General features: G+C 39.7%; 4 protein-coding genes across 4 annotated transcripts; 3 read left to right on the top strand and 1 right to left on the bottom strand.

The window, feature by feature from the left end:
• Positions 1-3,060: 3,060 nt before the first annotated feature.
• Positions 3,061-10,979, top strand: LOC129266560 (zinc finger protein 93-like). The gene is made up of 5 exons (XM_064104253.1): positions 3,061-3,109; positions 3,941-4,623; positions 5,268-5,517; positions 6,096-7,561; positions 8,397-10,979. Exons 1-4 carry the CDS (start codon positions 3,061-3,063, stop codon positions 7,511-7,513), a joined length of 2,400 nt encoding a protein of 799 aa, XP_063960323.1. The 3' UTR covers positions 7,514-7,561; positions 8,397-10,979.
• Positions 10,980-35,158: 24,179 nt separating this feature from the next.
• Positions 35,159-38,801, bottom strand: LOC135155301 (uncharacterized). Its single transcript, XM_064104252.1, has one exon. The coding sequence runs from the start codon at positions 38,799-38,801 to the stop codon at positions 37,569-37,571; it is 1,233 nt and encodes a 410-aa protein (XP_063960322.1). The 3' UTR covers positions 35,159-37,568.
• Positions 38,802-61,353: 22,552 nt separating this feature from the next.
• LOC129283539 (uncharacterized) lies at positions 61,354-66,126 on the top strand. Its single transcript, XM_064104251.1, has 2 exons — positions 61,354-61,431; positions 65,572-66,126. The coding sequence occupies exons 1-2, from the start codon at positions 61,354-61,356 to the stop codon at positions 66,124-66,126; spliced, it is 633 nt and encodes a 210-aa protein (XP_063960321.1).
• Positions 66,127-66,168: 42 nt separating this feature from the next.
• Positions 66,169-68,033, top strand: LOC135155300 (uncharacterized). The gene has a single exon (XM_064104250.1). It carries the CDS (start codon positions 66,327-66,329, stop codon positions 68,031-68,033), a length of 1,707 nt encoding a protein of 568 aa, XP_063960320.1. The 5' UTR covers positions 66,169-66,326.
• The last annotated feature ends 4,056 nt before the right edge of the window (positions 68,034-72,089 follow it).

Here is a 72,089-nt window from a genome sequence, read left to right as displayed (position 1 = left end):
TTTCAGGTCACATGATCAAGGTCAAAGGTCATTTAGGGTCAATGAACTTTGGCCAAATTGGGGTATTTGTTGAATTACAGCCATAAATTTGAAAGTGTGTTGGTCTAGTTCATAAAACTTGGACATAATAGTAATCAAGTATCACTGAACATCCTGTGCAAGTATCAGGTCACATGATCAAGGTCAAAGGTCATGTAAGGTCAAAGAACTTTGGCCACGTTGGGGGTATTTGTTGAATTGCCATCATATCTCTATAAGTGTATTGGTCTAGTTCATAAAACGTGGAAATAAGAGTAACCAAGTATCACGTACTGAACATCTTGTGCGAGTTATAGTAGTTTTCAAAATCAGCACTGCTGCTATATTGAATCGCGTGATGCAGGTGAGACGGCCAGAGGCATTCCACTTGTTTTTCTTTCATTGCATTTTTTCTCTTCGCACCGTTCTCAATTTCACCTCCTTGTGCTTATGACTTGAAAATCAGTGCTTATATAATGACTTGTAAATCATTGTCCCTGTTTTTTTTTTGCACCTCGCCACTAGCGTATACCTAAGGGGGCAGACTGCCCCCTGATGAGTCACAACTGATCCAGGGGACATGCCCCTGTCCCCCTGACGAGTCACAACTGATCCAGGGGATATGCCCCCCCCCTGACGAGTCACAACTGATCCAGGGGACAGGTGCCCCCCCCCCCTGACGAGTCATAACTGATCCAGGGGACATGCCCCCCTTTTGAGAAGCAAAATTAATAATTTGGAATGTAAAAATGCAATGAAAACAGACGTGTGGACCCTCTTTTGAACTTAAAGACCTTATTTTTCTTTTTTTTTGGCTTGTCAATTTTTTGTGGTACGAAATCCTTTATTTGTGGTTGAAGACCTTTCCTTTTTTTGCTTGTCAATTCTTTTCGCGCACGAAATATCCTCCAAAAAATTTGCTCCTCTTTTGGAAAATCCTGGGTACGCCGCTGCACCTCGACCATAGTTCAATGTTTAAAGGTCAAGTCCACCCCAGAAAAGAATGTTAATTTGAATCAATAGAAATATCCAACAAGCATAATTTTGAAGATTTCAACAAAATCGGATGTAAAATATGAGAAAATTATGACATTTCAAAATTTCGCATAGCGCACATTTTTCACAGAATAGTTATGCACAACTCAATCATATGAAAATGAGAGTTGATGATGTCCGATCGATCACTTTTTCTTTTATTTTTTTTATTGTTTGAATTATATTTCAATTTTTAGAGATTTCAAAATAATAAGGACCAATTACTTGACTGAACCATAGAAATATAATCCACAGCGATAATATATTAATGAAAATGTCACATACAATTAGGAGAAAATTAGAATATTTATTTATATTTGACAAAGAATACAATCAAGTGTGTGACGTCATCATGCAGTCATACAGACCAGGATGTGCATATAACTAGTCTGTGAAATTTGATCATAAAAAATGGCAAACTTTCTTTTTTTACATCCGATTTTGATGAAATTTCCAGTGCTTGTTGGATTTTCCTTTTTAATCAAATAAACTTTTTGTTGGGATATGGACTGATCGTTCCATCGCTGTGCTTCCTAATTCATGTTTCATTTAGATACAAAACTAGAAGTTATATAGTAGCAGATCAAATGACTCAGCTTTCGCCATATTTTTCACGTGAAAATGACCCCCTGCCCCCCTCCCCCCTCAAAAAAAAAAAAAAAAAAAAAAACTTTATAAAAATCATAAATTTATTTCAGTCTAAAATAGAGAAGGAAAAATCCTGCACATCGATCACTAAATAATAGAGACCTTAGACTTAGTGAGACAGCTCTGCATGACAGTAACACTTTGGCGTCCCACAAAACAAATTATGGCGTCAGTGTTTCCCCATTGCCAGTTTTCGAAAGAGAAAGGTATTTGAAATATGGGCGAAAATGATGATCGCGGCCTTAGTATCGACGTTACATCCGACATGACTTCTATATATTGCACATTGTTATTTTTTGGTAGGTCTATTTATTAGTGATATAGTGGTTATTACCCCGAAATGGTCTTCATCCAATTATCGAAAAGTATACGATCGAACTGAATTATGTACAGAACTTTATCCAATAATTAATTACAAAAAAATGAAGTTCATTACTAATTCCATAGGATTGCCAGTTTTCCGCAACTTGACACTGACATGCTAGTTATAGGTCCATGCGTGGTTTAGTTAGAGCTCGATTGAATTATCTCAGGACACGTACTCATTTATACCTTGGTCACATTTGTTCTACGGCGGCCGTACGGCGAGTTTTAACATTTTTTTGTACCAGCTACATATACATGTATATAGATGGTTTGAATAAAAATGAATAAAACGACTGTTTTCGATCGACTCGCCGTACGGCCGCCGTATGACAAATGTGACCAATGTATTATGAACCACTGGTCAGGAGCAATGGGTTGTAATTACATCTCCATGTACATGACCAGTGGACTGAACTCTTCATGGCCTTTTACTAGTATGCCGACACAAACGAGTATATCGATATAGTAGGCCTATACAGTTCATGGTGTCATACAGTGCTGTTGACCTTACACCATATAGCTCTATGCTTACACACACTCCGGCCTCACACACACACACAAGTAAATACAATTCCGCCAGGCCTACTGCATACATAGAAAGGACAGTGCAACCAACGTGGATAATGTACTGTACTAGTCTATGAATTCAGACACAATTTACCCAAAGACGGTTTACATAACATTTTAGTGAGAGTACAGTGCATTTCCAAAACATAAACAGGATGTATAATCTTGGAATTTCCTTTGTATGTAAGGGTTTCTTTCTGTTGGTTTCACTGCCCTTTTTTCTCTTGATTCATCAGAATCATAATAAAACTTTTTTCATCAATCTGAAACAACATATGAGCCGAGACTAAAACGCGGGAAGTCGGAGAATATGACCGAAAAAGAATGGTTTTTTCCCAACTCTGTGCTGTACGTAGTGTTCATTCTGAAATCACTTTTCTAAATTGTTCCAGTGTTATATTGGAAGTTAGACTTAGACAATAGGGGATGTACTCGCAAGCCCCAGCCCCCGCCAGCCAAGGCAAGAGCAAGGAAGGTAGGAAAACAGAATGGTGTTGTGTGTTGTGCATGTGAGGAACGTACTGATCGATGATCCTAATGTCGATACGCGATCAAGGCTTTTTCTGCTCTGCCGTTCACCGAGTGACAAGGCAATGTAGCGGACTACATTATCGTTCTTGCGTAGCACACTCACGGCAGCGGTGGTGGTGTGTCTGCAGAGGGGTGGATAACTGGATTTGGGTGATAGAGGGGGTATGTTACAATTTTGAAATTACTTTGTCGGGATATCCGAGAAGGTAAAATTCACACATATAAGAGCATAATTTATCGTGAAAAACACCTTTTTATTTCATATCATCCACATCACGACTGTTTTAGGACATACACATTCATATAATATACAAATTAATTAGAATGGTGACAGGCCAATTTCGAGGAATTACCAAAACTATCCACCCTCTTTAAATGATGGGAGGTCAAATATGTGGATACCAAAAGGGGAATCCAATTTTGGTCATAAAATGTTGTGTGAGAGAGGAGAAAAATAAGTAAAACAGAATGGTGAAATTTTGAACAATATCGGACAAAATATTGGATGATGGTGAGCAGAAGTGTGGTGCATACAGAATGAAAAATTCTACATGTAGGTTAAGGAATGGGAGGTCAAATATGCGGATACTAAAAGGGGAATCCAATTTTGGTCATGAAATGTTGTGTGAGAGAGGAGAAAAAAAAGTTTAACAGAATGGTGAAATTTCAAGTGTGGTGCATACAGACTTTAAAAAAATCCTGATTAAAAGATCCCTTTACCATGTCAGCATCAATACAACTACCTTTGTTTTACATTTGTTATCTATTTGTCTAGGGAGCAATGTACAAGGTCACTACCACCAAGAGGTACCACCACACAGCCAGCATGGGATACATCTCCAACAGATCCCAACGTTGCCATCGACCCAGCAAACATCACCACCCCTCCAGCAAGGTCAGACTGGTGGTAGCAACACCTACCACATAGAGGACCTCTCCAACAACACTCGCCTTCCCACTTCCACATCCTGTGACCCATTGAGCACCACTCCTGGGAGCATCCAGGTGTGTGCCAACACGTCCAAGAGCAACTCGCGTGCCGTATCTTCTACGGGTCGCACGCCTAAGAAGCGGGCCGCTCCAGGATCTAACCCCAAGCAACTGAGTAAGGCGCCCAGCATGCGGACACCAGTGACGCAGATAGTGACTCCTCAGGTTTACCAGCAGACACAAGTGCCACAGCTGCACCAGGACCAGACACCTCGCCCAAGGGACACCATCAGCTTCAGCAAACACTGCCAGACGGAACCTTTGTTCCAACAGGTCTATAATGCCTCTGTGCACTTCTCCAAGGAGAAGGAACTACCTGATGGCCTCAGTTATACAGAGGATGAGAAAGAGAAGAAGATATCTGGTGTCGTCGCAACCAAAGACCTCGAGGTCGGGGTGCAGTTTGGACCATTTACTGGAGAGTTTGTGAAGGAAGGCTTGGGTTGCTTCAACCCAAACACATGGGAGGTAATTATACTGCACTTGTTCTTAAACTTAAGATCGTAAAGGATAGGAAGGAGGCAAAATATCAATTTTCGGGAGCTACTTTTCACAAACTATTTGCCAATTCTGCTACTTTGGATAAGCTTCAATGTATCAGTGAAAAGAGGATTTTCCAGGGCTCTTGCATTTTGGGGGTTGAAATCACCCTGAGTCCCGTGTATAGACAGATATATGAAAGAACCAGGGATGTGAATGACTTTTAATGTAAATAGCTGAAATTGCAAAAGCTGTTATACAGACATAGTGCACAGAAAGCTGAAAAAGGCTGAAAATGAAAGGATGAAAAGAGTAGGGTTTTTGATAAGCACCTTCAGTGATATCTCTAGTTTTACAGATTTACAGCTGAATTATGATTTCATGCATTGATTATCATAATTAAAAACAGATTTGAATATTTTCAGTACAATTATCCAATTTGGAGATTATTTCATGGGTGACGTCTGTGCCAATTTTCATTGCGATCGCGTGATCAACAACCAAGATGTGAGGAGCGCAAAAAAGCCCCTCCCCCTCCCGATCTATGTGTTTTCAAAATAGCCTTGGGTATATAGGTTTAAGCTCATTGTAAATGACCAGATAATTTATTACTATTATCTTGTCTTGTATAGGTATGCGTGAGGGGAAAGACCTGGTACTACATCGACGGAGCCACCGACCCTCACAACTGGATGCTCCATGTCCAGTTTGCCAAGAATTCTGAGGAACAGAATTTAGAGGCCTTCCAGTTCTATGGGGACATCTTCTTCCGAACCACCAAGCCTGTAACGTCTGGTACGGAACTGAGGGTGTTCTACAGCCAGGATTACTCTAAGCATGTGGGCTTCAAGGAAAACCTCAACAACCTGCTGTACTTTGAAGGTATGCTTTGGTTTCATCTTGATGCTGTGGAACTTATTTTCCTCAATGACCCTGTTCTTTGGCTTTGCAGATTTAATACTACATATATTTGGATGCTTTGTTAGTAAATGTTCAGGAGTTATGCGTAAAGTTGTGTGTATTCCCCGCCACTCACCATAGGATCTGACTACGACACAATTTTTTTAACATCCCCATTTTTTATTAAACATCGAAGTTTCAAGAAGAAAAATGATTCATACTGCTAAATCAGAAACCATATTCCTTGTAGTGGGAATAAAGTATGAAACGACTTGATTGTACAAAGCAATATGTATTATGTGTAAGAAAAACTATAATGGCACGTGGTAATACTGGTAGCTTGAAAATATTACTTTTCATGTTACAAAAAACATACATTTCTTGAGATGTTTCTGGTTGTCATCCTGTAGGGTGGCATCTCTGATGTTCTGGAGGTATTTCTCCATCACCTAAAATATTTTGCACATGCTACGATCATTTCATGTTATCCATTGCTCAGATATATATGCAATCTAATCGCCAAATAAACATTCTTTCTCATTCTTTTCTTGTGCATGTAGATGCTGAGAGGTTTGAGTGCAGAGATTGTGACAATCGCTATACCAACTCCAAAAGCCTGTTCAGACACATCAAGTTTGAACACGACAACAAGAAGAACCTGATTCCTCCCAAGGATTTTGAACCAGCCAAGCCCACTCCACCCCCGAAGCCAAAGATACCGAACCTTATGACCATCAAGGATGTCGCAGCGAAGATGGCAAGGGACAAAGAGCGCAACGCAGAGAAGGCTCGGGAGAGACCTCGAGTGGACAAGTCCAAGAGATTCTTGAAGGTCAAGCTCGTCCCACTTGGAAAATCTTCAGAGAAGGACGAGTTCTCTTGCAAGAGGTGCAGGAAGAAGTTCCCGTCAGAGGGGCACTTGAAGGAACATGCTGCATTTCACAAGGAAATGAAAGACGTGAAGCCAATTTGCGAGGTCTGTGGACTTGAGTGTAAGCATAACAAAGCACTGAAGCAACATCAGCTTTCCCATAACCCTGATGCATTCCAGTGTGAGTTCTGCAAGAGGTATTTCCGCAGGAGGGGTTGTCTTGTGTACCACCTGAGGCACATTCACCAGACCTTTGTGGGTGAGAAATGGACAAGGGGCAACGTCCAGGAGCAGATGACGAGATACGTGGGGCCTGGCGAGGAAGATGAGGAAGAGGAATTCCATCCAGAACTGCCCAAGGACATGTTAGGTAAGCATATCCTCATCAAGTCAAAGAAGCCAAGGGTTTTTAAGTGCCAGTTCTGCCCCAAGAAATTCATAAGACACAACCTGGTGTGCAAGCATGAAAGAACTGTGCACATGAACAATGGACGCTTCAAATGTGATTTCTGTCCGAAGACTTTTATGGAGGAATACAACTATACTCTGCATAAACGTAAGCATACCAAGGAACGCCCCTTCAAGTGTTCGGAGTGTCCTCAGTCCTTTGCATCGGAGAAAGCGCTCATTAACCACCAACCAGAACATCGCGGGGAAAGACCTTTCAAATGTGATGATTGTGGGAAGGCATTCCGCACCAGAAAGTACATGCTGAAACACAAACGTAGGCAGCATATGGCACCTTCTAGACTCTTCAAATGTGGATACTGTGACAAGACTTTCAAAGACAACACTGGCAGGGAGCGCCATGAACGTCGCCACAAGGGTATCCGGCCTCATGTCTGTCTGACATGTGGGAAAGCGTTTGGTACAAAATATTCCTTGCAGACTCACTTGCATGTTCATACAGGGGAAAAGAAGTTCTCATGTCATATTTGCGGTCAGAAATTTGCCTTGAACAACACCCTAATAAGGCATCTCCTGCGGCATGACAAGGAGTCGGCTCTGAGTGACCAAGGTATTTCCAGCGTTCAGGACACAGTTGCTCTTCAGAACAGCTCAACTGGTAACACCGGACTTCAAGAAGTTCAACTCCACCCATCGTAGCAGTAATTAGGATATCTGCCCTTCCATCAGCAAGTGATTTCCTGATTAGTAAGGCGAGCTGATGTTCTTTTGTGACCTTTAGTTTTGAAACTATGTGTTCCTGTGAATGTTCTCTTTATATGCATCTGAAAATGGGTTTATGTTGATCCTATTGTGTGTGTGTATCCTGGTTGTAACATATCATACATACATAATTTTCACATTTAGCTCATCTGTATGCGTATGAAAGTGACACTGATTAGATTTTTTTTTGGAGGGGGAGGGGTGTTGGTCAAATGTCACAGGGGTCATTGTATGTATGAATATGCCACCAAAGAACCATTTCGCCAAAGCAATTTCAAACTTGGTTATGTGACATGCATTTAATATTATATGGCATAATGTCCTTCAGCAACAAATGGATTCAGTGCTGCACTAAACCCCAGTGAGGTAAATAGATACTGGCAGGAAGTAGTTCCTCAAAAAGCTGTGAGCGCTGGAATCGGTAGCCGAGCTTAGCCAGATTAACATAGGACCGTCAAGGCAAATTAAAGCGATATACAAATACCCTATATCGTGTATGGGAGTCCTAATCATTAGGTTATAGATCAAAGGTCTCAGAAGTCCTATCCAAATAAAGGCACTTGAAGAAAATAACTTCAAACCTGAGGCTGTCATACTCATGAAAATGCATGCAAACAGAAAGGATTATGGTTTGATAAGATATGAAGCATTAGTTTGCTCCGTCAGTTCTCATGGTAATTGCAGTAATCATAATTTTACAGAATCTTTACTGATTACCTGTAAATGGCCACCCCTATAATGTGGGAATAGAAGCTAATATTGTAGTCTTGTATAAAACTATCTCTTTTGTTTTCTAAATTTTCCTATTCTTCCATATCAGAACCTGAGCCGAGAGGTGGAGGTGGCAAACGCGACATGGACATAGACCACAGCAAGGAGACTGACCCTAAACCAATACAGCGAGATGCTCAGGACAAAGATGAAAGCCATAAGACTAAACCAATCAGTGAAATTTGTGGGGAGGAATGTAATGCTAAGCACAACATGTCTCTGAGGCAGCATCTGCTGTCACATGACCCCAGCTCCTATCAACGTCAGTACTGTGATTGGTTCTTCAAGAGGAAAGGCTGCCTCGTCTTTCATCTCCGCACCATACACGAGATCACCATGGGTAGGAAATGGCTCCTGGGGACCATAGATGAGCTTCTGGAGAGGGACATTGTGTCTGAAGATGACCAGGAATAGTCCAGGCTTGTGGAGGAGATGAGGAAGCAGAAGCGGTTGCAACAGGCTGTAAATGACTCCAAGGGATTGAGACAAAGGTGTAAGATCTGCAGAAAGGAATGGAAGCATACCAGAGCCACGAAGCAGCATATGCTGTCCCATGACCCCAACTCATTTCGATGTCAGTTCTGCAAGCGGTACTTTAAGAGGAAAGGTTGTTTTGTTTTTCATTTGCGTACCATACATCACTTGTCCGTGGGTAAAAAGTGGTCCTGTCTTGAAAAAGAGGATCTGGTGACACCAACCACAACTGACAGCAAAGAACTTGATCAGAGCAACGATTTGAATGACTATGACAGTATGGTGGAGGAAATTGAAAGCTTAGACTCTACCAAAAAAGAATATGACTAAAGGACAGTTCATCAAAGGAAACGGCAACAGAAGAAACCTACATCTCATACACCATGGTAAACCAGTCAATTCAGAGGTGGTGTCAATTGCAATACATGTACATCAGGATGAGAAGGTAGACATAGTTGATAGAAAGAGTGAAGCTGAATTTGCCAATCCTTATTTATATGTAAAATCTCAATTTTTTTCTTGCCATTCACATTTTTACTACTTACCTTGATTTTTATGATGGCACATTTGGTCACTATACATAACTTATTCAGCCTTCTTGGTAGGCTTTTTGAAATGCGCTTCAGATTCTGAAATAGATACTCTTGTACATTGGATAGATTCAAAATGTCTGATGAAGTAGCTACTTATGACCAACTTATTCATCCTAGTTTGTCTATAAACCAATTGCAGCTGCTGTGGAACCGCGGAGAAGGGGGGGGGGGCAACTTTATCAACAATCATGTACTAAAAAAGGTTAAGATGGCCATCTGATTTTTGAATGGCATGGTCAGTTTACCCCTTTCAAAATTGTTTTCTGGTGCCCGATCGCAGTAAAATTTGTGGGTATTTTTTTTCTTTTTGATATCAGGATATGATCCTTGTCTGTCGCTTTCTGATAATCAGTCACTGAATTTTGAAAACCCGTAATTTCTCCCTCACTTGTTCTTTGTCCAAGTTTTTCAAAAAGCGAGCTTTAATAAGTCCGGTTGGATGCTGGATGGGCATCGACGTACTGGTTGATAAATGATGTCGGAGAAATCTGCAGATAATTTAAGATTATCAACATAAAAGGCTTGTAGCATTTCCTGTACCTGTTCATTATCTCTCTCCGGAATACCGAGGAATACAAGATTCTCTCTAGCAATGTAGGTTGTTAAACGATCAATCTCCTCTTGAAGCTTGTTACATTTAACGACACATTCCACTCTCACCTTTTTGTATGCTCTTTTGCCTTTTCCACCTCCAAACAGAACAATAATGCGTCACATCCTTCGTTTAGTTTTTTGTCAATTTCCAGGATCTTTCGCGTAATTTCTTCCATCTTCCCTCCGATACATGTCTAAAAATTGTCCAATCTTGACTCCAGTCGAGACATTAATTTTTCTCCTAGGTCAGTTTCTTGCAACATTTTCTTTCCAGACATCTTCCGTTTTCCTAATTGTTACGCTGGAGTTTGATGACCTGCTAGGCGCTCTTGGACGTTTCCTTTCCATAGAATACATTGTATATGAAGATATGCCTGTTGAAGACAGTTCAATAAATGGAATAAAATACAAGTTAAGGGGAGAATCGTAAAAGAAAACCTCTGGAAGTATGTAGAAATTAAAGTAAAAAAAGAGTTAATCAGTCCAAATTACCCGTGCCACATAGCCACCAACAAGGCCTGGCATGCGAAGGGGCACTGTGACACGAGCGAAGAGAGAAAAAAATCACGTCCGCATCCTACGAATGACCAATATGGGACTACAATATTTACCGAGTTTAACATCATAAATCAGAGTCAAGAAAGAGGTGAATATTCTTCATTTTTACCATAGTTTCCAACTAATTTAAAATAATTTCAAGGAATTATGGAAAATAGATGCCTATTTCATGAATATAAAGATGTAAAATGTGAAATTTTAGCAACTTTTGGTGAAGCTTTTAAAAATAAAAAAATAAGGAGCGTGATATTATTCTCATATTTTTTAGGAGCGTGGTACGAGCACCGGCGTGATCGCGCTTCTCAAAAATGAAGGTCTGAACTTTTCAAACCACATTTTTCATTATGTGGGTTTTACAAAAATCATTGTATTGGCAATGTGGGAATAAACTTTTACCTAGTTAAGTGAACTTACACAAATTGTTCTCCAAGAACTTAAAGTGTAGTTCCAGGGTATGACTGGTCGAAGCTTGAGATACCCTGATGCCATGAGGGCATTCATCGGTGTGGGGAAATCGTCGAGGTACTGGGGAGAATCACTGATGGGGTAGATACGGTTAATACTTATCCTTTAGTCGACAGCTAATGTTCCATCCCCAACTCTGATTTTGTTCTTATTATCTGATGAATACACAAGGGCCTGGGGGCCGTTTCATAACGCTGTTCGTAAGTTAAGAGCGACTTTAAGAACGACTGGTGATCCTTTCTTACACGCTAAACCATCGCCTAAGGTGTATACCATTTACCAAAAGAAAGGATCACCAGTCGTTCTTAAAGTCGTTCTTATCTTACGAACAGCTTTATGAAACACCCACCTGGACTCCTGGCTTTGCCACCATTTCAAGGAAATCCTTTACTCTGGCTTAGTAAAAATTACTGTTCGAATTTCAAGATTAATTTCTAAAAATTGTCATGGTACTTCGGTAATCTTCATTGTCTCCCCATGCAATCGCAAGCCTGTTAATCCTGATCTGCCTCTAGCGTCAGCTGCACTATCAAATACACAAAATGCTGTAATATATTACACTAAACACGAATATAATTCACTATACCACTCTGGTTGCATGACCAAAGCCGATGATTTTGGTCCTCAGTCTGCCTTCCTCCTGGTTCAGCAGGACATTGTGGCATTTCAGATCATTGATGAGGAATCCTTGGCGGTGAATGATATTGATTCCCTCAACGATGTCCAGTGTTGCCATAATTACAATTACGAATATAGGCCTACTAAATTATACACTAATATAAGCATAACTATACACCGATATACTACACTATACACCAATATACAACACTATACACCAATATAGTACATGCTACACTATACCATTATGGTTGCATGACCAAAGTCTTACATCTGCCTTCCTCCTGGTTCAGCAGGACATTGTTGCATTTCAGATCATTGATGAGGAATCCGTGGTGATGCATGATGTTCATTCCCTCACTGATGTCCTTGGCGATCAAAGACTTTTCCTCCTGCTTCCATCTGGAAGGTCTTCCATCCAGGGAGTCAGCCAAAGTGACACTCTTCCCCCGCTGGGCATCACCCACAAACTCCATAGCTAGAGCGAGAGTATGACAATCCAGTGTGACATACTCGTAGTTCCGGGAAATTAACAGAATGCACTAAGATCTTTCTGGATGCTTGCCTCTTCGCTTATGATGTAGAACTGGCGTTGACGGTGTGCAGGTTCCCTGGACATAGGGAATTTCTTCAGAGCGATGGGATCTTTTGTCACCGCATGCCTGAGGAGGTAAACTGCACCGTTAGAACCTCTTCCTAGCTCTATGGTCCTGGTTCTGCTTAATGCATATCTTTATACCTCTTTGTACTTATTCTTTGGTTGTCACTTTAAACTTCTATTTTTTTAACAGGTATCACAGTCCTTCACGTTTATAATTTCGTGGAGCTCAATAAATCGCTCTCCTTATTTTTCTGAGGAGCTCAATTGAGCTCCTCAGAATCGCTCTCCGTGAGGAGCTCAAATCAATTTATTACAATACATGTATGATAAATTGTAGATTTTTCTTAACATTGTATATATGCAGTAGCTGTGTTAGCTATTAATTAATCTGTGGTGAAACTAGGCCTGGGTCACGTCAATACGTTTACAAGATGTCGTATGCGCTATTGCTAAAAAAAAAAAAAAAAAACATCTTTAAATCCATGAAAGGCCTTCTTTTTTCCATAATACCTTGAAATTACTTTGATTTAGTTGAAAACTATCAGAAAAATGAAGAATATTCACCTCTTTCCCGACTCTGATTTGAACTTACCTCGGTAAATATTGTAGTCCCACATGTAGACTTTCATGGTGCTGCCATGAAAATCTACATATGGGACTACATGGGACTGCAAATATTTACCGAGTTTAAATTAAAATCAGAGTCGGGAAAGAGATGAATATTCTTAATTTTTCTGATAGTTTTCAACTAAATCAAAGTAATTTGGCATGCCAGTAATTTCAAGGAATTATGGAAAAAAGAAGACCATTTCATAGATTTAAAGATGTGAAATGTGAAATTTTAGCAATTTTTTTTTTCATTTTTTTTTTTTTTTTTTTTTTTTTTTTAGGAGCGCGATTTTTTGCTCTCCTTATTTTTTTTAAGGAGCGCGGTAGGAGCGCCGTCGCGATCGCGCTCCTCAAAAATGAAGGTCTGGTATCATTACCATTGTTATGAATTTAGTATACTCTCTCCTCTTTACTTGATCCATTAGATCCACTTTCCGTCAGGTTGTGGCCAGCAATACTTGGTGATGAGGTAGCACCGAAGAGATGCACCGTCTTCCTTTACTCTGATGGTAGGCTGGACAAATTGAAATCCTAGAATTTTTATTTGAACGTCTTCACATTTTTATATACAATGAAATGAAAGAGAAAACAAAATCAAAGCAAACATACCAACTCCCAGTTCCAAAGGTTTCCAAAAAGTGAAGATATTAAGTGTCAAACTATGGCCTTTGTGAGACAAGAAAGGGACAGCGATAACCGATTCAGCCCCGTAAGTTCCCCGAAGCTAGTTGTTAACGTAAATGGTCGATGAATAGCTAGTTTCGAACGACCTCCTGCAAATTAATATTCAATTTTAAATTTGCCGCTCCAGCCCGGCTCGTAGTCTGTGGTAGCTTGTGCACGAGACGTTATTTACGAAACATGCATTCTAAAAAGTAAAAGTCTCTCCATAAATAGAAATTTACGATTTTCTTTAAAAATAAACGTTGATTCATATTTCATACCTATAAATGATGATCATTTGACATATTCGACTTCTAGATCATGTTTTTGGTGGAAGTTATTTCCATCTTTTCTTCTCCGTCAGAACTCCGAACGTAGTCACGGTCTTGCCATGCCCAGCGCACCCGGTACTGATGCACTGCGTATACGGTACTAGACCGGCCGCAGCTAGCTAGCTTCCCAATGCACAGTCATGACATGCCGTTGCCAATTTCAAGATATATTATAATTTACGTTTTTAAATGTTGTTTTATTTTTGTTTGTTTGTTTACGATCATGTCTAATTATGTAAATATTGTGTGTGATTTCCTGTAATTAAAAACATAATTAAAACACAAAAAAAAAAAATATATATATATATTTAAACATAATAATAGTACTCACCTAAACTAAAAACACCTCACATGTGCCTGTGATGTTCACTAACCCCGGCCATTGTCTGTACCAATCTATTTCTATGATTATTTTTTCGAAATTACCGAAGAACACGAAAATATGAACGTCCATAAATATTTCTTTTAGGAATGGAATATTATTACGACGAGCATACATGTATGTTGTTACCAGACTTAGAAAAAATTCAGAAGTGGTAAATATTGTCCCATAAATGCATTTTTTTTTAAATACGAGGTTTAGAGGAGCGTATCTGTGAAGATCCATGGTGAAAAAGGCAGGACAAGCTGAAACTTGTTTTCATGAAACTTGTTTTCATTGTCGATTAAAGTTAGAAAGTTAATTTATTAATGGGGGTGACTTGAACACATCGGTAGAGCTAAATAAATAATAAAAATAACTTTTTAGTTGAACAGTTTCACTGTATTATCAGCAATTTAATCCCAGATCTTTTTCTCACCCCCCCCCCCCCGGAAGTGACCATGTTTTTTCCACATTTTGATCATTAAATTGCTTGGGATTGGCAACTGGTAAGTCTATGAAAAATGTGGGCTAACTTCAGCGAAAGAACTTTTGATAGAGATTCTGACGTCAAAAGTACATAGGCCCCGCCCCCTCAATACTGAAATAATGATGAAAAAACTTTTTAGAAATATGATCCCGTGCATTTTTTGAGCTGCACATTATATGGTCATTAGAAAATCGTATTCTAGTGTTATTCCTGTTGGTTTCATGCCAATACCTATCAGGGTTTTGGATTCCCAAGGCAAAAAACTAAAAATGACGTCATCCAGTGCTGTTGAATATTCACGTTTCCGACGATCTTTTCGATCACGTGGTTACGATTCCTCATGAATATTGATGAATCGGTAGCGTGGCGCGACGCTTGACTTTTACGTCTAGTCTAAAAAACAGTCCTTTTTTTGAAAATATTAAGAGAAATACAGTCGCTGCCATGTAAAGTGAGGAAAATCAATCGAATGAAAAAAATAAAAGACTGGATATTAGTCTAAATTATTTATGAATGGAATTTTCCACAACTTGAATGGAAAGACCGCATGCGAGAGATCAAATGGCACATGTTCGACCCCAAGCCTGTCAAGAGACCCAGGGAATTCCCCTGATTGACGCAGAAATTCAAAGCTTGATCGATGGGCTTCAACATTCTATTTGAAGAAATAAAATTCAGAGAGGATGAGAGAGCGTGAGAGAGATAGGGGGGGGGGGAATATCTGGGATTAAATTGCTGATAATACAATGAAACTGTTATTTAAACTAAAAAGTTATTTTTATAATTTAGCTCTAAAAAAATAGATATAATTGTTATTTGTTTAGGCCTGTTTTTATTACTTTTTCTACTTGCCTTTATCAAAGATTTTCCACTGTTGCTTTTACTCTGCTTGACTCATTTTTTATATTTTATTTTCTATTTTTTTTTTTTTTTTTTGGGGGGGTGTAAATTGTTACCTAGAGGTATGCGAATGTGGGCGTATCTTCTGTGATGAACTTGGACCAGCTCCACCATTCCACCTGGGCAGCTTCCTCGTTGTAGTAAAAGAATAAGTATATATCTTCGTGAAGACAAAAACTGCAGCATTTTATATTGTAAACCAAAGAATAGGCCTTCAATGTCATAAAGACATTGATATCTTGATATTGATATCTGCCTGAGGAGGTAAACTGCACCGTTAGAACCTCTTCCTAGCTCTATTTTTTGATACGCACTGTACACCAATATACTACATGTACACTATACACAAAATACTACACTATACCCTGATATGCTACACTATACCATTATGGTTGCATGACCAAAGTAAATGACTTTGGTCATAAATCTGCCTCCCTCCTAGTTCAGCTGAATGTTGTTGTATTTCAGATCATTGAAGAGGAATCCTTGGTGGTGCATGATGTTGATTCCCTCAACGATGTCCAGTGTAGCCATAATAACAATACCAATATACTAAATTATACACCAATATGCTAAACTATACACCAGTATACTACACTATACACCAATATACAACACTACACCAATATACTACACTATACACTGATATGCTACACTATACCATTATGGTTGCATGACCAAAGTCAATGACTTTGGTCATAAATCTGCCTCCCTCCTGGTTCAGCAGAACATTGTTGCATTTCAGATCATTGATGAGGAATCCTTGGTGATACATGATGTTAATTCCCTCACTGATGTCCAGGGCGATCAAAGACTTTTCCTCCTGCTTCCATCTGGAAGGTCTTCCATCCAGGGAGTCATCCAGAGTGACGCTCTTCCCCCGCTGGGCATCACCCACAAAGTCCATAGCTAGAGCGAGAGTATGACAGTCCAGTGTGACATACTCGTAGTTCCGGGAAATTGACAGAATGCACTAAGATCTTTCTGGATGCTTGCCTCTTCGCTTATGATGTAGAACTGGCGTTGACGGTGTGCAGGTTCCCTGGACATAGGGAATTTCTTCAGAGCGATGGGATCTTTTGTCTCCGCATGCCTGAGGAGGTAAACTGCACCGTTAGAACCTCTTCCTAGCTCTATGGTCCTGGTCCTGCTTAATGCATATCTTTATACCTCTTTGTACTTATTCTTTGGTTGTCACTTTAAACTTCTATTTTTTAACAGGTATCATCATTACCATTGTTATGAATTTAGTTATATATTATATGGTCGTTAGAAAATCGTATTCTAGTGTTATTCCTGTTGGTTTCATGCCAATACCTATCAGGGTTTTGGATTCCCAAGGCAAAAAACTAAAAATGACGTCATCCAGTGCTGTTGAATATTCACGTTTCCGACGATCTTTTCGATCACGTGGTTACGATTCCTCATGAATATTGATGAATCGGTAGCGTGGCGCGACGCTTGACTTTTACGTCTAGTCTAAAAAACAGTCCTTTTTTTGAAAATATTAAGAGAAATACAGTCGCTGCCATGTAAAGTGAGGAAAATCAATCGAATGAAAAAAATAAAAGACTGGATATTAGTCTAAATTATTTATGAATGGAATTTTCCACAACTTGAATGGAAAGACCGCATGCGAGAGATCAAATGGCACATGTTCGACCCCAAGCCTGTCAAGAGACCCAGGGAATTCCCCTGATTGACGCAGAAATTCAAAGCTTGATCGATGGGCTTCAACATTCTATTTGAAGAAATAAAATTCAGAGAGGATGAGAGAGCGTGAGAGAGATAGGGGGGGGGGAATATCTGGGATTAAATTGCTGATAATACAATGAAACTGTTAGTTAAACTAAGAAGTTATTTTTATAATTTAGCTCTAAAAAAATAGATATAATTGTTATTTGTTTAGGCCTGTTTTTATTACTTTTTCTACTTGCCTTTATCAAAGATTTTCCACTGTTGCTTTTACTCTGCTTGACTCATTTTTTACATTTTATTTTCTATTTTTTTTTTTTTTTTTGGGGGGGGGGTGTAAATTGTTACCTAGAGGTATGCGAATGTGGGCGTATCTTCTGTTATGAACTTGGACCAGCTCCACCATTCCACCTGGGCAGCTTCCTCGTTGTAGTAAAAGAATAAGTATATATCTTCGTGAAGACAAAAACTGCAGCATTTTATATTGTAAACCAAAGAATAGGCCTTCAATGTCATAAAGACATTGATATCTTGATATTGATATCTGCCTGAGGAGGTAAACTGCACCGTTAGAACCTCTTCCTAGCTCTATTTTTTGATACGCACTGTACACCAATATACTACATGTACACTATACACAAAATACTACACTATACCCTGATATGCTACACTATACCATTATGGTTGCATGACCAAAGTAAATGACTTTGGTCATAAATCTGCCTCCCTCCTAGTTCAGCTGAATGTTGTTGTATTTCAGATCATTGAAGAGGAATCCTTGGTGGTGCATGATGTTGATTCCCTCAACGATGTCCAGTGTAGCCATAATAACAATACCAATATACTAAATTATACACCAATATGCTAAACTATACACCAATATACTACACTATACACCAATATACAACACTACACCAATATACTACACTATACACTGATATGCTACACTATACCATTATGGTTGCATGACCAAAGTCAATGACTTTGGTCATAAATCTGCCTCCCTCCTGGTTCAGCAGAACATTGTTGCATTTCAGATCATTGATGAGGAATCCGTGGTGATGCATGATGTTAATTCCCTCACTGATGTCCAGGGCGATCAAAGACTTTTCCTCCTGCTTCCATCTGGAAGGTCTTCCATCCAGGGAGTCATCCAGAGTGACGCTCTTCCCCCGCTGGGCATCACCCACAAAGTCCATAGCTAGAGCGAGAGTATGACAGTCCAGTGTGACATACTCGTAGTTCCGGGAAATTGACAGAATGCACTAAGATCTTTCTGGATGCTTGCCTCTTCGCTTATGATGTAGAACTGGCGTTGAAGGTGTGCAGGTTCCCTGGACTTTGGGAATTTCTTCAGAGCGATGGGATCTTTTGTCACCGCATGCCTGAAAAGGTAAACTGCACCGTTAGAACCTCTTCCTAGCTCAATGGTCCTGGCAGCAAGTCATTGTTTCATCCTAACAAAGACACGACCAATCTGGAAGGTATCAGACTGGATGGAAGGCATTTGGCCATCAAGGGCAACCTCCGCTGCCATATGATTATAGTCCTTCTGTGTGATATCGTCTCTTGGTATCTTTATTGAGACAATACACACGGGAAGGGCAAGCACTTCTCCTGGCGCGTCCAAAGTCGATGACTTTGTTCCTAAATCCGCCTTCCTCTTTCATTAGAACATTGTTGCATTTCAGATCATTGATGAGGAATCCTTGGCGGTGCATGATGATGATTCCTTTAACGATGTCCAGAGCGATCAAAAGATTATCCTCCTGCTTCCATCTGGATGGTCTTCCATCCAGGGAGTCAGTCAGAGTGAAGCTCTTCCCCCGCTGGGCATCACCCGCAAACTCCATAGCCAGATCAAGAGTATCACGGTCCAGTGTGACATACCCATAGTACTGGGGAAATTGACAGAATGCACTAAGATCTTTCTGGATGCTTGCCTCTTCGCTCATGTTGTAAAGCTACCGTTGACGGTAGGCAGGGTCTTTGGATAGATGGAAGTTCTTCAGGATCTCCTGGCTTTGCATGCCTGAAGAGGTAAACAGCAACCGTTTGAACCTCTTCCCAGCTCTATGGTCCTGGCCCTGCTTAATGCATATCTTTATACCTCTTTGTACTTATTCTTTGGTTGTCACTTTAAACTTAATTTTTTAACAGGTATCATTACCATTGTTATGAATTTAGTATACTCTCCTCTTTACTTGATCCATTAGATCCACTTTCCGTCAGGTTGTGGCCAGCAATACTTGGTGATGAGGTAGCACCGAAGAGATGCACCGTCTTCCTTTACTCTGATGGCTCACGGCTTGTGTGACCGTCCTTCAACCAGAGAAATCTAAGGGTGTCCCTGTCACCACCTTGACTAACATTGCTTCCACATCATCTACCAAGTCGACGGGTTCCTGCACCTGCCTTGACTGGTACAATTCTTGAGAAATAAACTTTTGCACACTCATATTCAAACACCATTCTCCTGGAATGTGATAGTTTTGTTTTCTTCCTCAAACAGTCTTCTTGCCCTCTTTCACGCTAGACACAGATTTTCATATTTGCCCCTGTAAGAGATCTCTTTGATGATTATAATCACTCCGTTGCCAGTATTCATTACGTAGAGTCATTCTTTCCTCGGGGAATTCTTCAGAGCATATGAAACTTAATCTGTCACAGTTACACTGTTTAGGACTCCTTGCTGTCCTATGCTCTCTTTTTGTGTCCATGCATGATTGTCCAGAAACATGAAGGTTTATGGTTTACCACTTGTTAAAATACTACAAGTACTATACATGTACCTGTTTCTGTACTTGGAAGGTACATGTATGTCAAAGACTGTTTTCAATGAGATACCCGCAACCCATAGATGAACATACGCAATCGTGGGGACGCACGCATCTTGTTTGGGCGCACGTTATGGCAAGCTATGGATGTCTACCGTGTATTTCTTTAGTTCTCCACATATTTTCCAGTTTAAAATGAAATGCACTCTTCTTGGCCATTCCATACTTTTACCATGGTGAGGGTAGTAAGTAGAGTCTGATGTACCTTTAAAGGTTGATGCCATTTCATTCAGATGAGAATAGAACTTCTACTGGTATCCTTCTCCATTAAGTCTCTGTCTAGTCTGGTTTTGTCGGACTGTGGTGCGAGTATCGAGTAGAGTCCGATGTATGGATGATGCTTTTGTTTTCAATGTAGAATAGAAATTCTTGTGACCATATCCATGGCCATTTAGTCTCAGTTCAGTCCGGTTTGGTAGAGAACATAAAGCTTGTATAGCATACAGGTGATGTGAAGAGGTCGATGATTCAATTCATCATTTATTTTCTTCCGCTTGACATTCTTTTTTATATAAAGTCATGTAAAGCAACCATTGTACAAACATTAAAGAATATGAATTTACACATTATTCAACTCATTTTATTCACACATTGTTTAAAACATATCAAAAATATTTGACAGATCAATTTTTTCAGAGCGATGGTATCTTTTGTCACCGCATGCCTGAAGAGGTAAACTGCACCGTTAGAACCTCTTCCTAGCTCAATGGTCCTGGCCCTGCTTAATGCATTTCTTTATACCTCTTTGTACTTATTCTTCGGTTGTCACTTTAAAGTTGAATTTTTTAAACAGGTATCATTACCATTGTTATGAATTTAGTATACTCTCTCCTCTTTACTTGATCCATTAGATCCACTTTCCGTCAGGTTGTGGCCAGCAATACTTGGTGATGAGGTAACACTGAAGAGATGCACTGTCTTCCTATACTCTGATGGCTCACGGCTTGTGTGACCGTCCTTCCACCAGAGAAATCTAAGGGTGTCCCTGTCACCACCTTGACTAACATTGCTTCCACATCATCTACCAAGTTGACGGGTTCCTGCACCTGCCTTGACTGGTACAATTCTTGAGAAATAAACTTTTGCACACTCATATTCAAACATCATTCTCCTGGAATGTGATAGTTTTGTTTTTCTTCCTCAAACAGTCTTCTTGCCCTCTTTCACGCTAGACACAGATTTTCATATTTGCCCCTGTAAGAGATCTCTTTGATGATTATAATCACTCCGTTGCCAGTATTCATTACGTAGAGTCATTCTTTCCTCGGGGAATTCTTCAGAGCATCTGAATCTAGATCTGTCACAGTTACACTGTTTTGGACTCCTTGCTGTCCTATGCTCTCTTTTTGTGTCCATGCATGATTGTCCAGAAACATGAAGGTCTATGGTTTACCACTTGTTAAAATACTACAGGTACAATACCTGTTTGTGTTGCAAGATATGTCAACGTCTGTTTTTAATGAAATAACCACAACCTATAGATGAACATACATGTACGCAGTCATGCGGACTCATACATCTCGTGTGGGTGCACGTTATGGCAAGCTATGGATGTCTACCGTGTATTTCTTTAGTTCTCCACATATTTTCCAGTTTAAAATGAAATGCACTCTTCTTGGCCATTCCATACTTTTACCATGGTGAGGGTAGTAAGTAGAGTCTGATGTACCTTTAAAGGTTGATGCCATTTCATTCAGATTAGAATAGAACTTCTACTGGTATCCTTCTCCATTAAGTCTCTGTCTAGTCTGGTTTTGTCGGACTGTGGTGCGAGTATCGAGTAGAATCCGATGTATGGATGATGCTTTCGTTTTCAATGTATAATAGAACTTCTTGTGACCATATCCAAGGCCATTTAGTCTCAGTTCAGTCCGGTTAGGTAGAGAACATAATGCTTGTATAGCATACAGGTGATGTGAAGAGGTCGATGATTCAATTCATCATTTATTTTCTTCCGCTTGACATTCTTTTTTATATAAAGTCATGTAAAGCAACCATTGTACAAACATTAAAGAATATGAATTTACACATTATTCAACTCATTTTATTCACACATTGTTTAAAACATCAAAAATATTTGACAGATCAATTTTTTCAGAGCGATGGTATCTTTTGTCACCGCATGCCTGAAGAGGTAAACTGCACCGTTAGAACCTCTTCCTAGCTCAATGGTCCTGGCCCTGCTTAATGCATATCTTTATACCTCTTTGTACTTATTCTTTGGTTGTCACTTTAAACTTTTATTTTTTTAACAGGTATCATTACCATTGTTATGAATTTAGTATACTCTCTCCTCTTTACTTGATCCATTAGATCCACTTTCCGTCAGGTTGTGGCCAGCAATACTTGGTGATGAGGTCGCACTGAAGAGATGCACCGTCTTCCTTTACTCTGATGGCCTACGGCTTGTGTGACCGTCCTTCAACCAGAGAAATCTAAGGGTGTCCCTGTCACCACCTTGACTAACATTGCTTCCACATCATCTACCAAGTCGACAGGTTCCTGCACCTGCCTTGACTGGTACAATTCTTGAGAAATAAACTTTTCCACACTCATATTCAAACATCATTCTCCTGGAATGTGATAGTTTTGTTTTTCTTCCTCAAACAGTCTTCTTGCCCTCTTTCACGCTAGACACAGATTTTCATATTTGCCCCTGTAAGAGATCTCTTTGATGATTATAATCACTCCGTTGCCAGTATTCATTACGTAGAGTCATTCTTTCCTCGGACTTCTTCCGAGCATCTGAATCTAGATCTGTCACAGTTACACTGTTTTGGACTCCTTGCTGTCCTATGCTCTCTTTTTGTGTCCATGCATGATTGTCCAGAAACATGAAGGTTTATGGTTTACCACTTGTTGAAATACTACAAGTACTATACATGTACCTGTTTCTGTACTTGGAAGGTACATGTATGTCAAAGACTGTTTTCAATGAGATACCCGCAACCCATAGATGAACATACGCAATCGTGGGGACGCACGCATCTTGTTTGGGCGCACGTTATGGCAAGCTATGGATGTCTACCGTGTATTTCTTTAGTTCTCCACATATTTTCCAGTTTAAAATGAAATGCACTCTTCTTGGCCATTCCATACTTTTACCATGGTGAGGGTAGTAAGTAGAGTCTGATGTACCTTTAAAGGTTGATGCCATTTCATTCAGATGAGAATAGAACTTCTACTGGTATCCTTCTCCATTAAGTCTCTGTCTAGTCTGGTTTTGTCGGACTGTGGTGCGAGTATCGAGTAGAGTCCGATGTATGGATGATGCTTTTGTTTTCAATGTAGAATAGAACTTCTTGTGACCATATCCAAGGCCATTTAGTCTCTGGTCAGTCCGGTTTGGTAGAGAACATAAAGCTTGTATAGCATACAGGTGATGTGAAGAGGTCGATGATTCAATTCATCATTTATTTTCTTCCGCTTGACATTCTTTTTTATATAAAGTCATGTAAAGCAACCATTGTACAAACATTAAAGAATATGAATTTACACATTATTCAACTCATTTTATTCACACATTGTTTAAAACATATCAAAAATATTTGACAGATCAATTTTTTCAGAGCGATGGTATCTTTTGTCACCGCATGCCTGAAGAGGTAAACTGCACCGTTAGAACCTCTTCCTAGCTCAATGGTCCTGGCCCTGCTAAATGCATATCTTTATACCTCTTTGTACTTATTCTTTGGTTGTCACTTTAAACTTAAATTTGTTTTAACAGGTATCATTACCATTGTTATGAATTTAGTATACTCTCTCCTCTTTACTTGATCCATTAGATCCACTTTCCATCAGGTTGTGGCCAGCAATACCTGGTGATGAGGTAGCACTGAAGAGATGCACCGTCTTCCTTTACTCTGATGGCTCACGGCTTGTGTGACCGTCCTTCCACCAGAGAAATCTAAGGGTGTCCCTGTCACCACCTTGACTAACATTGCTTCCACATCATCTACCAAGTCGACGGGTTCCTGCACCTGCCTTGACTTGTACAATTCTTGAGAAATAAACTTTTGCACACTCATATTCAAACATCATTCTCCTGGAATGTGATAGTTTTGTTTTTCTTCCTCAAACAGTCTTCTTGCCCTCTTTCACGCTAGACACAGATTTTCATATTTGCACCTGTAAGAGATCTCTTTGATGATTATAATCACTCCGTTCCCAGTATTCATTACGTAGAGTCATTCTTTCCTCGGGGAATTCTTCAGAGCATATGAATCTAAGTCTGTCACAGTTACACTGTTTTGGACTCCTTGCTGTCCTATGCTCTCTTTTTGTGTCCATGCATGATTGTCCAGAAACATGAAGGTCTATGGTTTACCACTTGTTAAAATACTACAGGTACTCTACCTGTTTGTGTTCTTTGCAAGATACATGTATGTCAACGTCTGTTTTTAATGAAATAACCGCAACCCATAGATAAACATACGCAGTCATGCGGACTCATGCATCTCGTGATGGCGCACGTTATGGCAAGCTATGGATGTCTACCGTGTATTTTAGTTCTCCACATATTTTCCAGTTTAAAATGAAATGCACTCCTCTTGGCCATTCCATACTTTTACCATGGTGTGGGTAGTTATTAGAGTCTTGATGTACCTTTAAAGGTTGATGCCATTTCATTCAGATGGGAATAGAACTTCTACTGGTATCCTTCTCGATTAAGTCTCTGTCTAGTCTGGTTTTGCCACTGTGTTGCGAGTATCGAGTAGAGTCCGATGTATGGATGATGCTTTTGTTTTCAATGTAGAATAGAACTTCTTGTGACCATATCCAAGGCCATTTAGTCTCAGTTCAGTCCGGTTTGGTAGAGAACATAAAGCTTGTATAGCATACAGGTGATGTGAAGAGGTCGATGATTCAATTCATCATTTATTTTCTTCCGCTTGACATTCTTTTTTATATAAAGTCATGTAAAGCAACCATTGTACAAACATTAAAGAATATGAATTTACACATTATTCAACTCATTTTATTCACACATTGTTTAAAACATATCAAAAATATTTGACAGATCAATTTTTTCAGAGCGATGGTATCTTTTGTCACCGCATGCCTGAAGAGGTAAACTGCACCGTTAGAACCTCTTCCTAGCTCAATGGTCCTGGCCCTGCTAAATGCATATCTTTATACCTCTTTGTACTTATTCTTTGGTTGTCACTTTGAACTTAAATTTTTTTTAACAGGTATCATTACCATTGTTATGAATTTAGTATACTCTCTCCTCTTTACTTGATCCATTAGATCCACTTTCCGTCAGGTTGTGGCCAGCAATACTTGGTGATGAGGTAACACTGAAGAGATGCACCGTCTTCCTTTACTCTGATGGCTCACGGCTTGTGTGACCGTCTTTCCACCAGAGAAATTTAAGGGTGTCCCTGTCACCACCTTGACTAACATTGCTTTCACATCATCTACCAAGTCGACGGGTTCCTGCACCTGCCTTGACTTGTACAATTCTTGAGAAATAAACTTTTGCACACTCATATTCAAACATCATTCTCCTGGAATGTGATAGTTTTGTTTTTCTTCCTCAAACAGTCTTCTTGCCCTCTTTCACGCTAGACACAGATTTTCATATTTGCCCCTGTAAGAGATCTCTTTGATGATTATAATCACTCAGTTGCCAGTATTCCTTACGTAGAGTCATTCTTTCCTCAGGGAATTTTTCCGAGCATCTGAATCTAGATCTGTCACAGTTACACTGTTTTGGACTCCTTGCTGTCCTATGCTCTCTTTTTGTGTCCAAGCATGATTGTACAGAAACATGAAGGTTTATGGTTTACCACTTGTTAAAATACTACAAGTACTATACATGTACCTGTTTCTGTACTTGGAAGGTACATGTATGTCAAAGACTGTTTTCAATGAGATACCCGCAACCCATAGATGAACATACGCAATCGTGGGGACGCACGCATCTTGTTTGGGCGCACGTTATGGCAAGCTATGGATGTCTACCGTGTATTTCTTTAGTTCTCCACATATTTTCCAGTTTAAAATGAAATGCACTCTTCTTGGCCATTCCATACTTTTACCATGGTGTGGGTAGTAATTAGAGTCTGATGTACCTTTAAAGGTTGATGCCATTTCATTCAGATGAGAATAGAACTTCTACTGGTATCCTTCTCCATTAAGTCTCTGTCTAGTCTGGTTTTGTCGGACTGTGGTGCGAGTATCGAGTAGAGTCCGATTTCTCCGATGTATGGATGATGCTTTTGTTTTCAATGTAGAATAGAACTTCTTGTGACCATATCCAAGGCCAATTAGTCTCAGTTCAGTCCGGTTTGGTAGAGAACATAAAGCTTGTATAGCATACAGGTGATGTGAAGAGGTCGATGATTCAATTCATCATTTATTTTCTTCCGATTGACATTCTTTTTTATATAAAGTCATGTAAAGCAACCATTGTACAAACATTAGGTTTACCACTTGTTAAAATACTACAAGTACTATACATGTACCTGTTTCTATACTTGGAACGTACATGTATGTCAAAGACTGTTTTCAATGAGATACCCGCAACCCATAGATGAACATACGCAATCGTGGGGACGCACGCATCTTGTTTGGGCGCACGTTATGGCAAGCTATGGATGTCTACCGTGTATTTCATTAGTTCTCCACATATTTTCCAGTTTAAAATGAAATGCACTCTTCTTGGCCATTCCATACTTTTACCATGGTGTGGGTAGTAATTAGAGTCTGATGTACCTTTAAAGGTTGATGCCATTTCATTCAGATGAGAATAGAACTTCTACTGGTATCCTTCTCCATTAAGTCTCTGTCTAGTCAGGTTTTGTCGGACTGTGGTGCGAGTATCGAGTAGAGTCCGATTTCTCCGATGTATGGATGATGCTTTTGTTTTCAATGTAGAATAGAACTTCTTGTGACCATATCCAAGGCCAATTAGTCTCAGTTCAGTCCGGTTTGGTAGAGAACATAAAGCTTGTATAGCATACAGGTGATGTGAAGAGGTCGATGATTCAATTCATCATTTATTTTCTTCCGATTGACATTCTTTTTTATATAAAGTCATGTAAAGCAACCATTGTACAAACATTAGGTTTACCACTTGTTAAAATACTACAAGTACTATACATGTACCTGTTTCTATACTTGGAACGTACATGTATGTCAAAGACTGTTTTCAATGAGATACCCGCAACCCATAGATGAACATACGCAATCGTGGGGACGCACGCATCTTGTTTGGGCGCACGTTATGGCAAGCTATGGATGTCTACCGTGTATTTCATTAGTTCTCCACATATTTTCCAGTTTAAAATGAAATGCACTCTTCTTGGCCATTCCATACTTTTACCATGGTGTGGGTAGTAATTAGAGTCTGATGTACCTTTAAAGGTTGATGCCATTTCATTCAGATGAGAATAGAACTTCTACTGGTATCCTTCTCCATTAAGTCTCTGTCTAGTCAGGTTTTGTCGGACTGTGTTGCGAGTATCGAGTAGAATCCGATGTATGGTTGATGCTTTTGTTTTCAATGTAGAATAGAACTTCTTGTGACCATATCCAAGGCCATTTAGTCTCAGTTCAGTCCGGTTTGGTAGAGAACATAAAGCTTGTATAGCATACAGGTGATGTGAAGAGGTCGATGATTCAATTCATCATTTATTTTCTTCCGATTGACATTCTTTTTTATATAAAGTCATGTAAAGCAACCATTGTACAAACATTAAAGAATATGAATTTACACATTATTCAACTCATTTTATTCACACATTGTTTAAAACATATCAAAAATATTTGACTGATCAATTTTTTCAGAGCGATGGTATCTTTTGTCACCGCATGCCTGAAGAGGTAAACTACACCGTTAGAACCTCTTCCTAGCTCAATGGTCCTGGCCCTGCTTAATGCATATCTTTATACCTCTTTGTACTTATTCTTTGGTTGTCACTTTAAACTTAAATTTTTTTAACGGGTATCATTACCATTGTTATGAATTTAGTATACTCTCTCCTCTTTACTTGATCCATCAGATCCACTTTCCATCAGGTTGTGGCCAGCAATACCTGGTGATGAGGTAGCACTGAAGAGATGCACCGTCTTCCTTTACTCTGATGGCTCACGGCTTGTGTGACCGTCCTTCCACCAGAGAAATCTAAGGGTGTCCCTGTCACCACCTTGACTAACATTGCTTCCACATCATCTACCAAGTCGACGGGTTCCTGCACCTGCCTTGACTTGTACAATTCTTGAGAAATAAACTTTTGCACACTCATATTCAAACATCATTCTCCTGGAATGTGATAGTTTTGTTTTTCTTCCTCAAACAGTCTTCTTGCCCTCTTTCACGCTAGACACAGATTTTCATATTTGCCCCTGTAAGAGATCTCTTTGATGATTATAATCACTCCGTTCCCAGTATTCATTACGTAGAGTCATTCTTTCCTCGGGGAATTCTTCAGAGCATATGAATCTAAGTCTGTCACAGTTACACTGTTTTGGACTCCTTGCTGTCCTATGCTCTCTTTTTGTGTCCATGCATGATTGTCCAGAAACATGAAGGTCTATGGTTTACCACTTGTTAAAATACTACAGGTACTCTACCTGTTTGTGTTCTTTGCAAGATACATGTATGTCAACGTCTGTTTTTAATGAAATAACCGCAACCCATAGATAAACATACGCAGTCATGCGGACTCATGCATCTCGTGATGGCGCACGTTATGGCAAGCTATGGATGTCTACCGTGTATTTTAGTTCTCCACATATTTTCCAGTTTAAAATGAAATGCACTCCTCTTGGCCATTCCATACTTTTACCATGGTGTGGGTAGTTATTAGAGTCTTGATGTACCTTTAAAGGTTGATGCCATTTCATTCAGATGAGAATAGAACTTCTACTGGTATCCTTCTCCATTAAGTCTCTGTCTAGTCAGGTTTTGTCGGACTGTGTTGCGAGTATCGAGTAGAATCCGATGTATGGTTGATGCTTTTGTTTTCAATGTAGAATAGAACTTCTTGTGACCATATCCAAGGCCATTTAGTCTCAGTTCAGTCCGGTTTGGTAGAGAACATAAAGCTTGTATAGCATACAGGTGATGTGAAGAGGTCGATGATTCAATTCATCATTTATTTTCTTCCGATTGACATTCTTTTTTATATAAAGTCATGTAAAGCAACCATTGTACAAACATTAAAGAATATGAATTTACACATTATTCAACTCATTTTATTCACACATTGTTTAAAACATATCAAAAATATTTGACTGATCAATTTTTTCAGAGCGATGGTATCTTTTGTCACCGCATGCCTGAAGAGGTAAACTACACCGTTAGAACCTCTTCCTAGCTCAATGGTCCTGGCCCTGCTTAATGCATATCTTTATACCTCTTTGTACTTATTCTTTGGTTGTCACTTTAAACTTAAATTTTTTTAACGGGTATCATTACCATTGTTATGAATTTAGTATACTCTCTCCTCTTTACTTGATCCATCAGATCCACTTTCCATCAGGTTGTGGCCAGCAATACCTGGTGATGAGGTAGCACTGAAGAGATGCACCGTCTTCCTTTACTCTGATGGCTCACGGCTTGTGTGACCGTCCTTCCACCAGAGAAATCTAAGGGTGTCCCTGTCACCACCTTGACTAACATTGCTTCCACATCATCTACCAAGTCGACGGGTTCCTGCACCTGCCTTGACTTGTACAATTCTTGAGAAATAAACTTTTGCACACTCATATTCAAACATCATTCTCCTGGAATGTGATAGTTTTGTTTTTCTTCCTCAAACAGTCTTCTTGCCCTCTTTCACGCTAGACACAGATTTTCATATTTGCCCCTGTAAGAGATCTCTTTGATGATTATAATCACTCCGTTCCCAGTATTCATTACGTAGAGTCATTCTTTCCTCGGGGAATTCTTCAGAGCATATGAATCTAAGTCTGTCACAGTTACACTGTTTTGGACTCCTTGCTGTCCTATGCTCTCTTTTTGTGTCCATGCATGATTGTCCAGAAACATGAAGGTCTATGGTTTACCACTTGTTAAAATACTACAGGTACTCTACCTGTTTGTGTTCTTTGCAAGATACATGTATGTCAACGTCTGTTTTTAATGAAATAACCGCAACCCATAGATAAACATACGCAGTCATGCAGACTCATGCATCTCGTGATGGCGCACGTTATGGCAAGCTATGGATGTCTACCGTGTATTTTAGTTCTCCACATATTTTCCAGTTTAAAATGAAATGCACTCCTCTTGGCCATTCCATACTTTTACCATGGTGTGGGTAGTTATTAGAGTCTTGATGTACCTTTAAAGGTTGATGCCATTTCATTCAGATGGGAATAGAACTTCTACTGGTATCCTTCTCGATTAAGTCTCTGTCTAGTCTGGTTTTGCCACTGTGTTGCGAGTATCGAGTAGAGTCCGATGTATGGATGATGCTTTTGTTTTCAATGTAGAATAGAACTTCTTGTGACCATATCCAAGGCCATTTAGTCTCAGTTCAGTCCGGTTTGGTAGAGAACATAAAGCTTGTATAGCATACAGGTGATGTGAAGAGGTCGATGATTCAATTCATCATTTATTTTCTTCCGCTTGACATTCTTTTTTATATAAAGTCATGTAAAGCAACCATTGTACAAACATTAAAGAATATGAATTTACACATTATTCAACTCATTTTATTCACACATTGTTTAAAACATATCAAAAATATTTGACAGATCAATTTTTTCAGAGCGATGGTATCTTTTGTCACCGCATGCCTGAAGAGGTAAACTGCACCGTTAGAACCTCTTCCTAGCTCAATGGTCCTGGCCCTGCTAAATGCATATCTTTATACCTCTTTGTACTTATTCTTTGGTTGTCACTTTAAACTTAAATTTTTTTTAACAGGTATCATTACCATTGTTATGAATTTAGTATACTCTCTCCTCTTTACTTGATCCATTAGATCCACTTTCCGTCAGGTTGTGGCCAGCAATACTTGGTGATGAGGTAACACTGAAGAGATGCACCGTCTTCCTTTACTCTGATGGCTCACGGCTTGTGTGACCGTCTTTCCACCAGAGAAATTTAAGGGTGTCCCTGTCACCACCTTGACTAACATTGCTTTCACATCATCTACCAAGTCGACGGGTTCCTGCACCTGCCTTGACTTGTACAATTCTTGAGAAATAAACTTTTGCACACTCATATTCAAACATCATTCTCCTGGAATGTGATAGTTTTGTTTTTCTTCCTCAAACAGTCTTCTTGCCCTCTTTCACGCTAGACACAGATTTTCATATTTGCCCCTGTAAGAGATCTCTTTGATGATTATAATCACTCAGTTGCCAGTATTCCTTACGTAGAGTCATTCTTTCCTCAGGGAATTTTTCCGAGCATCTGAATCTAGATCTGTCACAGTTACACTGTTTTGGACTCCTTGCTGTCCTATGCTCTCTTTTTGTGTCCAAGCATGATTGTACAGAAACATGAAGGTTTATGGTTTACCACTTGTTAAAATACTACAAGTACTATACATGTACCTGTTTCTGTACTTGGAAGGTACATGTATGTCAAAGACTGTTTTCAATGAGATACCCGCAACCCATAGATGAACATACGCAATCGTGGGGACGCACGCATCTTGTTTGGGCGCACGTTATGGCAAGCTATGGATGTCTACCGTGTATTTCTTTAGTTCTCCACATATTTTCCAGTTTAAAATGAAATGCACTCTTCTTGGCCATTCCATACTTTTACCATGGTGTGGGTAGTAATTAGAGTCTGATGTACCTTTAAAGGTTGATGCCATTTCATTCAGATGAGAATAGAACTTCTACTGGTATCCTTCTCCATTAAGTCTCTGTCTAGTCTGGTTTTGTCGGACTGTGGTGCGAGTATCGAGTAGAGTCCGATTTCTCCGATGTATGGATGATGCTTTTGTTTTCAATGTAGAATAGAACTTCTTGTGACCATATCCAAGGCCAATTAGTCTCAGTTCAGTCCTGTTTGGTAGAGAACATAAAGCTTGTATAGCATACAGGTGATGTGAAGAGGTCGATGATTCAATTCATCATTTATTTTCTTCCGATTGACATTCTTTTTTATATAAAGTCATGTAAAGCAACCATTGTACAAACATTAGGTTTACCACTTGTTAAAATACTACAAGTACTATACATGTACCTGTTTCTATACTTGGAACGTACATGTATGTCAAAGACTGTTTTCAATGAGATACCCGCAACCCATAGATGAACATACGCAATCGTGGGGACGCACGCATCTTGTTTGGGCGCACGTTATGGCAAGCTATGGATGTCTACCGTGTATTTCATTAGTTCTCCACATATTTTCCAGTTTAAAATGAAATGCACTCTTCTTGGCCATTCCATACTTTTACCATGGTGTGGGTAGTAATTAGAGTCTGATGTACCTTTAAAGGTTGATGCCATTTCATTCAGATGAGAATAGAACTTCTACTGGTATCCTTCTCCATTAAGTCTCTGTCTAGTCAGGTTTTGTCGGACTGTGTTGCGAGTATCGAGTAGAATCCGATGTATGGTTGATGCTTTTGTTTTCAATGTAGAATAGAACTTCTTGTGACCATATCCAAGGCCATTTAGTCTCAGTTCAGTCCGGTTTGGTAGAGAACATAAAGCTTGTATAGCATACAGGTGATGTGAAGAGGTCGATGATTCAATTCATCATTTATTTTCTTCCGATTGACATTCTTTTTTATATAAAGTCATGTAAAGCAACCATTGTACAAACATTAAAGAATATGAATTTACACATTATTCAACTCATTTTATTCACACATTGTTTAAAACATATCAAAAATATTTGACTGATCAATTTTTTCAGAGCGATGGTATCTTTTGTCACCGCATGCCTGAAGAGGTAAACTACACCGTTAGAACCTCTTCCTAGCTCAATGGTCCTGGCCCTGCTTAATGCATATCTTTATACCTCTTTGTACTTATTCTTTGGTTGTCACTTTAAACTTAAATTTTTTTAACGGGTATCATTACCATTGTTATGAATTTAGTATACTCTCTCCTCTTTACTTGATCCATCAGATCCACTTTCCATCAGGTTGTGGCCAGCAATACCTGGTGATGAGGTAGCACTGAAGAGATGCACCGTCTTCCTTTACTCTGATGGCTCACGGCTTGTGTGACCGTCCTTCCACCAGAGAAATCTAAGGGTGTCCCTGTCACCACCTTGACTAACATTGCTTCCACATCATCTACCAAGTCGACGGGTTCCTGCACCTGCCTTGACTTGTACAATTCTTGAGAAATAAACTTTTGCACACTCATATTCAAACATCATTCTCCTGGAATGTGATAGTTTTGTTTTTCTTCCTCAAACAGTCTTCTTGCCCTCTTTCACGCTAGACACAGATTTTCATATTTGCCCCTGTAAGAGATCTCTTTGATGATTATAATCACTCCGTTCCCAGTATTCATTACGTAGAGTCATTCTTTCCTCGGGGAATTCTTCAGAGCATATGAATCTAAGTCTGTCACAGTTACACTGTTTTGGACTCCTTGCTGTCCTATGCTCTCTTTTTGTGTCCATGCATGATTGTCCAGAAACATGAAGGTCTATGGTTTACCACTTGTTAAAATACTACAGGTACTCTACCTGTTTGTGTTCTTTGCAAGATACATGTATGTCAACGTCTGTTTTTAATGAAATAACCGCAACCCATAGATAAACATACGCAGTCATGCGGACTCATGCATCTCGTGATGGCGCACGTTATGGCAAGCTATGGATGTCTACCGTGTATTTTAGTTCTCCACATATTTTCCAGTTTAAAATGAAATGCACTCCTCTTGGCCATTCCATACTTTTACCATGGTGTGGGTAGTTATTAGAGTCTTGATGTACCTTTAAAGGTTGATGCCATTTCATTCAGATGGGAATAGAACTTCTACTGGTATCCTTCTCGATTAAGTCTCTGTCTAGTCTGGTTTTGCCACTGTGTTGCGAGTATCGAGTAGAGTCCGATGTATGGATGATGCTTTTGTTTTCAATGTAGAATAGAACTTCTTGTGACCATATCCAAGGCCATTTAGTCTCAGTTCAGTCCGGTTTGGTAGAGAACATAAAGCTTGTATAGCATACAGGTGATGTGAAGAGGTCGATGATTCAATTCATCATTTATTTTCTTCCGCTTGACATTCTTTTTTATATAAAGTCATGTAAAGCAACCATTGTACAAACATTAAAGAATATGAATTTACACATTATTCAACTCATTTTATTCACACATTGTTTAAAACATATCAAAAATATTTGACAGATCAATTTTTTCAGAGCGATGGTATCTTTTGTCACCGCATGCCTGAAGAGGTAAACTGCACCGTTAGAACCTCTTCCTAGCTCAATGGTCCTGGCCCTGCTTAATGCATATCTTTATACCTCTTTGTACTTATTCTTTGGTTGTCACTTTAAACTTAATTTTTTTAACAGGTATCATTACCATTGTTATGAATTTAGTATACTCTCTCCTCTTTATTTGATCCATTAGATCCACTTTCCGTCAGGTTGTGGCCAGCAATACTTGGTGATGAGGTAACACTGAAGAGATGCACCGTCTTCCTTTACTCTGATGGCTCACGGCTTGTGTGACCGTCCTTCCACCAGAGAAATCTAAGGGTGTCCCTGTCACCACCTTGACTAACATTGCTTCCACATCATCTACCAAGTCGACGGGTTCCTGCACCTGCCTTGACTGGTACAATTCTTGAGAAATAAACTTTTGAACACTCATATTCAAACATCATTCTCCTGGAATGTGATAGTTTTGTTTTTCTTCCTCAAACAGACTTCTTGCCCTCTTTCACGCTAGACACAGATTTTCATATTTGCCCCTGTAAGAGATCTCTTTGATGATTATAATCACTCAGTTGCCAGTATTCCTTACGTAGAGTAATTCTTTCCTTAGGGAATTCTTCAGAGCATATAATGTAAGTCTGTCACTGTTACACTGTTTTGGACTCCTTGCTGTCCTATTCTCTCTTTTTGTGTTCATGCATGATTGTCCAGAAACATGAAGGTTTATGGTTTACCACTTGTTAAAATACTACAAGTACTATACATGTACCTGTTTCTGTACTTGGAAGGTACATGTATGTCAAAGACTGTTTTCAATGAGATACCCGCAACCCATAGATGAACATACGCAATCGTGGGGACGCACGCATCTTGTTTGGGCGCACGTTATGGCAAGCTATGGATGTCTACCGTGTATTTCTTTAGTTCTCCACATATTTTCCAGTTTAAAATGAAATGCACTCTTCTTGGCCATTCCATACTTTTACCATGGTGAGGGTAGTAAGTAGAGTCTGATGTACCTTTAAAGGTTGATGCCATTTCATTCAGATGAGAATAGAACTTCTACTGGTATTCTTCTCTATTAAGTCTCTGTCTAGTCTGGTTTTGTCGGACTGTGGTGCGAGTATCGAGTAGAATCAGATGTATGGTTGATGCTTTTGTTTTCAATGTAGAATAGAACTTCTTGTGACCATATCCAAGGCCATTTAGTCTCAGTTCAGTCCGGTTTGGTAGAGAACATAAAGCTTGTATAGCATACAGGTGATGTGAAGAGGTCGATGATTCAATTCATCATTTATTTTCTTCCGCTTGACATTCTTTTTTATATAATGTCATGTAAAGCAACCATTGTACAAACATTAAAGAATATGAATTTACACATTATTCAACTCATTTTATTCACACATTGTTTAAAACATATCAAAAATATTTGACAGATCAATTTTGACGAATCCATACAAATCACATAATACATATTAGAATGATTTTATACAGTTGAACTCAAAAGTTCGTGAGTGAGAATTGAAAAGCAAGAAAGTGATACCAGTACATGAAGATTTCAGTACAGTAAAAACATCCAATTCCACAACGTATTTGTTACATAGAGTTAATACCTGGATGTGCCTCTGCAAATTTCCGGATCCCCCAGAAATCCATTCTCTGGATGAGGGTGTCTAGCTCTCCCTTCTGTTTATTCCCCAGTTGGTGAAAACAAATGGCCTGTATTACCTCAAGCCCAGATTGAAAATCTGAATAAAATTTCCAAATCTCCAAATTATAACTTTAAGATCTAGAATTCTAGATTTATTTATTGTTGGAGTGTATAATCTCACGTATAATATGATAATAGGATACATGCATCTTCATTTTAGATCTATTCTATTTCTATATCACCTGCGACATCATCACTCAACCTCAATCAGCAGCTGACTCTAGCGCAAAAAATTAGAGCTTCCGGCCTGTTGTCTGGACGTCCAGCATCACGCAGCCAGATCAGCGCCTTATAAGTTGCATGGAGCTGCTGACAGCCGTGTTTTCGTTCAGAATGCAGGGAGCGCTAGCAGGGCGGATAGAGCTAGAGCTCTGTGTATGGGCCCCGGCCCCATTCGTAAGCAAGGGCGCACCCACGCAAAGATAATACAAACATTAATTTTTTTTTCAAACTGGTTATTTATAATTTTAGCATCAAACTATACTAACCTGTTTTGCAGATCTTTGAGACAGCATCTCTGTTGACCTTCTCACTTTCGGAGGAGCCCGATGAGCGAATATGGAAGGAACAGCACCTTCTTTCAACATTTTCCTTGGTTTCGTTTTCATCAGCCGTGCACGAATGTCCTCCATGAAGTCGCTTGCCGTGAAGTGATCATTACAGATCACATTATTTCTGTCATACTGGTACGAATTCGGATTGAATTTCTCCACACGAATGGCAGCTAACCATTTTTTGCACAATCCTGCATCGCTGTTTGGATCGGGAATCGGGTGAAAACTTTTTTCCCGACATATTCCGCTCCGATTCGAACGCCCGAAAGCTTGGCACAGCACCATCTTCACGTAGAGAACTGACAGCACGCGCGATTGAGTTGTCCACAAATACGTTGCAAGCGAGCTCGAGAAAGAAAACATGGCTGCCCCCATGACAGCAGACGACGTGAATAATGCATGATTTTGAGATTCTTTGCAAGTTCAATGTGAATCACCCCGTGGGTCAAATTTGGCGATTGATATATCAACTTAGAGCAAATTTTAACCCCTAAAAATATAATATGATATAAATTCAAGACTTATGGTTTCCTTTAATTTCAATGATTGAAAGCAATGGATTTCATGTTATTTATGACAGAAATGAAAATAGTGTTGCCAATGATTTCCATAAAAAAAAACAAAAAACATAAAGTTGAAAAAACACAGAAATACATAAAGAAATAAAATACATTAGAAAAAAAGCTTTTAAGGACTGCAACGTCAACGCCCATGTCAACAGCTTTGTCCTCCCAAAGCTTTTTTGTTCTGCAAGTCTTTATAATCTGTCATTCTCTTTAAAGTAGATGGAGGTATTGCCTTTTAATAACCAGTCAATGACCTCTTCTTTTTGCGCCTCTGTCATTGTTGAATAGTAGTAGGGTCTTTTCGAACATGACGACGTCTACAACCATCAATTAATCGTTTAATTGGAAATGATTGGGTAATATCTTCCATGTTGTTACTGCGCAGATAAAATGAGAGTCCTGATACGTATGCGGCAATTGTGTTAGCAGAATATTTGTGCCAAGACATATGCAACGAATAACGCAACTTGCTCAATATTAGGCCTTTGCAATGTGTCAAAACGGTAATCACCCCTAAATGTCTGGAAAGCAGACCAGGCCATGTCGTATGTGCGCATATTTTCTGGGCTCGTGAAGAACTCAACAGGACTTGTCGTTCAGTATAAAGCTGCTCCACAGATGGGCATGCGATCTCTCCATGGGAATGGTCACCGCAGTGGTTGCAGCTGTGCCGGTACTGACAGCTTTTTCCTCTGTTGCACCGGCTAGCAGTAAATGCAAAACACAAGCCGAGCCGTGGCCCGTGCTTGTTAGTGGACTGGCCAGCCCCCCGGCTTTGGCTGGAGTTCCTCTTCCCTCGAAATGAGAGTTGTCGCTGCCGACCTCCGCTGGGAAAGCCCTGGGTAGCATATGGGCCTCCCCCGTATGCTCGAAAGGGCTGTGCCGTTGCTGCTAGCAACCACAATTCTGTATCCACGACTACACATGATAATTCCGGCTGAGTCGTGTGGCGTAGCCGAAACTGAACATCATAGTCGCGCCAGTTATAGTTGGAGGCCGCTGCCGTCCTTACCACACTCGTATATTTAAGTAGCTCCCGACATCTTTCGTTTTGACGCTCTGCATATATCGAAAGATAAATGAGCATCGCACTCGTCCATTGCTCGATAGAGCGGATGGCTATCAGCCGAGGATGGGGGCGCAGTTGAAATCCCCCGCTAGCCTGATCTAATGTGAGGGTCATATCGTTACATGTAGGGGATCCTGCTTTTAGCAGATCCCCCAGCTCCACAAACTCCCCTTTCCAGATACATTCCTGCATAGCTAAAGGTACATTCGAGCCCAACTGCTCGCTTATGCTATGGCGCATGGCAGGAAGGCCTGGCTGTGAAAATTTGGGCATTGAGGGAGGGGCATCCACAGATTGGGGGGTTAGTAAAGGCCAAGACTCACCTGGTTGGCCCTGTGTTTTGCCTTCATCCGGAAGCTGAAAACTCGATCTCGACCCGACCAAGGTGGGAATCGGTCTTTCCGCCGGAATATCCGTCTCAGCTGGAGGTGCTGACATAGATAGCGATGGCACTGTGGCAGACGCCTTTCTCTGTCCTTTCGTTGACGATCCTGAAGCGATGTTCTTTTCTGCCCTGTCTTCGCTCCGCGACTGCCACTTCCCCTCCCCTGTCCTGGAGACCGCTGTTTAGACTTTGCTTTTGGCATGGTAACCAGTAACTCAAAGATGGGTAAACGATGGATGAAGATTCAATCCGAAATATACAAAGATTATCAATATGAACGAGCAAGTTTCAACCAATGGATTCTTTACACACAAATATTCGTGAAGAGAAAAAAACTGTCGTAACCAGACAAACTCCAATGAAGACAACTGTTTTCTTGCCCAGCTAACAAATGGACGTTTTATGAACGTTCTTAAAACGTCTGAAGTTGGTTTTTTGTGAAAACGTTTTATAGACGTAAAAATGTGGTAGGTTAAAAGAACAACAAAAAACCTTTAAAAACCTTTCAAAAGCTTGAGACAAAAAGCACCTTTTGAAAACGTTCTAAATTTATTGTGGACGTTGTTAGAACGTGTAGACAACCTTTAAAAAATGTTTGGAACGTTCTTAAAACGTTTTTAAAACCTTAAAATGCACTAAAAACGTTTTAAAAACGTCTTGAAAACCTATAAAAAATAAAAACAAAAGTAAAAGGAATTTACCCTCCATTTACTCCCTCCTGGAAGATATGGGGTTCTCTTTAGAAAGTCCCCCAGAACTTCCTCAATATCCGTTTCTTTCACACCCTGGTGGGTCTTCACGCACGCTCCTGAAAGACAAAAGTGCCGAACACATGGATCATTACAATAACATTATTTTTTACGACACATTAAAAAAGGACAATACAGAATACACACCTTAACTAGGCCGGGCTATTTTGGGAGATCACATGGCAGGGGAGGGGGGGGGGGCCTCACATTCCTTATGTATTTTATTGGTTTGTTTAATTTCTTATGTATTTCTTTGTTGTTTTACCTTTACATTTATTTATTTTAATGAAATTTGTTGGTGACATTAAAACAGTCTAATTTAATTCATATTGACCAGTGACAGCAGAAATAATTATACATTTGTAAATTTTGACAGAAAACCCAATTTGTACATGAAATCACCATTTTGAGCTATTTTTGGCTGGATGCTGAAAAAAAAAAATTGGTCTTAAAACTTGCGTGATACTTGAAAGAAGAAAGCTTTTCATGACACAGACTTATTGCGCGAAATGTCCCCTGGCCCAGTTAGGGTTAAATGACAAATGGGTCATTCCATTGCACTCTTTTCAAATGTACTAGGGGAAAAACGGTATGTCGGTTACGATGTTATGGCCCACCCCTTTTTTGTTTCGCAAAAATGGGCATTTTCTCTGAATAAATACATGGATACACATAAGTAATTCATTGTTCAGATTGGCATGAACATAAGTAGTCCTTAGAGGCCAAATTCAACAGCTACCTTACAAGAAGAAAACAATGCTGCATATGTATGCGACTTCAAAGGCCAAGTTTTTGTGAACAGTAGTTGACATGCTTCAATGACCATTTGGATAAATAAACCATTAACTTGGAAATCAACAATTGATGCAATTAAAGACCAGTAGTAGCTACCCAGGGACCGCTTGTTTTATGATGTACAATCCGTCGTCCCCAACTTTCATCCGCACATTGCGCTGAAATCAATTTTTTGTGCGTATGCATGTATACTATCAAAGTATATAGGTATTGACATGTCTCATATTTCATACATTATTCAACACTGAGTTAGTAGCATAAACTATTTTTTCAAAATTTGTGTTCTTTTCAGTTTGAGGAATTCTACAAGAAGCACAAGACATATATTAACAACATGGCGACTGAATGATGGTGATAGAGGATCAAATTGACATAGTACATGGTGTTTAGCACTGCTGTCTATAATACATAGTTGTGTATGGTACTTTTCAAAGACACTATAAAAAGAAGGGGATATTTTATCAAAAGAATATGCTTAAATTCTAGTTTTTGATAACAATAACATACAGGTTGAATAAATGTGTAATGCACTTATTTTGCTAGAGGCCATCATTTTCCAATTGATCACCAATCATTTTAACTCATCAGGTGAATTCAGAAACGTATAAAAGTGAAATTGAAATTGGCTTATCATAATAACTGATCACTTACTGACAATGACTGGATAAAATCTGGTCGACTTCAGACCGCGGTTTCCCTTCCGACCAAACAAGTTGAAATCCGACCAAAGATTATTTGACCCCCGCTTTTTCATGATACGCCGACTTGTTTGGGCAATATTGACCCCGCCGATTAGACTCGGGTAGTTGATCTGAAATGAAAGTACCATTATCAATTACAATGCTGCAGATTCTCACACAACTAGGATTAAACCATCTCATTTCCATACAGTACTATGAATGATTCTCTTGCTAAAACCTCACTGTACGTGTCACCCTGATGCAGTTATCATTTGTAAAATTTACAGCATTTCACTTTTTTTTTTAAACATGGCTATAAAGCAATCAAGGCATAAATCAGAAACTCAGGATATTCAAGGTTTCGATAATCAAAGAGCTCTGTATAAAAAGGAAAAACAATCATTTTAAGGGATGATGAAATAATGCCATATTAGTATGCAAATATTTTCAAACTTATGTTCTCTTCTTAAAATCTGACTCGGCAAGTTTCGTTTCGAGCATGTTGAATTCCTGAATTGACTTTATAGGTTCCGATAAGGGCTCCTGCAGGTCGGCAGGACCTAGCCAAGAAGTTGGTGATGATTTGGCCAAGTTTGCCAGCCTATCAACTATCTGGGCCTGCACCTCTTCAAGTTTCTGCATTTTTTGTGCATGTGCATGTATACATATCAAAGGTATTGACATGTCTCATATTTCATACATTATTCAACACTGAGTTAGTAGCATAAACTATTTTTCAAAATTGTTTTTTTTTTTCAGTTTGAGGAAATCTACAAGAAGCACAAGACATATATTAACAACATGGCGACTGAATGATGGTGATAGAGGATCAAATTGACATAGTACATGGTGTTTAGCACTGCTGTCTGTAATACATAGTTGTGTATGGTACTTTTCAAAGAGACTAAAATAAGGGGATATTTTATCAAAAGAATATGCTTAAATTCTAGTTTTTGATAACAATAACATACAGGTTGAATAAATGTGTAATGCACTTATTTTGCTAGAGGCATCATTTTCCAATTGATCACCAATCATTTTAACTCATCAGGTGAATTCAGAAACGTATAAAAGTGAAATTGAAATTGGCTTATCATAATAACTGATCACTTACTGACAATGACTGGATAAAATCTGGTCGACTTCAGACCGCGCTTTCCCTTCCGACCAAACAAGTTGAAATCCGACCAAAGATTATTTGACCCCCGCTTTTTCATAATACGCCGACTTGTTTGGGCAATATTGACCATGCCGACTAGACTCAGGTAGTTGATCTGAAATTAAAGTACCATTATCAGTTACAATGCTGCAGATTCTCACACAACTAGGATTAAACCATCTCATTTCCATACAGTACTATGAATGATTCTCTTGCTAAAACCTCACTGTACGTGTCACCCTGATGCAGTTATCATTTGCAAAATTTACAGCATTTCACTCTTTTTTTAAAAACATGGCTATAAAGCAATCAAGGCATAAATCAGAAACTCGGGATATTCAAGGTTTCGATAATCAAAGAGCTCTGTATAAAAAGAAAAAACAATCATTTTAAGGGATGATTAAATAATGCCAAATTAGTATGCAAATATTTTCAAACTTACCATTCTCTTCTTAAAATCTGACTCGGCAAGTTTCGTTTCGAGCATGTCGAATTCCTGAATTGACTTTATAGGTTCCGATAAGGGCTCCTGCAGGTCAGCAGGACCTACCCAAGAAGTTGGTGATGATTTGGCCAAGTTTGCCAGCCTATCAACTATCTGGGCCTGCACCTCTTCAAGTTTCTGCATTTTTTGTGCGTGTGCATGTAATCATATCAAAGGTATTGACATGTCTCATATTTCATACATTATTCAACACTGAGTTAGTAGCATAAACTATTTTTCAAAATTGTTGTTCTTTTCAGTTTGAAGAATTCTACAAGAAGCACAAGACATATATTAACAACATGGCGACTGAATGATGGTGATAGAGGATCAAATTGACATAGTACATGGTGTTTAGCACTGCTGTCTATAATACATAGTTGTGTATCGTACTTTTCAAAGAGACTAAAAGAAGGGGATATTTTATCAAAAGAATATGCTTAAATTCTAGTTTTTGATAACAATAACATACAGGTTGAATAAATGTGTAATGCACTTATTTTGCTAGAGGCCATCATTTTCCAATTGATCACCAATCATTTTAACTCATCAGGTGAATTCAGAAACGTATAAAAGTGAAATTGAAATTGGCTTATCATAATAACTGATCACTTACTGACAATGACTGGATGAAATCTGGTCGAATTCAGACCGCGCTTTCCCTTCCGACCAAAGATTATTTGACCCCCGCTTTTTCATGATACGCCGTCTTGTTTGGGCCATATTGACCCCGCCGACTAGACTCAGGTAGTTGATCTGAAATTAAAGTACCATTATCAGTTACAATGCTGCATATTCTCACACAACTAGGATTAAACCATCTCATTTCTATACAGTACTATGAATGATTCTCTTGCTAAAACCTCACCGTACGTGTCACCCTGATGCAGTTATCATTTGCAAAATTTACAGCATTTCACTCTTTTTTTTTAAACATGGCTATAAAGCAATCAAGGCATAAATCAGACACTCAGGATATTCAAGGTTTAGATAATCAAAGTGCTCTGTATAAAAAGGAAAAACAATCATTTTAATGGATGATTAAATAATGCCAAATTAGTATGCAGATATTTTCAAACTTACCATTCTCTTCTTAAAATCTGACTCGGCAAGTTTCGTTTCGAGCATGTCGAATTCCTGAATTGACTTTATAGGTTCCGATAAGGGCTCCTGCAGGTCGGCAGGACCTACCCAAGAAGTTGGTGATGATTTGGCCAAGTTTGCCAGCCTATCAACTATCTGGGCCTGCACCTCTTCAAGTTTCTGCATTTTTTGTGCGTGTGCATGTATACATATCAAAGGTATTGACATGTCTCATATTTCATACATTATTCAACACTGAGTTAGTAGCATAAACTATTTTTCAAAATTGTTGTTCTTCTCAGTTTGAGGAATTCTACAAGAAGCACAAGACATATATTAACAACATGGCGACTGAATGATGGTGATAGAGGATCAAATTGACATAGTACATGGTGTTTAGCACTGCTGTCTATAATACATAGTTGTGTATCGTACTTTTCAAAGAGACTAAAAGAAGGGGATATTTTATCAAAAGAATATGCTTAAGGACGTTCCACAGTTATGTTTGTGCGCATTATGATCTGCGCATAGTTTACACACTGCGCGCTGACGTCACAATGGATGAACAGGTGATTAATTAGCTGCGGGTATGAGCTGATTTTTTTCATCTTCTGCACTTTAACTGCAGATCCGATGCGTTATTTCATGAAGCTAAAAAATGGAATTATTCCATGGACCATTAAAAAAAAAATTCTCTACAATTTTGAAATACTTTACTCTGCAGTGCTACCAAGAATCACGAATATTACCCCGAGTTTGAATAAATGGTAGAGTGGTTTTGATTTTTTCTTCACATAGATACAAAGCATTCGGCGCATTTTTGGTGTTTTAAAAAGCACATTTGCTCTAATAAAAATGCTAATAGTTTTAAAACAAGCACATGAACCCTTATTTTTTAATGTTTGTACCTCTTAGGTATACCTTCCTCTACAACTCTGCAAATTTTGGTGAAAATGACATGGATTTTGAATAAAGTGCAGCATTTATTGTACGTTTGTAGTTTGTTACTGAAATGTTACATTTTTTTAGATTGGGATTTTGTTATCGTTTACGCCTTTTTTAAGAATGACAGTGCTGTTAAACTTCAAATTGCAAACAAATAGCACTATTAATAGTTTCTACATTCTAACGATACAATTATTAACTCTCTTGCGAAATTTGATGACTTTTTCATGTATTTTGACTGAGTAATACAGGTTTAAACTCATTGTAGTAATCTTGGGCGGTCTAAAAATGCTAAATTCTTTTGAATGCGCAATTCTTAAGAACATCAATTTCGGTGAACTTTGAAGCTCTATAGCAAAAAATCAAGCACATGGACCTATGTTAATCTTTGCATATTTCGAATATTAAGGTTCTAAAGTATCTATGTGCAAAGTTTGTAGAATATGACATGGATTTCACTTTAACTGTGGAACGTCCTTAAATTCTAGTTTTTGATAACAATAACATACAGGTTGAATAAATGTGTAATGCAGTTAGGTTGCTAGAGGCCATCATTTTCCAATTGATCACCAATCATTTTAACTCATCAGGTGAATTCAGAAACGTATAAAAGTGAAATGGAAATTGGCTTATCATAATAACTGATCACTTACTGACAATGACTGGATAAAATCTGGTCGACTTCAGACCGCGCTTTCCCTTCCGACCAAACACGTTGAAATCCGACCAAAGATTATTTGACCCCAGCTTTTTCATGATACGCCGACTTGTTTGGGCAATATTGACCCCGCCGACTAGACTCAGGTAGTTGATCTGAAATTAAAGTACCATTATCAGTTACAATGCTGCAGATTCTCTGTACGTGTCACCCTGATGCAGTTATCATTTGCAAAATTTACAGCATTTCACTGTTTTTTTTAAAACATGGCTATAAAGCAATCAAGGCATAAATCAGAAACTCAGGATATTCAAGGTTTAGATAATCAAAGAGCTCTGTATAAAAAGGAAAAACAATCATTTTAATGGATCATTAAATAATGCCAAATTAGTATGCAAATTTTTTCAAACTTACCATTCTCTTCTCAAAATCTGACTCGGCAAGTTTCGTTTCGAGCATGTCGAATTCCTGAATTGACTTTATAGGTTCCGATAAGGGCTCCTGCAGGTCGGCGGGACCTACCCAAGAAGTTGGTGATGATTTGGCCAAGTTTGCCAGCCTATCAACTATCTGGGCCTGCACCTCTTCAAGTTTCTGCATTTTCTGCAGAACCTGCTGCTGAAAATTGTCTTGGAAAAAAAAGGGGAAAAATACATAACATATTAGGTAATTATGGTAGCTATTTATATAGTCTGACTGATATGTATGACAGCTGTCCAACTATCGCATTTCAGGAATAAATCATCCAGCTGCGTTGACAATACATGTACTTCTACAAAGCATCAGACAATGCAACACACACACATAGAATGTGAAAGCAATTTTGCAGAAAAATATACTCCTGCTTTGTTGATAAATTTGAATCAAAATTAAACACCACATCAAAAGAAAGTTCCTCCCAAAAGAACCCCATCAAATCTTCCGGTATGACAAATTATTCAAGAAACCAAGGGATAAAGATACGGTTGCTATGAAGTTGACATGTTGACATCGCAACTCATCTTCGTACTCATGTATATTTTAAAAACAAGTACAAACAGGGAGTTAGTTGATATAATTTTGTCTTTTCTGTATTTGTTACAATAGTTTACCCGTCAACTTTCTGCACTTCCTATTGCAAATTTAAATGTATTTAGATCAAGCTCTGATCCCTCTTGTAAAAGGAAAACAAACCAAAGACAAAAAGGTATATACAAAATTACTTCCATGTATCTAGGCGTTGTTTTCATGTACGCCTAGGTACAACATCCTACCATTTCTGCTGGTCCTCTGCAGAATTTCCTCGAGAGGAACATTTCTTATCTCAGCGACTGCAGCCGCTATATCCCCAATATAGTTGGGTGTATTCACTCCCACATCAGTCCCGAGGGGCAGATATGGTGAGTCTGTCTCGATCAGCAGTCGTTCTGACGGGCAGTGCGCTAAGCTGATCCGACGTGAATACACGCAGCAGCCCAGAGAAACTTACATAGCATTTTGGGAAATTAGAGACCCATTCGTTCAGAGTCTCTAGATCGCCCGAAAAGTGTATCCGCTGATAAGCGGAACAGTACAACCTTACCTGCTTGAATACCTTGCGGTATACCAAACGAGTAAGGTCCGGATTTCTATTCGGTCCCCGGATGTGCATGATGAGAACATAACCCAAAGTGCCCAGTTCTAAAATGCGATTTAGAAGACGCATCTTGGAATCCCATGTATTTGAATCAAGATTGTAATCCAAACCCACTTCGCTATTAAATACCTGAGACCCGACGAGATGACAAAGTCTGCTCGAGGTATGTGAAATCGTCCGCAGTGTATGTACCTGCGCGTGAAGGATGAATTCCAATAGCAAGATGCTATGGATGCCCAACTAAACACGGCATTTGACTGTAAGTCCCTGGGTCACAAAAATTCATGACGCCTCCTATAACTCTGACCGGAACACGGGGCGGTACTAGCTGTTTTTGCGTAACATGCCCGAGATGCGCACTCAAACGGTCAGGGTGATAATGTGCGTCAAAAGCTGTAAGAACAGATAAACCTGGCTCATCAGGACAAGTCGTAGCAATTGGCGCAGGCATTGCTGGTGGGATAGAGGTCGCCACACCCGCACTAGCAGGAATGGTCATTGCAATTGGCGCAGGATTTGATTGCGCGATTGTGGTTCGATGTCCATGAACCTCAGAGGAAACCGCAATTGGCGCTGATTGTGATTGCGCAATTGGGATCTGACTTCTCTCAGAACTATGTACCACAGATGGAACAGCAATTGGCGCTGATTGTGATCGCGCAATTGGAATCTGACTTCTCTCAGAACTAACTCTGCGGCAGGGATATCGATCAGAAACCCATACTTACCCTTAAGGTCCATACCCAATAACATATCATCAATAATAGGGGCAACAAAAATCATATCATTGAAGGTGTGGGGCCCTATACGGATTTCCACTGGACCTACATGTACCACCTTCCCGGCCATTTCCATATCCCTACCCGCGGTATTAAATGTTATAGATTTGATAACAGGCGGAGGATTTTGAAATTTTGCCACTACCCTATCAGAAACAATAGTAACTTCTGCCGCAGTGTCAACAATAGCATAGATAGATTTCCCATGGACTTGAATGGGAATAGAAAAAGTGGAGGTTGAACTGAGTTGACAAATCACCATTTCATCTCTACCCAAGTCTTCTGTCAGGTGTTCAGGTTCCAAAGTATCAGGTTCCAAAATATCATTAGAATTATTAGCAGTGTTATCAATAGGTTCTGGATTGTCACCTCCATACTCCAATTCCTCTACTTTACATTCCAAATTACCCCCTACAGTTGAGGCTAGTCCTCGGGCAGAATTGGGTCTGGGGTCCTCGGTTTTATTCGATGGATCTATGCCCTTGATGCCAAGTGACGAACAATCAGGTTCGGGAGAATTTGGTACATGGGGTGATTGTGGTCCACCTACGCTAGATTTTGAATCTACTGTGGACTCCCGGCCTCCCTCTGGTCGGGCTGGAGTTCGGCCAAAGCTTCCAACCCCTCTAAGTTTGGGTCACAGGACGCAAAGGAAACACTCTTAGGGGACTTTAATGGACAGTCAGATTGAAAATGCCCACTTTGGTTGCACCTGAAGCATTTATCAGATCTAAGGGGGGTACGGGCTGGTGATTTAGTAGCGGATGTTTCCACAAGTGCGGACAAGGCGCTTACGACCTGGGTCAATTTGTTTATTGATGTCCGCATCTCTGACATGTGTCCCTCCATTCTGTCTATTTTATGTTCAAGCGAACCCAGACGGTTTTCTTGGAGTTCTTCCTTGGTTTTGCTCCCCTGGGACTGATATTTAGGGGTTGATTGTGTTCTCGACACTTGAGTTGATTGTGTTCGAGACACCTGCGCAGATGACGAAGGCCACTTACGAGTCGGAGTATAGGATTTGGATTCCTCCCTACCCACTTTCGAAATGGACACCTCCCCCCAAACCTTTTCTTCGAAGGTCTGCCAACCAGCAGGTTTCTGTTCACTGGTTTTCCCATGTACTAACTGGGACGATTCCTACCGCCTCTTCTAGAGAACTTGGCTTCATGTTAAACGCCCACTGCCCGGCATCATTATCTTTACACCCTTGGCAAAAGCGCATTATACATTGTTGCTCAATAAAATTATCGGGCAATTCCGGAAAACCCCTTATGGCCAGATGGGATATACGGTCCGCCCATTCAAAAATATCTTCATCCGACTTTTGTTGTGCATACTGAAATACAATTTGTTCAGTTTCGGAGAGCTCCCGCGCACCAAACCTCTAATCTAACTTTCCCAAGAGATCAAAATAATCTATCCCAGGATCGCGCTGCGTTATTGCAGCAAAAGCCTCACTAGCACGGCCTTGTAGACACCAACAAAGGTTATTTTGACGTTGAGCAGTGGTCCACTGTGCATTATCCGCAAATTTGTTGAATTTTTGAATGAATGCCATCCAACTCCCCTTCCAATCATAACTGATACTCTTGGGGACAATAGAAGATGATGTCTCCCCCCTTCCACCGTGTTCCAAGGTGTGGTATAACTGGGTCTATGAGAGTTACTCCCACTTGCCCTACCAACATTTCCTATCCGGCTAGTCCCTCCCTGAGTCCCAGCTTAGGCATTCCCAGTTTGGGCATTCCTAGCATTAGGTCCTACACTGTACACCCTAGATCGGTTTGCATCACTTCGAACCTGGGATGTGGGATACTGCCTAGTACTTCCCATAGATTGTCTACCTAAGAATATCCCCCACCCAAAGGCATTTCAGGGCTCATACACTCAGGTACCAAACGGGTAACAGGAGAAAAATAATCTGCGGTAAATGGAATAGGGGACTGAATTTGGAGCCTAGCCAAACGTTCCGCAGATGTAAAATCAAATACCTGATGTAGGTCCAGATTCTTCAATGCGGGAATATCCATAAGATGCCCTACAGACAAACGCCACCCACCCCAGGGACAGTACATAACTCCTCCTCTGTATATACGTTCACTTTCATTCTTTCCATCGTGGGAAAAATAATTGACGAGAGAACAGAACACTAATTCTTATTCCCAAATATTGGAAAGGGAAAAATAAGTTCAAGGTACAATGTATATGGATTAAATCAAAAAAATAGATACAGTTGAGTTAAAAAAATTGATCAAAAAGCAAATAGCTTTATTGTCAAAATTTGCATAGTGCAAAGGCACTATGGGAAACCCGGAACGGAATTTTCCAATCTCGAACCACATGTTCGCAAATCACAAATATATGACAAACACTCCTATTTTAACGTCAAAAGTCCAATATAAATTACCTTTCGTAGTTTTCCGTCTTGCAAATTGCAACGATAGATCAAGATCAAGATTTGCAGTTATGAGCACACTCGCTCGCACACGGCACCACCACTCCCCCGCACCACACACAGCAAATGGCAAATCACACGTGCAATCCTACCCCCTTCCAAATAAAAGGTCGAAAGACGTTCTATATTCTTGAAAATAAGAATTATTGCGTTTATTTTATCCATTATTTGCAAGAAATATTGAATGCTTTCTGGTTCCTTCCTAATCACTTTGATAAAAAGGGGCTTATTTATATTGTGATAGCTCACAGTTGGCACATCTTCCTTCTTAGAAGGCTTTACTCCAAGCCTGATTGTTGGAACCGCCGAGTCTTTGAGCTTGCTCCTGACTTTCATTCCAAATGAATATAAACCAGCATCCTCAAAATCCTCTTCGGAAAAGCGGTCGCTGCAGATGGTGCTCCAATCACTAGGGCCATGCCAGTCTGCCTGCGTGAATCTTACTTTGAAATCCACAATTTCCGTAGATTCTCATCCAGTGGAAAACGATGTAAGCTCACCTCATCCTTGGGAGTGTTGCCGCAACCAGCAACTATACACCGATTCGGCATTATTATTATTTCGGATTCCAAAATCAATTGTAGTGAGTCAAGCGCACGAGGGAACGATCACAAAAGGCAGCGAGCATTTGAAGTGTGGTGATGCGGAGCGAAACACGCCCAGAGCCGGGAGCGGGCGGGGCAATGGGCTAGGCGTGGCCGTACGATGCGGAACGCGCTGCTGCTCCAACTTTGCTGTAATTCTGAGCAACTTTCTCCTTACTTCTCATATGTCACAGATGACGTGTTCATGATCTCGCTTTGAAGTGACTTTTTAGGGGCGGGGTTTATTAAGGTGGAATTCAGAAAAAACAACGAACTTTTGAAATGATTATATTATAGTTAAAAGAAATCGTAATTTGTATCTTGGTTTTTCTGTCTGATGAAGACCAATTCTAATGAATAATGAATACTAATTTTTCTAATTTAGTAACCCTTTAAGAAGTACAAGTAGGGGCCATTGTCACTTTTCATGAACAGGTTTGGACCTTGTCTCCCTCTACCCCCAAAGCAACTCTGTGGTAGAAAAGAACAGACGAGCTTGAGCAATAGAGCTTGAGGGCTGCTTCCATACCTGCCAACCATTCCGATTTTGGCGGAATTATACCGATTTTTATACCTCCATTCCGAATTCCGAATTTTAAAACCAAAATTCCGATTTTTGGGTTAATCAATATAGTGTTGAAATTATTGAAACGGCTGTATGATGCGACTAACGCATGCACGCGCCGTATAAGCTAAAACAACAACAACATATCAAGATGCGACTAACGCATAAACGACTGGAGCGCACGGCTACGCAAATGCGCTAGTTTTGCACAGAGAGCGACGTTAAACGGCGCGCAAACACTGCTAAGTGCGCAGTTCCATTGCAAATGCATGTGAAAATAACGAGCGTACACGCTACGGCCGCACTTAGAGCGTTGACTTCCGGAAAAAAATGGCGGCTGACATCTGCTCGCGAAAGTGCCAGTTTTTAGTGAGGACATGTTTTCATAATCCACGAACATCGGAAAAACCGTGAAAAATACACTTTTTTAGACCCCTTGTTTCCTAACTACGATGTTAAAAATTACCGGTGGTGATATTTTTTACTCGAAATATGGTGATTTAGGTAAGAAAATTTCACCTTTTATTTGAGGTTTTGCCCATGTCGCCGGAAGATTTTGTAGTGTGGGAGTGAGTTAGTAAATGTGCAGTGTATGTCTAGTGTGTTTGGTGATTTCAGTGGTATATTGCTGAGCTTCTGCGCTGCATGCTGCAGCTGCCGAACGGCTGCACACCATACCCCCGCGCCGCCCGGCCAGCCGCGCACCGACGCTACTCTAAGTTAGATCTATCCCATGATCTGTACTTTATTTTTTGAACAGTTGTCAAATTTTTGAGGAAGAAAGGAGATTATCAAATTTTGATCTCAAGTTGAGCCTTCAGAGTCGAACACCAAATCTACTTGCTTCGCTTGCCTAAGCTCTCGGCGCCCGCCGAGTTGCTGCGCCTCAGCCTCTCCGTCTTAGCTCACCGGCGCACCGCAAGTGCGCAGTGCGTGTCGGGCGCATGCAGCCGTTTAGTTTCGGCTCCGTTTTTGTCATGGCTGAAAATCTGCTCTCTTATACCAACAAGCACTTATCCAATTTAGGTTTTGTCCTCAGTCAGTAACCCCTGTGCGGTGAAATAACATGAATATGATTGTCAATGTTTGGCTTATTTTCTCTTGATATAGGCTGGCACGTCAGTTTTTCATACAGTAAGTTAGGCCCAACTTAGATCTAAATTCATCATAAAAATAGGCCTATGCCTTGGCCCATAACTCAATTGAATTATTGAAATTATTTTTTTCTAATTAAAAAGAGAATCTGTGGAGATGAAGATCTGCATCAATCTCACTTTCCACCAAAAGAGGGCTCTCAAAAATATATTCAAAATTAAAGTTTTTGAGAGCTCTGGTGAACAAGAAAAATTCATATATTTAAATGAAAACAAATCACACCTGCATGAAACTGGGTGTTTTTTGTCACAAAAGTGATATTTAAAGACCTTCTTTTAATTGACAAATGATATTAAATTACATAAAGGTAGATTATGAGGGTATATTTGCTTTAAAAAGTGTAGGGAAATGCACTACTCAAGTACATGCTGAAAATGCAAAGAGCCCCTAGGCATACCGTTAAAACGGGCCGGACACCCACTCGGTGCCCTCGTAGTATTGATACTGATTTTTTATTATCAAAGGTTGGCAGGTATGTGCTTCTATCGCAGCCTCTCTTCTGTGGGTAGTGATGCCCACACCTAACGGCTCCCATTATGGATGAGTACTCAAAAAACGACACTACACCTGGGTTTATTTCCAATTCGCCTGATGCCAATTCGTCCAATTGCCAACTCTTCCACTATCATTCGGTCTACCATCAGTTTGTCCACTATCGACATGGTCTAATTGCCAATTGGTCTACTCACCATTTCGTCTAATAACCATTTAGTCCAATAGCCATTTAGTCCATATATACCATTGGTCTAACTGGACTAAGTGTTAAATTGTGCAAAATGAATGGAAATTAAATGGATATTAGACCAACTGGTTATGAGACAAAGTGGTCATAGACGAAATGGTGATTAGACGAAGTGATGATTGGACCAAATGGTAAATGGACTAAATGGTTGTTAGACGAAATGTTGATGGACGGAATGGCATTAGACTAAATGAAAGTAGACCATGTGGTGAGTAGACGAATTGGCAATGTACCCTTCACCCGTGCCTATCCCCATTTGAAGATCGAGGCATCCATATAGACAAGCTCTGATGCATGCTTCATGTCTTCGTGGACCTTCTTCATCAGTGGCCCGCCGATTGCCATAAAGCACTCTTGTCTCTTGTGACAAGAGTCCATTGCCATGCACTCAGAGTCTGAATTCACTTCGTATTGAGTGATATACTCCCTCAGGCTTTACAGCATCCCCTCACCAGTGGATTCCCAAACTCTTGAAATATCTTACGGTACCATCTGAACAAAAAAATGTTTTAAAAATTGAAAGGAAAGGAAATTTATTTATTTATGACTAGATCATGTTTAGTGGCATTGTACGCATGGGTGAGATGTCCAAGATGATCTTTTCAATTTGCTCTTAAGAAGGATCAAGTGCCCCAACCATATTGATCAGCGTTCTGTTGAACCTCTTTGTAGTCCCGTTTCCTTGTTTTAGAGACTCGCGAAACGCCCGTAAATCCTGCCGACTACGCCAAATGTAGCCCATGTGGCAAATGTACATGTAGAGGTTGTGTACCAATATAAACAAAGGCTTGAGATGCAAGAAGAAGATGTTTTAAGGTCAAAGCTTGTGAAATGGACTCTGAGAGTGACTAGAGAGTGTTTCACGAGTCCTTTGTATTTTGTATATTCTATGAAAGGGGGAGGGTTCCTAGTGTAGGGTTATCATAAAAATATCGAGGGGTCACGTGTCGTGGGTAATTTGCATAAATAGAGTCATGTGGAATTTAGTATTTCACAAAGGAATTGGGGTGTGGTATATGAGTCATTTACAGGTAGAATACACAAATTACTGATGCATTATCAGAAAGCTATGTACAGACAAAGATTTGAAATTTGAATAGGAATTTTCAGCCCCTTCCATGCAGAAAGGTACATGTAAGCCTCTATCTTTGGTTGATATGCTTTATAGGATAAGTCTTAATTAGTAGTAAAATTGATAACATTCCTGTTCTTATAGATGTGTTCATTAAAGCATAGATTGCACTATTTATCAAAGTGGAAGGAAATATATTTTAGGTCTAATATTAAAAGGATTGATATATCAGATGCTTGTTAAAAACATGAATTTCAATCGCCAAAGATTAGATTTCAACTCCAGAATGATTGAGAAACCGATCTAGAACCTAAGAACAGGGCCGGTATCCAAGTCAATACTTTGGCCAGAGTTTTGAGTATTTTTTACTCAGGCAAGTAAAATGGTCAACCATCTTTGATATTCAATTGTATTTTTGGCTAAGTAATTTGCTAAAATGTAAGCCACCCCCTAACTGGCTCAAGTCTGGCTAGCGTGCAGTTTACAAATGTACATGTGCGCAGTTATACATCCTGCGTACGGATGGATACATACATGTATATTGCACGTTAATTAGCTTAGATTTTATCACGTCACAGTGGTTAAGTATTTTGCTTCAAATTGGTTTGATAAAGTAAAATACTTAAATGTCACACCTTTTTTAAACAATCTGAAATCTGATGTGAAAACGAGTTGTAAGCATTTTGCTTTTAATAATAGCCAAGTAAAATGCTAAATTTAATACGTTATTTGATACTTAATATTCAATACTTTCAACTGAATACCAGCCGGCCAGGTCACTATCCATATGTCAAATCATGCGTATTTTACAAACAGCTTCATGAACACCAGCATTCTGGTGTTCATGAAGCTGATTATGATGTAGCCACTTTTTATCTGACTGACAATTATTTATACGTATTTCACCTTTTACTCTTGGGGGGGGGGGGGGGGCCATTCCATACACCAACAAATTAAGTTTCCGATCATGAATTTCACCAAGGGTTAGTTTCTCATTAAGCTCCTCAATCTTCTTGTCTATGTTATTAGGTAGCTGGGGCAGGTCATCTTTTTCAATGGCGAGTAGACGACCAGATGTACTTGTTAGGCTAGTTTCTATGTCAGAAATGACCTTTTTTGTTGCTTCCATTTTCGTTTTCAAATTCGTTATCTCATTAACAACCGTATCAAGTTTGGTATTTACCTGAGAGGTGAAGCTGGTAAACATGTCTCTAATGTCGCTCATGAATGCCATTAATTCAGTAGGTACCGCGTTGGGGGTCGGCGGTCCATTTACATCGTGTACCGTGCTGGTGCTGGACGTGCGGGAGGTATCGGCGAAATTGGCGCCAGCCGTGGCACCCTGAGGCAACGTGACGTCATGCGTATCGTGGCTTGCGATTCCCAAGTTTTTCTGACCAGTTTCCCTCCTTTTAGACCCAGTATTGTTGGCTTTTTTACCTGGTTGCCCCCGTAGATTGTACTCTTTCTGTCTAACGTCCATTTTGGCAATATTTGATCCAAGTAGGCATGTAATTTTCCACCAAAATATAGTATGTTTTCAGGAGCTCACTCAAGAGTGCTACCGCTCTGTCGACATCGCGTTTAGTGGTACAGTAATATCTTACTGTACCATCTGAAAAAAAAAATGTTTTAAAAATTGAAAGGAAAGGAAATTGATTTATTTATGACTAGATCATGTTTAGTGGCATTGTACGCATGGGTGAGATGTCCAAGAGGATCTTTTCAATTTGCTCTTAAGAAGGATCAAGTGCCCCAACCATATTGATCAGCGTTCTGTTGAACCTCTTTGTAGTCCCGTTTCCTTGTTTTAGAGACTCGCAATACGCCCGTAAATCCTGCCGACTACGCCAAATGCAGCCCATGTGGCAAATGTACATGTAGAGGTTGTGTACCAATATAAACAAAGGCTCGAGATGGAAGAAGATGTTTTTTAAGGTCAAAGCTTGTGAAATGGACTCTGAGAGTGACTAGAGAGTGTTTCACAAGTCCTTTGTATTTTGTATATTCTATGAAAGGGGGAGGGTTCCTAGTGTAGGGTTATCATAAAAATATCGAGGGGTCACGTGTCGTGGGTAATTTGCATAAATAGAGTCATGTGGAATTTAGTATTTCACAAAGGAAATGGGGTGTGGTATATGAGTCATTTACAGGTAGAATACACAAATTACTGATGCATTATCAGAAAGCTATGTACAGACAAAGATTTGAAATTTGAATAGGAATTTTCAGCCCCTTCCATGCAGAAAGGTACATGTAAGCCTCTAACTTTGGTTGATATGCTTTATAGGATAAGTCTTAATTAGTAGTAAAATTGATAACATTCCCGTTCTTATAAATGTGTTCGTTAGTCAAGCATAGATTGTACTATTTATCAAAGTGGAAGGAAGTTTATTTTAAGTCTAATAAAAGGATTGATATCAGATGCTTGTTAAAAACATGAATTTCAATCGCCAAAGATTAGATTTCAACTCCAGCTGACAAATCAGAATGATTGAGAAACCGATCTAGAACCCAAGAACAGGGCCGGTACCCAAGTCAATACTTTGGCCAGAGTTTTGAGTATTTTACTCAGGCAAGAAAAATGGTCAGCCATCTTTGATATTCAATTGTATTTTTGGCTAAGTAATTTGCTGAAATGTCAGCCACCCCCTAACTGGCTCAAGTCTGGCTAGCGTGCAGTTTACAAATGTACATGTGCGCAGTTATACATCCTGCGTACGGATGGATACATACATATATATTGCACGTTAATTAGCTTAGATTTTATCACGTCACAATGGTTAAGTATTTTGCTTCAAATTGGTTTGATAAAGTAAAATACTTAAATGTCACACCTTATTTTAAACAATCTGAAATCTGATGTGAAAACGAGTTGTAAGCATTTTACTTTAATAATAGCCAAGACCCAAGTGAAACGCTAAATTCAATACGTCATTTAATACTTAAAGGAGAATGAAACCCTTGAAACCAGCTGAATCCATATCAAAGAGAAAAATCAAAGAAAAATATTGTTGAAAGTTTGAGGAAGATTGAATGAATAATAAGAAAGTTATGAGCATTTGAATATTGAGATCACTAATGCCATGTAGATCCTCCCATTGGCAATGCGACCAAGATCTGTTATGTCACACACGTACAACTCCCTCATTACCCTAGTACTTATTTCACTTATATTCTCACTTTTATAGAGTGTATCACAAGGTGAGGTGTTCTCTTCATGAGAGGACAAGTACAGAGGTTTCACAACATTATATCATTGATGAATCGTTTGTCATATGATTAGAATGAGCAAAAAGAGATGTTTTGGGGTATATTTTCAATGTCCAAAAGGGGAGAGTTGTTCATCTGTGACATCATAGATGTTGGTCAAATTGCCAATGGGAGGATCTCCATGTAGCATTTGTGATCTCGATATTCAAATGCTCATAACTCTTCTATTGCTAGTCCTATTTTACTTTTGTTGATCTTATTCTTTGATTTGTCTGCTTTCACAAAAGCTAACTTGCTCCAAGAGTTGCATTCTCCTTTAATATTCAATACTTTCAACTGAATACCGGCCGGCCAGGTCACTATATTATGTAAAATCATGCGTATTTTACAAACAGCATTATGAACACCAGAATGCTGGTGTTCATGATGCTGATTATGATGTAGCCATTTTTTATCTGACTGACAATTATTTATACATGTACGTATTTCACCTTTTACTCTGCTGCAACTACTTCAGTTCTTTTTACATGTCTGGTTTTAGGAAATTGCAATATGTGTCATGATGGTAATGACTAGTTACATTTATTCTATTTCAATAACGGTTTTTACTTGTAATGTTAATGTTATACAAATGATACAAATCGTCAAGAAGTAAGAATTACCAGGTGTCCAGGGCCCTGTCTTACAAAGAGTTGCGGTTGATGCGATCAATCACAACTGTGGACGGCCAGCAATGTCAACATCTGTTATGCATGTTTGTTCAAAAAAAATTCTAGATATGAATGTATATCCATAAATTCATTGATTTCTTGACAATTTGGTGTGTTCTCCTTTGTTTGCAAAGGAAATTTTGCAAATTTCCTGGAGAAAAAAATATAACACTGATGGATTTCCATAGTTACGATTGATTGGATCAATCGTAACTCTCTGTAAGACGGGGCCCTGGTGTCCAGGCCTACCTTTGGAACAGGGGCCCATTTCATAAAGGATTTACAACTGTTGTAACTTTGCGAACATGGCAACTACCATGGTAACAGGGCTCAGCACCCAATCAAAATCCAGGTTGCCATGGTAGATACCAAATGGCAAAGTTACCATAGTTTTTAACTCTACATGAAAAGGGCCCCAGGTCTCACATTTGGACTGTTTGAAAGTGTGTGCAATTACAATGCCCAAGCAAAATGATGTGGATTATATGTTTATAAGAGAGTGATGTAGATGCTTGTTATGTGGTCAACCATTTTCTTGTGGGGTGCTGTGGTCTAGTGGTTACGGCTCTCGTGTTTCAATCAGAGAGACGAGGGTTCGATTCCCAACCATGGCGTGTTTTCCTTCAGCAAGAAATTTACCCACATTGTCCTGCACCCAACCTAGGTGAGGTGAATGGATACCCTGCAGGATTGATTCCATGAATGCACTGAGCGCTGAAAGGCAGCTTGAGCTAAAGCAGGGGTAGTAATGATAACAATGCGCCTCGGAATAGATTATTTCTAGATAGATGGCGCTATATCAATGCCTATTATTATTATTATTATTATTATTCATCTCAGAACCATGACCTGTCAATGGAACTACTCATTAGTACTAGTCATAAGCACATTTTCCTGTTACTGATCATGTGATAGATTTCAGCCAATCGATGATCAGTATCCAAATCAACATTTTATGAATATTTATGATGATATTCTTAATTCTGGATATTATCAAGTTTATGTAACAATATTGTGACTGTTTGCCTAGCTTAGCTAGATGTTTATTTGTCATGAAAATTATATTAATGTTATTATGTTTATCGCCATTTACATTTACTGGCAAAACCTGTTTGAAATGATGTATGATATTCTTTTTCAGTAACTTAATATATGTATGAACATTGCAAGGTTTACATCTTTCTGAAATAGCTAATACAGATGTATTATGTGTACTGTATATAATCCTTTGGACTTTTAGATATCTGTTAAGGTTGTCATTTGATTTCAGTACAGTACTTAGTCTTGATATTATATGATTCCCTAAATGCATTAAATCCACTCTGCGGGGTGCTCAGGGGCATCCAGAAGGAGGAATATAAAAATAAAGAAATGTAGGAAATATCAAAGACAATTAGAATTAACAGTTTCTCCCTTTAATTCTGAGTCATTAATACAAAATGAATTGAAAATTGAAATAAAATAAAATGGAAGAGTTTAATTGAAAGTTTAACAAAGAACAGACAATATTCAAAACCAAATAATGGATATTAAAATCTCAAATAACAGTACATAGAGATAAGAACATTATTAATATCATGCATTTATTTCTTTTTTTTATTTATATCCTTTTTTCCGTCGACCTTGAAGACTACTGTACTTTTGATATTATGGCCATGGCTAAAGGTCGTTATCTCATAATATATTTCAAGCACAATTTATGATTGAACAATTTCTCTTTGCTTACAATAAAACCCCTGCTTTGATAATAACATTAAGAGTACTCTGCTTAATGTGTATTCCTTCTAAAAGCAGTGCGTGATTTCAAATTTCATAATTTGTTTATTCCTTGTCTGTTGTCACAAAGTAAAATGTCTAGTCCCAATCTGGTAAGTCTGAAGTGTAGAAAGTACTTTATCAATAACCCACAACTCAAAAAACTCCTGAAGCCCAAATTTCCAACAGCAGCCAAAACAATTGTTTGCCAAACAAGCATCTAAAACAGTGTGATATACATGTATATTTGAATATTTCATAGCAATTTTTAGAGGTCCCTAAATAGTTTGACTGGTATGAAAAGTTGGTTGTACAGTATGTAGCTATTACAACCCTAGTCTAGTTCTAGACTCTATTTTACTGAATTCCTTATCCCCCAATCGTACGCCAAGCCTGGTAAACGCGTGACCCCGAAAACCTGTACCCTGAGTTTCTTGGAGGTCGGGGTCATGCGCTCACTCGGCGAGGCTGTTCTCACTACGTTCCTAAAACTAGTTTACTGGAAACTAGTTTAGTGGAAACTAGTTTAACGCATAGTGAGAACGGTCAAAGCGGTCTTGGAAGCGATCTTCCAAACCAGTTTGGAAAACCACCTCGCGATGTAGTTTTCAAGATCGCTTTGCCTCGTTAAACTGGTTTTAGCGTAAGTGAGGACACAACCGTTCTTCGGGAAGCGATCTTCGCACATTTTGAGCGCGCTACTCCACACGACAGGTGTAGAATGCCTATGCTGCGGTTTCAAATTTCGCGCGAAACGTGTCACCCCACTGAGAGCGTTTCCATAGCAACAAGAGCGCTTTACGTGAAGTGATTTTGAAAACCACTTTCGTGTGATCAAGTGGGAACGCTCGCAAAGCGATCTTCCAAAGTGGTTTCCTGAATCGGTTTCCAGTAAACTAGTTTTAGAAAGCGTAATGAGAACGGCCTCGGCTTGAGGTGCATTCAGTCATTAAGGAATTCAGTAAAATAGGGTCTAGAACTAGAATACTCCATCCCGGTGTATCCCATCTTGTCAAATATGGCATGAAATTGAACGGTTTAGCTGATATTTATGTTTAATTTAATAAATCTGCAATATTTTACCCCCAAAAGAGAGCATTTTTGTCTCGGATGTTTGCTTTGAGATTTGGAGATATGTGATGACTTGCATTATAGATGGGGCTTTGCCCCCCCCCCCCCCCACACACACACACAAGAAAAAGGAGAAAACTCAAGAAGAGGAAGAGAGATGTTATTTTTCAATTACGGGCATAAGTGCCGCTGCCGGGGATCGAATCCCGGACTTTCCACGCATAGCCAGGCGCCTTAGACCACTCTGCGACGGCACCTCAACGGATTGAAAATGAAGAGTGAACAGAGAGAGAGAGAAAGAAATATTTTTAAAAGGCAAGAAAGGGGGAAGACATGGAATGGGGAGAAAAGGGGAAAAAGAAAGAAGGGGATAAGAGAAAGAGGGGAAAGAAAATGGTGAAAAGAGAGAAAGTAGGCAAGCTAAGGGGGAGAACATCCAGAGAAGAGAAATTGAGAGGGTAAATAAGGGAAAGAAAAGAGAGGAGGGAAAGGGGAAGAAAGAAAGAAAAGAGGTGGAGAGATAGAAAGATGGGGGGAGAGATAGAAAGGAAAGCAAAAGAAGGGAAATTGACCCCCCCCCCCCAAAAAAAAAAAAAAAAAAAAAAAATGAGAAAGGAAGAAAGATAACGGAAGCAAACGAATACAAGGGAGAGAGGAAGCTATAAGGGAAATAAAATGAAGGTTAAAGAGAGAGAAGGGGAGTGAAAGAAGGCAAAGGAGCGGGAAAGAAACTGAATGAAAGAAAAGAAATAGGGAAAGTAAAGAAGCGAAGGGAGAAGAAAGAAAGCTGAAAGGGAGAGGAGTAAAAAGAGAGAAAGGAAAGAGAGATCTGTGACCCCCCCCCAAAAAAAAAAAAAAAATGGAAGGAAGGAAAGAGAAAGGGAGCAAAATATACTTTTATTATCTGATCGGCCTTCCCATATACTTTGGGCTTGCTTTGTTATCAATTAAAAAGATGCGGGTGGGGGCATGCAGAACTATTCAAAATCTATTGTTCTCATATTTTTCCAGTACAACATGGAAGAAAGGGGGGGGGGGGTTAAGTTCGGATGCGAGCGCGGCCTTATTGCCTCCTGCGAGTCGTCCCTATCCATCCACCAAAAAAAAAAATGCAAATGGGAAGATAATAGCAGTGCAGAAACAACGGCTCAAATCCCGTTCCCCATGGCTATAAAAATACAAAGGGAATTTGTTTTTTAAGGAAGGAAGGATTCCTTACCTAAACGACCTAAAACCATGCGGATGGTAGTCCAGATTGAACCTTGGTGTTTGCATGACTCCCAGTCCCATGCACTCTCGAATCAGTGCTAATCCACTCATCTTCCCTCCTCAAAGATGAGTGGATTGGCGCTGATTATTAGAGAGTTGGAGTCATGTGCCCTCTATGTTAGCTTTGGGAAAGGGAACGACCAAGGTCCAATCTGGAGCCTGTTGCATAAAACTTTTTACCTGAGAAAAATCTGGTAAAAACTGAAAACTAAGGTTAGTCTGATTTCTGCCATTGACTTTAACACAGATCAAAAACTCCGGTATAAACTACGCGGATGGCAGTTGTGACCCTAAATACCTTTAACAGATAGATAGCTAGATAGACACAAGCGGATCCAGGTAGTGAAGCGACGTTAATTAACAGAACGTTACAGAGATAGATTTTTTTAAGAAGAAAAAGTAGAAAGGTGAGGAAAATATGGCGAATAAAAGAAGAGGAAGAAAAAAAATAAACGGATAAAGAACAGTGGGGAAAAAAAATTAGAGGATGGGAGGGGGGGGGGTGGTCGGTAAATATCAAACCTTTTACACTCTAAATAGAAGAGTAAAAATTTTACCCAATATTGGGTTGAAAGGGAACAAGCATGTTTGCTGTGTAATTTTCCCCCAATATTGGGCAAAATGGAAATTTAAAGTGTAAATTTCAACGCAATATTGCGTAAAGTTTGTTAAGTATTTGGTATCATTTTACCCATGTCATCTTCTCAATTTACCCAATATTGTGTAAACCATTTTTTTTTTTTTTTTTTTTTTTTTTAAGAGTGTAGGTCACTAGGGCCTACACGTTAGCATTATTGAGAGTATTCACAAGAATTATGTGGTTTTCAAGTCAATAGAAAAAGTTAACTTTTCAGAGCTGAACCAAACTTTAGCTCACGCGTTGTGTTTACATATTTAAGTTTTAATAAGACGCGTATCTTCTTCATAATTATTTACAAATATTTGTAATTCTTGCAAATACTTTCTACTTATATTCTTTAGTGGCATATATATTTATGTATTTCTGAGTTTGTCATTATTTGCATGGTCTCTGTTTGCTCTAAAATACGAGTGATATTCGATAACAGGTTTGTAAATTTCATTTATCAATTTATTTATACATTATAGTTATTTATTTCTTCATTTATTTATTCCTTATTGAAACATACGAGAGATATGGATCTAACCTACTCAGATAAACTTTTTTTTGTCAGAATGCTTCTGTTTTTCGAACTCAGCAGTTCAATCGATTTATATTCTCTTTGCACATTATGGTCGAGATGTATAAAGTACAAACACGATGTGCTTCATTTAAAAGTATTATACTGCATCCGTTTGCAGGTCAAAGTCAATAATATCAGAGTTAGATGGAAATATAAGCAAATTGCAGGTCAAAGCTCATTGTCACACGGACCTTGGATATGCACATCTGCTTATTGGGGAATAACCATGCATGTGCTGGTGTCATTTAAGTCTTTACACGCGAACATTCTCCAAATTATTTTGAATTAAAAAAATCAAAATGATCTTCTTGCCGCTCCATTTTTGAACGAGAAAACATTATGAGCAAAATTAATTACATCCCATTACTAGGGCCTATATGCGCGTCCCGCGCGGGAGACAAAATTAATGTATTACTGTACACATGCGTGACCAAATTATTTCCAAACACCCCCTAAACGAGTTTTCTTTGTATGCAAAATAACCCCCTCAGTAAACAAGTTTTTCGCGGGCTTCATTTACAAATTTCGGCCCCGAGGAAAAAAGCTTGCGGAAAAAACATACCCTATTACACGTTTGGCTAGTCTTAAAAAAAGTTTTGGAAAAACATACCCTAATATGTTTGACCTCGTAATTGACCATTGACTAGCCAGTCTTTCAAGACCACCCTTTTTCATGGCCTTATCGAGTGCACGCGCATCCTGCGTCCAAGTCCAACTTGAACTGAAAACACACATACCCCTTTAAACGCGTTTTTTTTTTTTTTTTTTTTTTTTTTGGGGGGGGGGGGGTCACCCGGGGGGGTCACGCATGTGTACAGCAATGTATTTGACATCGGGATTTGACTGGGATAACCGTCTAGCTGCCAAACACATTTCACCAATAAGCGGATATCAAATATGGGGATAACATTTTGGTCGATTGTTGACCACCTTTTTTACGATGTTAACTGTATATGTCAAAATTTCGACCAATCCCGAGCATGCTATGAGTGATCTGGGGAGCATTTCATGAAAGGACATGTCAGACGTTTTATCCGACAAGTCCCATTTTTTCCGACAGTTACCATAGTTACAGTGCTTCTCAGCCGATCAAAATCAAGGAAAGATGTCAGATCTGACAACTTGTCGGACAGAAATGTTCATGAAACGCCCCCCTGAACTGTTTATTTTCATTTGGCCCAATGCCAACTCGTCCACTATCATTTGGTCTACCATCAGTTCGTCCAATATCCATATAGTCTAATTGCCATTTCATTTGACCAATTCACCATTTCGTCTAATACCCAGCTGGTCCAATAGCCATTTTAGTCCATAAACCATGTGGTCTAATTGGATAAGTGTTAATTGGGCGAAATCAATGAAAAGAAAATGGGTATTAGAACAACTAATTGTTAGACGAACTGGTAATTTAGACGAAATTGTTATTGGACCAAATGGTTGTTTGATGGAATATTGATGGACTGAATGGCAGACCGTGTGATGAGTGGACGTGGTGGCAGTATACTAATCGGCAATTTACCATTTGAACAAGGTGCCGTTTCATAAGCACTTGTTATTGCACGATTTCCATGAAAATTTACCGACTACCAGCCAATCAGATTGAAGGATTTCAGTAGCTTAAAACTTAAATTTGTTATCATAACAAGCTTTATGCAACAGGGCCCAAGGAGTTGGTCAAAATGTCGACCAACAATATATTGTTATTGGTCATAATTTATGCCTAATCACTGTTATGTTCAATAAATTACCATCGTTAGAGGTAAAAAATCTCTTTCTTTTCATTTTATTGGCAGGTACGATTAGGTCAAAATGATTTAAGTAGCAAAAGATAAATTTTGTCATTTTCATTCTTCTCAAGTGTCGAAAAAACTATGATACACTCTAACAACAAAATCAGTCAAAATGACTAGTTATAGGGTCAGCTGGGTGCAACTGTTATTCTAGTCATATTACTATTTTCTAGTCGTATTTTACTAGAACAGAGTTATTTCTAACTTGAATTATGTGTCAGAAATCATGAGAAGTGTGACTAGCATATCAGTTGCACCCAGCTGACTACTTCAAACAACATCTGACTCAGCTCTACGGGGAGCCTACTCAACGCACCGCCAGGCAACTTCAACGGGACGCAGTCAAATCAGCCAAGCTTACCAACCACCTCACCTTCCTCAAACGCTGCCGCGACTCCGACATCATCCCGCCAGGACTTCAACTAAAGTCTTCCGTTGACACCCCGAAAGCCAGACGCATCCTGCACCAAGCCAGCTTAGACCTTACTCGTGAACGCATCGCACGCACCCGACACCAACTCCACGATCTTAACTCAAGCATCGCTTCCATTCAAACCCAACTTAGCCGACAACTCAAGCCAGACGACCTAGACAAAGTTCAGGCATTCAACAACTACACATCTCGCAAAGCCTTCCAGTCCACCAAACTGAAGCAAATCAACAAGTTCGACCGACTCCACTCCCGCAAGCCTACACAAGCCCACCAACAACCTTCGACCGAAGCAACCAAGGACACCGTAATCAACCTTAGCCGACACCAACTTACCCAAGCCGAACACAAAGTACTCTCCCTCGGACTCAACTTCGCCGTGGCTCCTAAGAAGATCCCTTTCTCCGACATATAGTACAGCAAGTCGAACCCAAGCTCCGGTTTCTTTCCAAAGCGGCCGCCAACGAAATTAGACTCAAAGTAACCAATGCTCTCTCCGACGCCAAGCCACCTAAACCAAACCTCTCGAAAGAAGAACACTCTGCCATCCAGGACCTCCGACGTAACCAAGCCATCCACATCCTTCAGGCTGACAAGGGCAACGCCACCGTTATTATGGACCAAGACGTATACGATGACAAGATCGAAGACATTCTCCAGGACAAGGACACCTACTCCAAACTCAACAGAGACCCAACTCCGGCCAACGAAAGGAGAATCAACCAACAACTGCTAACCCTACACCGATCTGAAGCACTACCCAAGGCACTCTACTTCCAACTCAGATCCTCTTCAGCCAAGTCTCCAATCCTATTCGGACAACCCAAGATACACAAGCCTAACACTCCTCTCCGCCCTATCATCTCCACCCGCGGGTCACCCTGCTACAACACAGCACGTCATCTGGCCAACATCCTTCAGCCACTCGTAGGCCAAACCCAGCACCATGTCACCAACTCCAAGCACTTCATTGACGTCGTCTCCAAGACCAAGATCCGGCCCTCCGACACACTCGTCAGCTTTGATGTCGTCTCCCTCTTCACCAGCGTACCTGTAGATCAAGCATGTGACATCATCAAGCAACGCCTGATCACCGACCCAGACCTCGCATCCAGAACCAATCTCACACCAGACCAGATCCATGACCTCCTCCTCACCTGTCTCAACTCCAACTCCTTCAAATGGCGCAACAACTACTACAAACAACTACAAGGAGCAGCCATGGGTTCACCTCTCTCACCAATCATCGCTAACATCTTCATGGAACATTTCGAGCACCAAGCACTCAAGACTGCGGACAAACCTCCTTCACTCTGGCTCCGCTACGTCGACGACACCTTTGTCATCTGGCCACACAGCACACCCGACCTTCACCAGTTTCTCAACCACCTCAACCACCAGCACCCCAGCATCAAGTTCACCATGGAGACCCAACGCGACGACTCAATCCCTTTTCTAGACGTTCGCATCACCAAGACACCATCTGGATTCCCATCTCACCAGGTGTACCGGAAACCCACCCACACAGACCGCTACCTCAATTTCCGCTCACACCACCACCCATCCGTCCACCAATCAGTTGCCCGCACTCTCATCAGACGAGCCCACCAACTCAGCGACAAGGCACACTTACAGCAGGAACTCAAGCACGTGACCAATGCACTCACCACCATCAACCATTACCCCAGGAGAAGGATTAACACTCAACCGTCCAGCCACCAACCCAACACCAACAGCACCGAAAACCCATCCGAAACCAAGCCTATCGCCACCATAGCACTTCCCTACATCGGCAAGACTTCACACCGACTACAACGCATCCTTCACTCTGCCAACATCCTCGTCAGACACCAATCCTCTCGCAAGCTACACTCCATCATGCACTCTCACAAGGATAAGCACCCATCCAACAAGCAACCGGGCGTCTACAAGATCCCCTGCGACTGTGGCAAAGTCTACATTGGAGAAACCGGCCAAGACTTCGACACCAGACTCAAGGAACACAAGACCCACCACCGACGCAGCGACTGGGACCGATCTGCCATCGTCAAACACGCACAACAGGAAAATCACAGCATAGACTGGGACAAGAGCCACCTAATATCACCAACATCCGGCACTGGAATACCAGAAGGGTCAGGGAAGCCATTGAGATACATCAACACAACACCGTGCCTCAAGACCCTGGTCTCCACATCAACACCATCTGGCACCCAATCCTACGTCACCACCCAACTTCCAACCAATCCACAACCAACTCCACAAGCAACTCGCCGTCCACCGTCACCCTACCAAGCCCTCCTACCCAACACAGCAGTCTGATCGAATCACCAACTCAACCAGCAACTTCGCCGACGCACACGCCACCGACACCGACACCTCGCTACAACCTCCGCCGATGACCCAACACCTCATCCGTACACCAGGCCACCCACTCAATCCCGCCGAAGCCTACCCGACGAGTCCGCCGACCAACACGCACGGAACGCCACCACTGATGTACCTACCACGCCGCCGACACACACACCGCCGCCGTAACTCACCCCGCCGTCTACACACCGCGTCCGCATACCACGCCAACTCGTTTCCCGCCAAAACCGCCGACCCACGCACGAGCGCCACCTACGACGTCAGCCCGCCGTGACCGCCGGCCCAGCGCTTTCCCCCACGTCTGCACGAACGCCATAAGTACCGCCGCACGCCAAGCGAACACTCACTTTAATCGTTAATACTTTTAAATACTTTTAAAGGTCAAGTCCACCTCAGAAAAATGTTGATTTGAATCAATAGAGAAAAATCAGACAAGCACAATGCTGAAAATTTCATCAAAATCGGATGTAAAATAAGAAAGTTATGACATTTCAAAGTTTCGCTTATTTTTAACAAAATAGTTATATGAACGAGCCAGTTACATTCAAATGAGAGAGTCGATGATGTCACTCACTCACTAATTCTTTTGTTTTTTATTGTTTGAATTATACAAAATTTCAATTTTTGCGAATTTGACCATTAGGACCTCCTTGCCTGAAGCACAAAATGTTAAAATAATGGAATTCCACATGTTCAGGGAGGAATGAAACTTCATTTCACATGACAATGATGAGAAAATCAAAATATTTCATATTTCATATAATAAAATACAAAAGAAATAGTGAGTGAGTGATGTCATCAGTTCCCTCATTTGCATACCGACCAGGATGTGCATATAACTATTTTGTGAAATTAAGCAAAATTTTAAAATGTCATAACTTTCTTATTTTACATCCGATTTTGATGAAATTTTCAGTGTTATACTTGTTGGATTTTTCTCTTTTTATTCCAATCAACTTTTTGTTGGGGTGGACTTGTCCTTTAAATAAGCTTAAGGCTTCCTCTCGCTAGGAGTACAAGTGTGAGAAAGTTCAATGGGGGTGGGGCGTGGAGGCCTAGCATGGGAGATGCGTACTAAGATAAACACAATAGAAACGCTGTTTAACTTTTAAACAGCGTTTTTACAGTGAGGGGTAAGATAGTCACGTAACAGAAGTGTATACGAGAAACAAGATGGGTTTAATGTCCCGACTAAAATAATTTATCGATAGAAAATTTAAAAATCAATAAGCGTTAATGAGTAAACATTAAATTTATAACTAAAAAACTAACAATTTCTATAAGTTGGTAGGATTTAAGGTAGGGTTAAAGCGTTTATAAAAAAAAAAAAATACAAAATACAAAAATATTAGTTTAAGTTACTAACAATCTCCATCTCCCTCTCTCCCTTAACCTTTAACAAAGACTTCCAATGAACTCCTATAGCAAGTTTTGAATTTAATCTAAAATGATGATAATGATACTTATGCAACAAAAGTGTACACTTTTCGCCAAGGCCAAAAAGCCAATCAAATTCTGCTCTATTACAGGCACAAAACGCCAGCCAAATTTGCCATCTAAGCAGGCACAAAATTACCTCATCAAATTGCTCTCCTCAAGGGAACCAAAAAGCCACCAAAATTTACGACCTCTCCGGGAAAAATTCATAATAATCATTATTGATCTTCCTGGGCAGTTACGCTCCAAACATAATTTTGCTTACTAGCGTCACGACGTGACGGCAGATGTTAAAATGTGAAATAAACATATTCAGTGGGGGGTTTGCAAAAGTCTCTCACAGTTTTTCCAGAGTAATTTTGGTCACAATCTCTGGTTTTTTTTCCTGGATTGACTTGTCGCAACAAGATAATGAAAATTGATTTGAAAAATAATATTACCATATAAGACCCATAAATAACTCTTATTATAACACCATGATAATAAAGGGTGCATGAAAATAACACCATGAAAACATAAATGGTGCATCAAAATCAATATAACACCATGTTTTCATAAATGGTGCATAAATATCAAAAGCTGGCACAAAAGCCAATCAAAATTCATTTTTCAGGCATTAAAGCCAAATAAAAATTTAAGTTATTAGCTGGCACAAATAGTCAAATTGACTTACGTGCCAATAAAAATAAAATAATAGATAGATAGAACACTCACTCCTGAAGACGGACAGTCAACCTGCCCGAAACGTCGAGTCTCTCTACTACTCATCATCTCTACTCGCCGACTCAAGCCAGCATCTCCTCACTAGCTCTACTACTCAAGCTGTTCTCAACTCATCAATCTTTCCTGGTTTACAGTCCTTTTCAGGACTACTTTCAAGAAAGAATACTCTACTCTCAAATCTCCACTTTCTCGCCTATCCATTTCTTCTCTTCTCCTATCCACTGTTTCTACAACACTTCACATGGTGTACCGTAAACCACATAAGCGATTGTACATACCACCATGCAAACCTTCAAACAACATCCAGTTGACTACTTGTCTAGTCAATTTGACTCATTTGTTTTAAGAGTGCATCATACACTTCTTTCATGTCTTTAGTATTTACCGCTAAACAGGATTATGACCAAAACTAAATTTCATATTTTAAAGGGCGCTGGAAAAAATGACTAGTACTGAAATGAAGAGGCGACAGTTTTAATACAATCACAGATTGTAAGAATCTTTCGCTCGAGTTGCTTCTTATCATCTTTAAAAAGAAAACAAAATTACATTGTCATTACCGATGTCGAAGACGGGAAAAATGTCATGATTTTGATTTCCCCACCCAACTTCGATGATATGATTACGTATAAATCATGGTAACATGAGCATACATGGCTCTGGAAAGCGCGGGTGCAGCAAGGGTAAATTGCCAATTCGTCTACTGCCAACTCGTCCACTCACCACATGGTCTACCTTCATTTAGTCTAATGCCATTCCGTCCATCAACATTTCATCTAACAACCATTTGGTCCAATTACCATTTGGTCCAATCATCACTTCGTCTAATCATCATTTTGTCTATGACCATTTTTATCTCATAACCAGTTGGTCTGATATCCAGTCCATTTTCATTCATTTTGCTCAATTCACACTTAGTCTAATTAGACCAAATGGTTTATGGACTAAATGGCTATTGGACCAACTGGTTATTAGGCGAAATGGCCATTAGATCATGTGGATATAATGGACGAACTGATCAAATGATAGCTAGTGGACGAGTTGGCATTAGAGGAATTGCAAATAAACCGCTACATGCACCCCCTAGATTTTCGGGGGGGGGGGGGTGCTACGTACGTCATACACCATAGGCAACACCCCCTGAATATGAGGCTGGTATGCTGAAAATCATATAAATGTAGAACTTTGACCTAAACCGGCTCTTTATAAATCGTTCCTAGGCCGGTGGCATAATATTGAAACACGAGAGAGGATAATCATTAAACGATCTATCAGGGGCCTCACTAATTCTAAGGTGAGATATTTATTTATTTATTTATTTATTTATTAGAAAATATTTATTCAGGATAAAAAGATCAGCTAAATTGCTGTTTTACATCAATGTCCTGATTTAACAGGGATAAAAAACATATGAAGTTACAATAATATCATGATGCAAAATACATATAAATATTTAAACTTAGCTACTAAAATATGATAAAAAAAATACTGTAAATAATTATGTTAAGACATTGAAAAAATGAGATTACATAGTTACTGAAATATGATAACAAAATACTGTAAATAATTATATTATGACATTAAAAAAATGGAATTCAGTTCGAACTAGTTAAGTAATCACGGCAAGATAATCTGATAACACCACCCCAACCTTTCACAATGATGCTTCATATGATAAGTATTAGAGGAGAATGAAACCCTTAGAACAAAAATAGCCCGTGTGAAATCAGAAAAATCAAAGAAACAGACCAACGAAAGCCTGAGAAAAATCGGACAAACAATGAGAAGGCAACGAGCACCCGAACAATGCGATCACCAACGCTACGGAGACCCCCACACCGGCAACGC

The sequence above is a fragment of the Lytechinus pictus genome, chromosome 8 (assembly GCF_037042905.1).
Source record: "Lytechinus pictus isolate F3 Inbred chromosome 8, Lp3.0, whole genome shotgun sequence".
NCBI lineage: Eukaryota > Metazoa > Echinodermata > Echinoidea > Temnopleuroida > Toxopneustidae > Lytechinus > Lytechinus pictus.
This window is presented reverse-complemented; position numbering and strand designations above follow the sequence as displayed.

Bases quoted from the DNA above. Each gene is read 5' to 3' on its own strand.
- LOC135155301 (XM_064104252.1), bottom strand. From the start codon at position 38,801: ATGTCAGCACCTCCAGCTGAGACGGATATTCCGGCGGAAAGACCGATT.
- LOC129266560 (XM_064104253.1), top strand. From the start codon at position 3,061: ATGTACTCGCAAGCCCCAGCCCCCGCCAGCCAAGGCAAGAGCAAGGAA. The intron at 4,624-5,267 runs GTAATTATACTG...TGTCTTGTATAG, and splicing joins TCAACCCAAACACATGGGAG to GTATGCGTGAGGGGAAAGAC. The intron at 5,518-6,095 runs GTATGCTTTGGT...TTGTGCATGTAG, and splicing joins CAACCTGCTGTACTTTGAAG to ATGCTGAGAGGTTTGAGTGC.
- LOC135155300 (XM_064104250.1), top strand. From the start codon at position 66,327: ATGGACCAAGACGTATACGATGACAAGATCGAAGACATTCTCCAGGAC.
- LOC129283539 (XM_064104251.1), top strand. From the start codon at position 61,354: ATGGAATGGGGAGAAAAGGGGAAAAAGAAAGAAGGGGATAAGAGAAAG. The intron at 61,432-65,571 runs GTAGGCAAGCTA...CATCTGACTCAG, and splicing joins AAATGGTGAAAAGAGAGAAA to CTCTACGGGGAGCCTACTCA.